The sequence below is a fragment of the Mixophyes fleayi genome, chromosome 4 (assembly GCF_038048845.1).
Source record: "Mixophyes fleayi isolate aMixFle1 chromosome 4, aMixFle1.hap1, whole genome shotgun sequence".
NCBI classification, from domain to species: domain Eukaryota; kingdom Metazoa; phylum Chordata; class Amphibia; order Anura; family Limnodynastidae; genus Mixophyes; species Mixophyes fleayi.
This window is the reverse complement of record NC_134405.1, coordinates 63675456-63747544: the sequence shown is the minus strand read 5'-3', so window position 1 is coordinate 63747544 and position 72089 is coordinate 63675456. Positions and strand designations below refer to the sequence as shown.

Sequence of the window (72089 nt, the reverse complement as noted above, 5' to 3'; positions counted from 1 at the left end):
ATACACTAGCAGTAGGAGATGTGTATGTAGTTTTGTACATACAGCCGGGCACACTGTGATACACTAGCAGTAGGAGATGTGTATGTAGTTGTGTACATACAGCCGGGCACAGTGAGTGTTTGTGATACACTAGCAGTAGGAGATGTGTATGTAGTTGTGTACATACAGCCGGGCACAGTGAGTGTTTGTGATACACTAGCAGTAGGAGATGTGTATGTAGTTGTGTACATACAGCCGGGCACAGTGAGTGTTTTTGGTACACTAGCAGTAGGAGATGTGTATGTAGTTGTGTACATACAGCCGGGCACACTGAGTGTTTGTGATACACTAGCAGTAGGAGATGTGTATGTAGTTATGTACATACAGCCGGGTACAGTGAGTGTTTTTGGTACACTAGCAGTAGGAGATATGTATGTAGTTGTGTACATACAGCCGGGCACAGTGAGTGTTTGTGATACACTAGCAGTAGGAGATGTGTATGTAGTTGTGTACATACAGCTGGCATAGTGAGTATTTGTGGTATACTAGCAGTAGGAGGTGTGTATGTAGTTGTGTACATACAGCCGGGCACACTGTGATACACTAGCAGTAGGACATGTGTATGTAGTTTTGTACATACAGCCGGGCATACTGTGATACACTAGCAGTAGGAGATGTGTATGTAGTTGTGTACATACAGCCGGGCACACTGTGATACACTAGCAGTAGGAGGTGTGTATGTAGTTGTGTACATACAGCCGGGCACACTGTGATACACTAGCAGTAGGAGATGTGTATGTAGTTGTGTACATACAGCCGGGCACACTGAGTGTTTGTGATACACTAGCAGTAGGAGGTGTGTATGTAGTTGTGTACATACAGCCGGGCACACTGAGTGTTTGTGATACACTAGCAGTAGGAGGTGTGTATGTAGTTGTGTATATACAGCCGGGCACACTGATACACTAGCAGTAGGAGGTGTGTATGTAGTTGTGTACATACAGCCGGGCACACTGAGTGTTTGTGATACACTAGCAGTAGGAGGTGTGTATGTAGTTGTGTATATACAGCCGGGCACACTGATACACTAGCAGTAGGAGGTGTGTATGTAGTTGTGTACATACAGCCGGGCACACTGAGTGTTTGTGATACACTAGCAGTAGGAGGTGTGTATGTAGTTGTGTACATACAGCCGGGCACACTGAGTGTTTGTGATACACTAGCAGTAGGAGGTGTGTATGTAGTTGTGTACATACAGCCGGGCACACTGATACACTAGCAGTAGGAGGTGTGTATGTAGTTGTGTACATACAGCTGGGCACACTGTTTGTGATACACTAGCAGTAGGAGATGTATATGTAGTTGTGTACATACAGCCGGGCACAGTGAGTGTTTTTGGTACACTAGCAGTAGGAGATGTGTATGTAGTTGTGTACATACAGCCGGGCACAGTGAGTGTTTGTGATACACTAGCAGTAGGAGATGTGTATGTAGTTGTGTACACACAGCCGGGCACAGTGAGTGTTTGTGATACACTAGCAGTAGGAGATGTGTATGTAGTTGTGTACATACAGCCGGGCACAGTGAGTGTTTGTGATACACTAGCAGTAGGAGATGTGTATGTAGTTGTGTACATACAGCCGGGCACACTGAGTGTTTGTGTTACACTAGCAGTAGGAGGTGTGTATGTAGTTGTGTACATACAGCCGGGCACACTGTGATACACTAGCAGTAGGAGTTGTGTGTGTAGTTGTGTACATACAGCCGGGCACACTGTGATACACTAGCAGTAGGAGATGTGTATGTAGTTGTGTACATACAGCCGGGCACACTGAGTGTTTGTGTTACACTAGCAGTAGGAGGTGTGTATGTAGTTGTGTACATACAGCCGGGCACACTGTGATACACTAGTAGTAGGAGTTGTGTGTGTAGTTGTGTACATACAGCCGGGCACACTGTGATACACTAGCAGTAGGAGATGTGTATGTAGTTGTGTACATACAGCCGGGCACACTGAGTGTTTGTGATACACTAGCAGTAGGAGGTGTGTATGTAGTTGTGTACATACAGCCGGGCACACTGAGTGTTTGTGATACACTAGCAGTAGGAGGTGTGTATGTAGTTGTGTATATACAGCCGGGCACACTGATACACTAGCAGTAGGAGGTGTGTATGTAGTTGTGTACATACAGCCGGGCACACTGAGTGTTTGTGATACACTAGCAGTAGGAGGTGTGTATGTAGTTGTGTATATACAGCCGGGCACACTGATACACTAGCAGTAGGAGGTGTGTATGTAGTTGTGTACATACAGCCGGGCACACTGAGTGTTTGTGATACACTAGCAGTAGGAGGTGTGTATGTAGTTGTGTACATACAGCCGGGCACACTGATACACTAGCAGTAGGAGGTGTGTATGTAGTTGTGTACATACAGCTGGGCACACTGTTTGTGATACACTAGCAGTAGGAGATGTATATGTAGTTGTGTACATACAGCCGGGCACAGTGAGTGTTTTTGGTACACTAGCAGTAGGAGATGTGTATGTAGTTGTGTACATACAGCCGGGCACAGTGAGTGTTTGTGATACACTAGCAGTAGGAGATGTGTATGTAGTTGTGTACACACAGCCGGGCACAGTGAGTGTTTGTGATACACTAGCAGTAGGAGATGTGTATGTAGTTGTGTACATACAGCCGGGCACAGTGAGTGTTTGTGATACACTAGCAGTAGGAGATGTGTATGTAGTTGTGTACATACAGCCGGGCACACTGAGTGTTTGTGTTACACTAGCAGTAGGAGGTGTGTATGTAGTTGTGTACATACAGCCAGGCACACTGTGATACACTAGCAGTAGGAGTTGTGTGTGTAGTTGTGTACATACAGCCGGGCACACTGTGATACACTAGCAGTAGGAGATGTGTATGTAGTTGTGTACATACAGCCGGGCACACTGAGTGTTTGTGTTACACTAGCAGTAGGAGGTGTGTATGTAGTTGTGTACATACAGCCGGGCACACTGTGATACACTAGCAGTAGGAGTTGTGTGTGTAGTTGTGTACATACAGCCGGGCACACTGTGATACACTAGCAGTACGACCTGTATACAGAGCAGAGTGGAGCCAGCATCAGGGAGGTGTCTGTGAGCCTCAGGATGCTGCATTACTGGGCAGGCTCCTCAGAGAGCTGTGATCATTCATGTGCTGAGAACTCATTAGGGATAAATCAAACCAGTAACAGCAGGAAGCAGAAACATTACACCCACCATTCAGTAAAGTTCCCCCTCCCATACTTCTGTGCCCCCCACTTCTTATAAGACTCTGAATATTCTACCTCCTCCCAGATCATGATGGGGAGGATGGATGCACACAAGCCAGATCGCTCCTTCTCATTGCCCCTCATTTGGAAGGAAAGTGGTTAGGAAAAGTATCTTTCTTTTAACACTGTAGCTCCCAGGAGTTTGTGGAACATATTGCCGGCCGCCCTGACGATTAAAGAATTAACTGTACTGACCTGGCACAACTCAAATTACCGATTATCTCAGAGCAAATGGACAACTAGTCAGGGTCTGGGTACAATAGAGAGGGTCTCAGGAGGGGAAGATAATGGTAATGTGGGGGTGGGTGGGTGGGCAGGGTACAGATTTGCAAATAAAAGTTCACGAAGCAGAAAATAAAAAAGCAAATCATACAGATGTGCCAATTTTCAGGATCATTGCTCCATCTGCCCTCTCTCCGTGGTAAAGGGTGGGTCCCCTGGGACCTGCTAGAGAAATAGGGAATATCCCGCCCTTCTTGTAACCAACAGACCTCCACAATACTGCAGCACTACAAGCTGATATCACAGAAAGCACCAACAAGGAACAATCCTAAACCATGGTCCTTTCTGTGCCATATGGTGAACATTACAGGACAATTGGCGTATACCTTAATCAGTGACCCTCTGGAATAATGTGATCATTAAAGGATAATTCCCTAATACAGTGAGGTAGAAATAACTAAAATAATAGTAGAAGTAACATCTTTGCAGTATGCTTGTGAAAGTCAGGTAAAGGGATCACTGGTGGGTATAAAGTATTTCATGCCTGGGTTATGGAACCCCCTCCCCATTTATACCAAGGGATCTCTCAACATCTCATTACAAATGCTTTCACCTCCTGAAGCTTTGTAACCCGCTTCGGTGCTCAAAAACAAAGACATCCTTTGTCTCCCTTGCAGACTTCTCCTCAGTCACTGTGCACAGACCAATAATGGGATAGACACCCCTCTCCTCAAAAGCAATCACATGGCATGTACTGCAAGTAGCAAATGGTCTAAAATAAATGCTATATACATGTGGTTTCTGCGTATATCCTGCTTGTATTCATTAAATCCTCAATTTGTCACAACTTTAGCGAATATAGATATATCTGTAAAACCAGAGCCTGGGGCGGGAAGGAAAACTTCCCCCCCCCAGACTTTTTACCAAACTAACCTAAATATTCCTAAACTGCACCCCCCTTCAGCACTACACCCTGGCAGTCGCCCCTCTCGCACAGCCCTAGTTACGGCCCTGTGTAGAACTATTCATCTCCATTTTTATCTCAATCTACGTCATTAAAGAGGACCATGAACTGACACGTCCTCTGTACATAGTGTCTCAGACACTACCTACCCATCTGTTCTAGTACTAGAAGTTACTTACCCTTTGCTCAAGCTGCCGGCTCTCCTTAATATCAGCTCAGCTGGAGACAGATCCAGCAGACACTCTAGTAATTGAAACAGGAACGTTGCACTGCCACTTTGCGGAGGAGAATAAATGAGTAATTCTGTTCATTTATTTGTATCATTTCATACACACTGTCAACTAGTTAAACCTCATTGAAGGGTTTAAATCATCTTCATTGAATATAAGTAGTGACGGCAGCCATTTTGTTGGTTGAAACGTTATCCATGAGCATGCAGCCAATCAGTTCCCTAAGAGATAAGGATATTAATGAGGCAGCAAACGCACTTTCACACATTATAAAGATATGAAATCATACACACCAAAAAGCCAGGACTGAGGGACCTGTTGTTATGGTTAGGATGTGGTGATACTATACAGAATTTATAGGTGCAATGCAGGGCAAATTAGCCACAAACAGAGGATCATAGGTCAGTATATTATGGTAGAGGATTCTCCATTGCAGCATGTAGTATCATAGGTGATTATATCACAGCAGAGGATGATAGAAAGCAGTATATAGTGGCACAGCTCAGTATATCATGACAGAGGATACTGGAAGGCAGCATATAGTGGCACAGACCAGTATAACACTGCAGAGGATGTTAAAAGACAGCAGACAGCATTTAGTGTCACAGGTCAGTATATCATGACAGAGGATGCTAGAAGACAGCTTATGGCCTCACAAGTCAGTATATCATGAGAGAGGATGCTAGAAGCAGCATATAGTATCACAGATCAGCATATCACATCAGGATACTGGAAGGCAGCATATAGTGGCACAGACCAGTATATCACTGCAGAGGATGCTACAAGGCAGCATTTAGTGTCACAGGTCAGTATATCATGGAGAGGATGTTGGAAGGCAGCATATAGTGGCACAGGTCAGTATATCATGGCAGAGGATACTAGAAGGCAGCTTATGGTCTCATAAGTCAGTATATCATGACAGAGGATGCTAGAAAGCAACATTTAGTGTCACAGATCAGTATATCATGACAGAGGATGCTAAAAAGCAGCATTTAGTGTCACAGATTAGCATATCATGACAGAGGATGCTATAAAGCAGGATTTAGTGTCACATATTAGCATATCATGAGAGAGGATGCTAGAAGCAGCATACAGTGTCACAGATCAGCATAGCACAACAGGATACTTGAAGGCAGCATATAGTGTCACAGGTCAGTATATCACTGCAGAGGATGCTACAAGGCAGCATTTAGTGTCACAGGTCAGTATGTCATGTGAAAGGATGCTAAAAGTCAGCATATCATGTCACGGGTCAGTATATCCTGACAGAGGATGTAAGAAGGCAGCAAATAGTGGCACATATCAGTATATCACTGCAAAGGATGCTAGAAGGCAGCATATGGTCTCAAGTCAGCATATCATGACAGAGGATGCTAGAAAGCAGCATTTAGTGTCACAGATCAGCATATCATGACAGGATCCTAAAAGGCAGCATATGGTATCACAGGTCAGTATATCACTGCAGAGGACGCTAGAAGGCAGCATATGGTCTCAAGTCAGCATATCATGACAGAGGATGCTAGAAGGCAGCATATGGTGGCGCATATTTGTATATCACTGCAGAGGATGCTAGAAGGCAGCATATGGTGGCGCATATTAGTATATCACTGCAGAGGATGCTAGAAGGCAGCATATGGTGGCGCATATTAGTATATCACTGCAGAGGATGCTAGAAGGCAGCATATGGTGGCGCATATTAGTATATCACTGCAGAGGATGCTAGAAGGCAGCATATGGTGGCGCTTATTAGTATATCACTGCAGAGGATGGAAGAAGGCAGCATCTAGTGTCACAGATCAGTGTATAATGATAGAGGATGTGGGAGGGCAGCATATAGTGTCACAGATAAAAATTTAATGCCAGAGGATGCTAGAGAGCAGCATATAGTATCACATCAGTATATCACAACAGAATATGCTGGAAGGCAGCATATAGTGACAGATCAGCATATCACAACAGGATACTGGATGGCAGCATATAGTATCACAGGTCAATGTATCACGACAGAGGATGCTAGAAGGCAGCATATGGTGTCACAGATCAGTATATCCTGACAGAGGATGTTGGAAGGTAGCATATAGTGGCCCAGATCAGTTTATCATGACAGAGGATACTAGAAATCAGCATATAGTATCACACCAGTATTTCACCACAGAGGATGCTAGAAAGCAGCACATAGTATCGCAAGTCAGTATATCACGATAGAGGATGCTAGAAGGCAGCGTATAAGATAACAGATCAGTATACCACGACAGAGGATGTGGGAAGGCAGCATATAGTGTCACAGATCAATATTTAATGCCAGAGGATACTAGAAATCAGCATATAGTATGACTTCAGTATATCACCACAGAGGATGCTAGAAGGCAGTATATAGTATCACAGATTAGTATATCACTACAGAGGATGCTAGAAGGCAGTATATAATTTCACAGATAAGTATATCACTACAGAGGATGCTAGAAGGCAGTATATAGCATCACAGATTAGTATATCACCACAGAGGATGCTACAAGGCAGCATTTAGTGTCACAGGTCAGTATATCATGACAGAGGATGCTAGAAAGCAGCATATAGTAACACAGCGCAGTATCAAACATTGTGTACATTTATACTTTCTATTCAAAACCTTAATAACAAGGTGGGGTATTGTTAGCAATACACACCTTGCCTAATGTACATTATCTTAGTTCATCATCTCATAAGAGGACAATTACACTAATTATACCAAAAGGCATCTCAGCCGTTTTCAGGAAAATTAGACTATTGTCGCTACTGCTTATTTTTATCAGAACAAATGTGTATTGTTTAAACTTTTCTATTTAACATGTAATTCCCTGCTAACGAGCTTCCACTGTGTCACAAAAATAACTGATAGCCGCAGTACCACTCACAGCCAGTAAGTGGAGCCCTATGATTTAGTCTCTTGAAGGTTTTTACATGTAAAATAAACCTATACCCACAAATACAATGCAATGTAATACAATGTATTACAATGTAATGCAAAAGTGGCTGTTTTACAATACATGCACATTAAAGTGAACAAATGTTTGCATGTCAGCACCCTCTTGTGGTCTCTTGTGCTTATATACCCAAACAGTTGGAAGCACATAAATCGGGGCAGCACGGTGGCGTAGTGGTTAGCACTTCTGCCGCACAGCGCTGGGGTCAGTTCAATTCCCAACCATGGCCTTATCTGTGAGGAGTTTGTATGTTCTCCCCGTGTTTGCGTGGGTTTCCTCCGGGTGCTCCGGTTTCCTCCCACACTCCAAAAACATACTGGTAGGTTAATTGGCTCCTATTAAAATTGACCCTAGTCTCTCTTTCTCTCTGTCTGTGTGTGTATGTTAGGGAATTTAGACTGTAAGCTCCAATGGGGCAGGGACTGATGTGAATGAGTTCTCTGTACAGCGCTGCGGAATCAATGGCGCTATATAAATAAATGATGATGATAATTCACTCAAACGTTGTGCACCACAAAGTGAACATGACGTGTGTGTGCAGACTTTTCATTTATGAGCTCTGTGCAAGTTATTTCTAAACATGGAAAATTGTGGAGACAGAGCGTAAAACCAGCTTATTCTACGGTTAGGAAGGGGTGCCTGTTTTACCCACATCCACCTGACTTAGGTGTTAGGTGTTTAGGTGTTAGTGTGTCAAGATGACAACTACAGCAGGAAGCAAGCAGATAAGGGCATGCCTTGCTGAATGCAGTGTAGTGGAGTAAAGCTGGGTACACACTACAGAAATTTCAACCAACTTTTTATGCCGAGCGATTTTACATGCGATCAATGGTCCGACTGCATAAACATGGACTGCATACACACTAGCCTTGTTTAGGACGATAAAGGGAAGAGCGGACGTCCCTTTAGCGACTTTTTACAGCCATGTTGTCGTGAGCAATGTCTGTAATTTCATACTCACTGTTGTGGATCGGTCGGAAGTTTATACACACTACACAGCGGAAACGAGATTGGAACGAAAATATTAATCGGTACAACCAACCAAATGAGGCAACAATCGTCCATTTGGGCAGACTTTCGACCATCTTGTCACTGCACACACTGTTCCGACTTTTGAACGAGCGGTCATATGTCGGCTGAGTTAGCCGATTATTGGATGAAAACTGTGTAGTGTGTACCCAGCTTTAGGTGATCTTCAAGCAATAAAAACTACATATTTAGGGCCTGATTCATTAAGGAAAGTAAGGCAAAAAAGAAGTAAATTTTCTCCAGGACGAATCATGTTACAATGCAAGGGGTGCAAATTAGTTTATTATTTTGTACATAAGTTAAATACTGGCTGTTATTTCATGTAGCACATACATACTTGATAGCTTATTTGTACACTGAAATTTAAAATTGATCTAGGACATGCCATACCCCAAATATAAATCTGCCATCACATTTTAAATTTGCCTTCCCCTCCAATGCAACATGGTTTAGCCAAGGTGCAAATTTACTCCTTTTTATTTTTGCTCTATATTCCTTAATTTTCCACAGTTTACAAGTATCCACATAGCATTTTAAGACACAAATGAACTACTGGACAGACATTCACAACTTCTTAGGCCAGATATTCCATGTGTCATCCCCCAAATTAGCCAGTCCCCAAGAACATTTTGATCAAAGTTGGCTGGACTATTATTATTGGCCATGTAGGTAAATGTGGTTGGAAGATGACCTCTTTCAGTCTGTGTGCCTGGTGATCTTCAATCCACATTAATAAGCTCTATTTATGCCAAAGTGATCCAGCCAGAGCCAAATCCTGTAAGGCCAGATCAGGGACGCACGCACGGGGGGTTTTTGGGTCTCCAGAAACCCCTCCCTCCGCTAACGAAGTGCCCTCATAGCGGCACTGTACTATACAGCAGCCACGGCGCTGTCAAAGAAGCGTCCGCGGCGGGCGCATGCGCAGCAGCTCTCTCGTTTTTTTTTGTTTTGTTTTTTCCAGTGGGGGTAGGGGACCCTCCCTAAAAATCCTGCGTGCGCCCCTGCAGATCTTGTCCAGAGATGAGTCTGGGAACCCAGGTGTGGACATATTGTACAGTGATCCTGCAGCTTGGCTCTGGGGCTGCTCAACAGGTTCATGGTGTGTGCCCAGAATTACTGAGCTAGACAAGTTAGCCAACAATCAACACACCAACCTCCTTGCCTGCGATGCCCAAAGCTTGGATACTGAAACAGTACCCCTCCTCTCAAAGCTATTTTCCTTGCAGATACTGTACGTGCCACTATAAAGCTAACGTCAGATACACAAGCACTAATAGGTTTGTTTCTGGATGTACGATTTAATCACCAGGTGGCCAGGTTTAGTGCACAAAGAATAACCAAATTTAAAATGATCTAGGAGTTAGTAGATCAGGATGTGAGTGATCACCCCACTTTTGATCTAACATTTTCAATGGTGCTTGTTTCTAAAATAATCATTTGGGCAACCAAATTGATATATGTGTTGCTAACTTAAAGCTGCATGGCTCATTATGAAGCCTGGCAAGAGTTAATTTAAGCCAAGCCAAGAGAAAACCAAAAATCACCGCTTGAATACCTCTGCTTAGCTGTTTGGATACTCATAGAAGTCTCTTTTCCAGGCAATCTTGAGGGGAGTAACAAAAATGCAATTTTAATTTCTCTCACTTTTTGGAGCTTGCTTTACCCAATTGTGATTCAATTGTGTTCCGTTTTCATATCTTAGATGAGGAATATACGCCTCGCCTTCAGTATGCAGCAGGAAAAAAAAGAAATTAATGTATTTCATATTACAAACTCCACAAATATGACTTATGAGATAACCCCATAGTTGCCTAACTGCCCAAAGTTAACCTTGATGGGGGTCTTGTGAGCAGTTAGCAGAAAGAAAACAGAAGACATTAAATGAAATGATGAGACAGCCTGATGGGGTAGAAGGCAGGCCCTGACCTAAGTGAATTATCTTTTATGGCTCAACAAATGTGTACCCATTATTCTTCTCTAGCTTTAGCCAGATTTTCCAGAGCCTCTCTTTGCAGGGTGCCGGCAGCAATCTGAGGGCTTGGGCAGGGCTATCTTTTCCATTGGGCACGATGGGCAGCTGCCCGGGGGCCCCACGGGCAAAGGGGCCCCATAGGCACAGCTCTTAATGAGAATAAATAATCCTGCAAAAGAAAAAAACCTGCAAAAAAAACCTACAAGGGTCACTGAGCAAGTACATCTATCTATCTCTATATATCTATATCTGTATCTGTATACATCTATATATCTATATCTATATCTAGGGGCCCCAATGCACTGCTTTGCCCGGGGGCCCATAATGTTGTTAAGATGGCCCTGGGCTTGGGAGAGGCACAGTGACCGCCCTCCATGATACAGGTACCCAATCCAGTTGAAATTTGTTATTTCGGACCAGCCCTGCAGAGGCCACCCCGCTGTGGGAACTTGGCAAGATTTAACAGATAAACATGAAAGGTGGGAATTCTGAATTGGTCCAGGAGCATGATGAGAATCATATAAGCCTCTGAGCACTTTGCTACTTTGTGGACCTGAAAAAAAGCAGGAGGACATTGGGCTTGGCCCCTGCCTTGCAATAAAGGGGGGAGCAAATGGTGTGGCTTGGTGGTCAGGACAGCACTGCAGAAGAACGGTAACTAAGCCCCTTTTAGGATAGCGTAGTCTCTATGTGTGGCTATTATTCATTGTACTCTTATATTGTGTGATTCTGTAAATACATATATCTATTTTTGAGAAAAATAAAGTTAAATTTGTATCTTTCCTGTTGTTTTTGCCTAAGTGAGTCTGAAGTCACAGAGGTACCAGGTACCCTAAGCTAGCACATAAGGTGGCCTCAGATTGACTGGCTCGTGCTGAGTGTGCAAAAGTGCTAAACATCAGCCTGGTATCCTCACAATTACCTCCTTTGAACTTCTTGTAATTATAGAAGACCAAACCGCTGCGCAATTTCCATAAAACAAAACTTTAAATGTTTCTCAGCTTATAGGCAAGCTGGTTCCACTCAGTTCTGAACAATGAGAGAATCATTTTACTGATATGTAAATATAATATTGCCTGACTTGCTTGTCACATATGTAAATACCATGTACGTTCTATAGGGGCTGCTTGATTACAAATTGTTTGTCCCGGAGTATGTCCATGGCCTCCAATCTCTGCCCATAGATGGGAAACTGCATTTGCAGTTTCTGCAGTGAAGCGCAGGCAGCAGTGACTGCTTTGTTGCTTTACCATTGAAAATCTTAATGAGAGATTTGCCTCCAGTAGCGTGAAAGAGGTTTGCGGTGGATATAGATGCTGGAGTAACCCATCCACTAAGCAGCTGATTGAAATACTAATAGGAGTCAAAAGTTTGTCTGGGGACTGTGACACATCATTCTAATACAGGTGAAATATTTGGAATCATACTTTAATCCTATTTCTGCAATCAACATTTTTTTTTAATTAAAGTTTTATTAATGGCATCAAGTAAATTTCAAAGTGAAAAGTACACATAAATCCTAATAATATAGTGAAAACAACAAATTTACAGTAAAAAGATGTGTGCAATGACCGTTTGATCTCTGATTTTAATTATAATCATATGTAAAAGAAAGGTAATTAAAAAAGGGAATGGGGGAATGGTTAATCAGAAGAGAAGGGTAAAAAGGTAAGTAAGGGTGGGGAGGAGGGGAACCTCAGGGGCAGGCCAGCATCATTATAATGTTAGAGGATAGCAAGAGGCCAATTTGGTAATGTTAAATCCAACATATATCACCAGTGGAACACAGAGGAAACTTTCTTCAATTCATTCATGGCCGGAAAACAGAACCACACGCACAGATAGGGTATAGTATATGTTCTGAGTTTATCAAGACAAATCATCATCTACATTTAGGGGGGTATTCAATTGTTGCTCCGGCCGCCGGAAGAACGAGCGTGTTAAAACTATTACCGTTTATACGGTAATTACTCGCTGAATTTCTTCTCGCAGGAGCTGCGAGATGAAATTCAGCGAGTAAACGACCGTATTAATGGTTTTTACGCGCAAGTTTACTGTATAAACGGTAATAGTTTTAACGCGCTTGTTTTTTTGCGGTCCGGAGCAACAATTGAATACCCCCCATAATGTTTCAGTCATATAGCACTGCGCAAGTGTGAATTACAAAATGCAGCAACAACAGATATTACAAAGAAAGATTTACATGTACTGGGAAACTGGACATAACTGTTACAAATCATAGTTGCAGTTCTTGCATGTCCTTGAAAATTAACTGTTAAATTACATATTTCTTCTGCAAGCTGCTCCCCAGGAGGGGGCTTGTTATGGTCTTGTCAGCTATATTCAAGGCTATGGACATATTCTTCTACCAATAATGTTTCTATTAATGAATAACAACTTAACATCTGGTTATTTCCAGCTTACAAAGAACAAAGTGGCTGCTATTGCTAATGAATAACATGTTTAAAGCATAAAATGTGATTATATTGCTATACTGGCACAAAATGGCTGACACTAAACAAGATGGAGTCTGTCTCATAAAATCACATTTCTCAGTAGTTAACCCTAAGTTAAGGAGAAGAGGAGACATTATTAAAGTGGGACCAAGAACCCCATGTTCTAGAGGAAGAGGACCAAAATATGGGTCATTCATTCCATCGCATAGATATACCAGATTTCCTTCAGAACGGCAGCTATAGCACTCTACATTTTCAATATTTATTTTGGGCACTTCTGATCAGGAAAATGAAGGGTCAGTATCAGATATGACAAAACTCAGGGACGTCTGTCTCATAAAATCACATTTCTCATCTCCCTTCTTTTTATTCATTACTTAATTTATCCCCTTTTCGGTTTTGACTTACCTACAAGAAATCACATTCTTGCTGCCGCATTATTGTGGTACCCCAAAACCCTGTTGAACAGCACAGAGGAGTGCATAAACGCTTTTAAAACGCAGGGCTACAAGAGGTTAATTGAGCTCCTGAAAACTTGTGCCCAGGAGTGATTGACAGGAGGAGTATGAAGGCCCTGATTGGCTGGGGGAGTAACAGGAAGAGGATGTGCAGGAAGAGAGAGAGCAGCATGGTAGAAGGAACAAGGGGGAGAACGTGCAGCCGAGCAGAGACAAGAGTGAGCTGCTGTCAGAACTGTGACATTGCCAGCAAAGCGGACGGAGAACAGCTGGGGACACGCAGTGGGCGCCAAAGACAGTCTCCACTAACTGCAGAACCGTCTCAAGGTAAAACCCTAGCCTGCAGTGTACTGCACACACTCCAGTGTCAGAGGGAAGAGTGATGAGAGAATCTATCCAAAACTGACATTGCATTCTTGTACAAGGAAGGATTGTGAGAGCTTTTCCCCCAGATCATACCTTTACACAGGCTGCAGGGAACAATTAAGATGGTCGTTTCAGCTATATCCTGTGTGTGTGCTGATATCTGGACACCATACCCTGTTGCAGAGCACATGTGCTGATAGAGATTCATTGAATATTGAGAGAACAGCGCCATCTTGTGGCTGAAATGAGCAACAGCCCTGCTTTCTACTATAATACTTAACCCTTGATGGAAACCTCTGCAAGACATTGGAACACTACCAAATTCCTGTGCGAAGGTCAGCCCAGGACTGAGTGGAAAATATGGTAACGTTACCGGGGATAATATTGGTGCACCAAATGTTTTAGATGGATGTTAATGTTATGTGATTTACCTAAGAATTGATTTATTAATATTGAAGGTGTGACATTCAGTGTTAGTGGTACCGCTGCAATTCAAGTTAACTCAGCAGTAGATGCTAAAAGTGGGGCGCCTGACCCATAGGGAATAGCACGGTACCCCAAACACCTGAATAAGAAGGAGCCCTCTAGTGGGCGCGGTAGTGACCGTAAGAGTCTTGATGGGTTATTATTGATGGTTCTTGCATCATCACCAGTCAGATATTGCTAACTTGAAAGTAGTAACTGTGATTACCAGTGCGCCTTATTAGACAATGTGTATGTTATATGTTAAATGTTATTGTGCTCTATGCTGATCAGACGCATTATTTTGTCATTACTATTGAGCTGAAGGGGTCAGTGGCGCGGTGTCTTACCGAAACTATCCTTACCGCATTCTCAATAAACCCAAGTTGTTTGACCAATCCTTGTCTCTTTCATTGAAGTATTATGATTAGGATATATTGCAAGCACTCTACACACCGTACATTAGGAGTCCCTAAATCTCATCTAATTCTGACTAATATAGGGACAGGGAGTCGAAAGACATCTTTCACCTGTTGCATGTTCTTCATTCTGTTGATTTTAAAACTTTATTACAAATGGTACAAGTTGCCAGGTCTTCTCGAAAGTGTAATATCTGTGGTTGATTAAGTTGTCCTGATATCAAATTTTTCGCATATATCAATGAACATGAGAAACTCTGGGGTCTCTTGTGCTTCTTTTTGTCTCCTAACTATGGATTTCATGGGGAAGGAATAAGGAAATGGAGGGAGAAAACACAGTGCGCTCGGCAAGTGTTATATGTCACTTATTTTTACAATAGGAGAGATTGTCCATTGTGCTCAGGGGCGGGCTGGCCCGGGGGGCAGCGCCCCCCCGGGCCGCTCAGTCTTACCACTGATAGGGTTGGGCGGTAGGCCGGCCGGCTGCCCGCCCCCCAGATCGATTATCTTCTCTTTTAACCGGCGGCCGCATCCCATGACACGGGATGCGGCAGCGCACAGACGGCCGCATCACGTGACATGCAATGCATCGCGTATCACGTGATGCGGCCTCCTGTGCGCCCCGGGCTGACATCAGCCAGCCCGCGCCTGATTGTGCTGGATACCTTCATAAGAATAGCCTTCAATAAGGAGCATGTGGAATCAAAGAAAAGGGTTCTTGGTTCTGCACTGATCACAGTTGGCAGTAGTACTGAGAGTTCCACAAGGTTTACACTCATCAGATGGGGTGTACAGTACAGCAGTTCAGACAGTGCGATAACTTCAATTTTTCCGGAAGAGAAACACTTGGCTTTAATACACTTGTTAATAAGCCACATCATCAGTATATATATATATATATATATATATATATATATATATATATATATATATATAAATAAATTAACCTGTTGTCTTGTGTAAATGTAAAAATGTGTTGGGCTCTTTCTTAGTGGGGCTCTGGCACCATCTGATACACCTTACTTCAAGAGGGTATTCTACAATACTCACAAATAAATTTCTGTATTGGGGGTAATCCCCTACAGTAATGGGGTTTGCTCTTTTCTTTATTTGGTTGAGTTAAACTTTCATATTGGATTTTTTCTCATTATGTATAATAATCTCTATACTACTATTGGTGTGAGTCTGGTTCAGGGCCGGACTGGGACTACAAATCAGCCCTGGCATTTAAAGTACACAGGCCCACCTCAGTTCCAGACAGAAAGAAACCATGTGCCGCCGCGCAGAGTCGGCGCCGAAAAGGGCGTGGCCACATTGTGCTGTAGGTGTGGCCAACATGGGGCATTGATACATACATTATAATAATACATTACATTTATCACGCCATCCCAGCCACATCATGCCATACCCCCAGGCACATTATGACACCCCAGCCCACTGTACTTATCTATGCTTCTGGTGCTGCTGACATCCATAAGGGTGGGAACATCCTGTAGAGTGAGCAGGGAAGCTCTTTGTCTCACGAGATTACCAAATCTTGTGATACTTAGAGCTCCTCTGCTTGCTCTGCAGTCTGTGTCCTATGCTGGAACTGGGAGCAGCTATCAGTTCCCTTCCCCTAATAAGAGCTAGATTAAGGCTCAGGGTATTTAAGACATCAGAGCCCCTATTATGTAACATGGTTATCATTTTAGACAAATATACAGGCTCTACTGTTAGAAGCACACAGCTCTGCTTTCACAAGCAGTACGTTGTGAAGCTGGACATACCTCCCAACTGTCCTTGCAGTCGTACCAAATCCTGACTAAGTGAGACAGTCACCCAAATTCAGGACTGCCCCACCAGATTCAGGGCAGTTGGCAGACTGTCCTGCTCTCTTCTACCTGCCTTGGTCACTTTCACCACTTGTAGTAGCTGGTTTCTTTAGCTCAGTTCATTCTTGTCTTGATCCTGGAATATTGGATGCCCTATTTTGAAAAAAAAAAAATGGGTACATGAGATTTAGAAAACTCCAACCAGCCCCAGTGTTAAAACAATAGCACTCACGTTTTATTAAGCCTCCATCCAGTCCCCACGATAATATTATTCACATTTAATAAGTAGACCTATTTCCCTCCAAACAGCCCCAACATTAAATTAACAGTATACTCATTTACTCAAAACATATTTCCCTCCCTCAAAACAGTCGCAGCAATAAATTAAATAGCACTAAAGTTTAATAAATATAGTCATTTTCCACAACCATCCCCAGCAATAAATAATTCATATTCACATTTAATAAATAGCCCTCCTTCCCAAAATCAGCCCCATATTCAACTGATAGCCCTAAACCACCCAGCATTAAATTAAAGGTTCCTTCACCTCACCTTATATAATTAGCCTCCACCTACACTCCACACAGACACACACTAACAATAAACAATAGTGACCCATGGCGCTAGAAAGTGGAAAAAATATCTGATCTCAATGCTTACCACAATAAAAATGCTAATAAAGTACAGCAATAAACGTGAATGAATATATAAATGTGTGAATGAACCAATCTGTACTCTCTATATTGAAACCAAACAAAGGGGTTTATAAATGAACTAAATAGGAAAAAGGGAAAGTGGATAGATCCCAAATGTCCAGCAGAAAAAATATGCACTCAATAAATGTTTCAAAAGTAATCCATGGAATAGGAAGAAAGAAATATAAAAATAAAAAATATATAAAAAATATAATAAAAGAAAAACCTCAAGTAGAGTACACAAAAAAGGGTACTATAAAGTCATAAAATACAAACCCAGCGATATTAACATGAACAGTATGGATGGATGTATAAAAAATACCTCAAAGAAAATGTCCCAAAGATGTTTCAAAAAAGGTGCCAAAGTCAGTTGAGCCCTCCAGTGCTGCATACCCACACAGACACACACTGTACTATTAGCCACACAGACACTATTACACACACACAGACACTTACCTGTTACATCCGAGCAGCAGCATCTCCTTCCAACGCGCTGGTCAGCGGAGAGTCAGTGACTGCCGCTTATGCAAGTAATCACATGGGACGGCACCTGTCACGTGATGCCGTACCATGTGATTACTCACATAGGCGGCAGTCACTGACTCTCCGTCCGCCGAGCAGCGCATAGAGTGCTGCTCGGCAGGCATGTGGACCGGCCCATCTGGCCATCGGCCCTTCTGGCATTTCCCAGAAGTGACAGATGGCCAGTCCGGTCCTGGTCTGGTTCTTCCAGACCTGGCTTTCTTTTGTAGACTGCTAAACATCTACAGCCCACAGCAAAAGAAAATAACTTGCAATCAATATACCGCCGGCTACTATCATTGAACACCACTCTGTAGTGTCCCTTGGATCTTTAAGTAACTTCTAAAATAAATTTTTTCTCAGACTTTCCTTGTCTGAAGGTCTTGCAGTGGGAAGGGTTTATCCAGGTGTCATTTCCATGTACTTCCACTGCCATGGTAGTCGTCAATAAGATTAGGTATGGTCCTTCAAACCTGGGTGCAAAAACTTTTGTCACGTGTTTCTTCATAACATCCCAATCTCCAAGTTCCAATCGAAGAATGTTAGGATCTTGGTTTGGATCTGGAATAGAAGAGAACAGCCTGTGGTGTATGTTAGTCAGTTGTTTGTGTAACTGTACCATATATGCTGTCAAATCACCAAGTGTGTGTTATAATTGCTGAGGGAAATAGCATCCTAGTGCCCCAAAGAGAATTTCATATGAGGTCAGGTTTTACTTCCCTACTGGGGAATGTAGGGCCAAGGGGAGGATATCTAACCAATTCTTTCTGGTCTCTGCCATTAATTTCTGCATTTTCAATTTTAATGTTCCCTTTAGCCTTTCCACCCACCCACTACTCTGGTGGGGTGTAGTGCGGACGTGATACCCACTTCTTCTAAGATCTGCAATAGCTCCTTGCCTGTAAAATGGGTACCTCTGTCACTTTCAATTACTTCTGGAACACCATATCTACATACACTTCTGACATCAATTTCTTTGTGACGGCTTTGGTGGTTGCAAGGCCATGCCTCTGCCATGTGGTTAAACAGGTCAGTGCACACAAGGACATACTCATAGCCGGCTACTTTAGGTAACTGTATAAAGTCAATCTGCAGCCTTTGGAAAGGGTACAGAGTCTGTGGGGTACTTTTGGGTGGAACCTTTGCAGTCTTACCAGAACATATCACACATCCAGATACATATACCTGTGCAGCATGTGCAAATCCAGGAGCCACCCAGTTTCTATCCAAGTCCTTTACCACAGTGTCCTTGGACACATGGCCTTTTCCATGCAGGACCTGGGTCATCACTGGATACAGTGCCTTTGGCAAACAATAGCGATCCTGCAAACGCCATTTGTTTCCTTGTTCCTCTGCCCCCAGCCTTTTCCAGGCCTGTTTTTCACCATCTGGGGCTTGTTCTTGAAATTTCATGCGTGTCTCTAAGTCTGCGATTGGGGGTAGGGCCATAACATTTATGTTCATGGGGTTCAGTATCATTACAGCAGCTTGCTATGCAGCAGTATCTGCTAGGGCATTTATTACCTTTGGCTTCTGAGGTCTGTTCTCGATTGTGTCTTTACCTTCACCACTGCCAGTTGCTTTGGCAATTGGAGAGCAGCAAACAGCAGGCGCGGGCTGGGAGAGGGATGGCCGGAGGGCACACATACGGCCGCATCACATGAATTGAACAGGGGATCATCATTGATGACGCGGCCGCATCCCCTGTGGGGGAAGTATTGTATTTTGCATCCGGGGGTGGCCGGCCGGCCTACCCCCCTGGCCCCCAGTAGCGGGCTGACCGAGCGGCCCGGGGGGCCGCTGCCCACCTGCCCCCTGGGCCAGCCTGCCCCTGGCAAACAGTGACCTAGTAAGTTCTGCATATGCTGTGTGTGGTGTGCCATCAACATAATATCAGGAACCATCTACAAACAGTTCTAAATCAGCATTTGGTATAGAGATTTCAGATATGTCAGGTATAGCAGAACTTTTATAATCGCATTAGTTCAATGCAATCATGCACAGGAGAAAAAGAAAAAGTTTATGTATTTTCTGTGTCTTGCTGCTGCTGCAGGTGACTGTCACTTTCACTATGTGTCTGATCAATATCTGCTTCTTTGTCAATATGCACCCCTTCTTCCCCCTCTTTTGAATACAGCAACAATAATGTAATAATGCTGTTGGATTTAAAATTGTACACCTTTTTAGCTTGACATTAGAGGGGTTAAGCAGAGCCACCTCATATTTAGTGAGTCTGGCTGAAGACAAATGTTTTTTCTGTGCTTGGTTGAGAATTTCTGTTACTGAATGTGGTATTTGTATGATGAGCTCATGCCCCAATACCATGGGGGTTGTTTTCTCCATTAGTAGTGCAGCCGCGCTACTGATTTGACACATGTAGGTGCTGCTCTAATGACAGGGTCCAGCTGTGTAGAGTAGTACGCCAAGAGTCTCTCTTTCCCTCAATGTGCTTGTGTGAGCACTCCCTGGCCATGTCCATGTGCTTCATGGCAAAACAACTTGTTATAATCTGACAAAGCCAGTGCTGGCACTGAAGTTACATCATCTTTCAATTGGTTAAACATTTGGTCCTGCTCAGGGGAGAGTGTAAATGACTTGCTATTGTCCAGAAGTGCTAATGCAGGTGCATGGATAATAGCTCATAAAGTCTTAAATCTTTTTTCCTAAAACACAATAGTCATTACTCAGCAGAGTCTATATCACGTAAATCTTTCTAGTGTTTACTTGTTTGTTATGGCTGTAGACCAAAACATATTGCAAACTTATATTCATTGGGATTTGGATAAATTCAATCTGGATTACCTAAAGGGTCTTTCTCTGTAGCTGGAGGCCTTCTGTGAAGAAAAGAAAAAACTTTTGCATAGAGATTACATTTATTCATTAGGGATTACAGTAACTGTCAGTAATTCACATTTCCGAATCAGTGTGTGTTGCTGCATGTAACATGCTTGTCAGTATCAGTACACCATTATCAGGTAACCAATGAACATTTGTGTGCAGTGAACAGCTGTTAATAAGACACTTGTTTACATGTTTCTCGGTGTAGTTTAACTGTGACACAATGCGTTTCATATCATGAAACTGATTTCCTCAAAGGGGCAGTCCCTAATCTCACAAACAGGGAATGTCAAAGTGATGTGACCTGGGCGAGTGTTCAACGCCACTCCTTTCTTATCATCACCTAGCACAGCCCCCTTGAATGACTCCGATGTTTCTTCCTGGATTTCAATCATTCGTTCACCAACAGCCCCCGTAAAACCTTCCAAGCATTCAGCCATTTCAAAAGCAACACTCTCTCTCTCACAAATCAGAGTAGTCTCGTTAGTCCCCTGCTTTGTGTCTGCAAATCACTCAGCATTTTCTCAACAAAATCTCCCATCAGCAAACATTCACACATATTTTCAGATTTTGTGTTTTCCGTATCGAAAGTACAAATATATTCACTTTAACAAGTCTCGCTCATAGATGGGATTTTATCTTGTAACATTTCTTTATGGGCATAACAAACTCCCCTGATTTCTGAGAACATTCATCAGCACCATTTTCACACAGTTTAAAATCGCTTGTAATATCTGCATGTAAAAGCTCACTCCTACCTTTCTCTTTTAACTTAAAGTGAAAGCTATTTTTCTCAAGTTCACAGACAAAATTATTTTGTTCAAATACAGAAATGGCTTCTTGGACCCCAGCCAGCTGGAGGCCAGTGCTTTCTCCTGACACTATCTGTACATTATTTACAGTCTTGTCCATCAACTGATTCATACAGTGACAGTCCAAAGATTTTAAAACTTGTTTTTGTATCTCTTCAAAAGCTTACAATTAACTAATGCAGGCATTACATTTACAAAATGTACAACCTTTTCGACCTTAAAACAAAAACAGAAAAAAACCTCCCTCACTTATAGAGGAAGAAAATTAACAGATATCTTCCAGTCTACAGCTGTGGAACTACAAGTCCCAGCATTAATCTAAATACTAATCAGCATAATAAAAACAGAGTCCTTCTCCAAAATTTCTTTCAAACTAAAGTCTCTACATCTCACACATATTATTTGAAACAATTTTTGAACAGCTGATTCATCATTCAGCTTCTGATGCATTTAGCATATCCACATATATTGCGACTTTCCAGATCTCTTAACTTCCCTGTGCCACCTCAAACAATCTCTTGGGGTTTGGTCTCAATACCCCTTTTGTTGTTGTCACATTACCACGTGCAACACCCTTGTTTCTCCATCCACATATATCAATTCCTTCTTTGCCTATCCCCGCTTTGTTGAATAATTCCAGCAGTCCTTCTACTCCCCCATTTCCTAAAATCTTTGTACACCAAGTCTATGAGGGAGCTGTGTCATTTATCTGTTTACTATCTATATCTCCCATATTGACAGTATTCTGTGGAGTCCAAATAGAGACTCTTATCTAGTTTCTGTGGGTTGTCCTTGTAGTAAACGTCGTGTTCTGTGGCCTCCTTGTAGTAGATGTCCATGCAAAATAGCTTCTTTGACAGTATCTGGATGAAGGTCTTTGGAATTCTTCTAAACTTTAGGCAGATTACAGAATCTCCCTTCTTTGATATATTTCTGGGGATGGTGTCTAAAGTGTTCACAAATCAATTTCTCTGTGGTATCCAGCCACGTTTTACATTTTTCTTTTAAGTTATGTTTATCAATATATTTTGATATACTCTTTATCATGTGTTATATCTTAACTGGATCAAAACTATCATCTTTGGACAATCCAAACTTCTTAAACAATTCACCCATTGTACACAAAATTCTTTGCCATGGATATATGCCATTAAATCCATAGGAGTTCCTGCACTATTGTCACTACCCATGGTCAAAATACCTTATGACTTGAAACAACAATTAATACCCATACCTGCATCCCAAAGAATCAAATCCTTTATCAAATTGTATACCTTATAGGTTTCAATGCAATTTCATTAAACTTTGACCATCCAGTTGTCAAAGAACAACAAATAATATGCAAACCATACCTTAAAACAAAACAAATAAAAAGTTTCCTATGATCGGATTTTATGGTCAAGGCACAGGTACACACAGACCAGGCAGGACTGTAGGAAGACACAGAGGCCGAACAAAAAAAATTACTCACCACGTGGATTTATGCGTCTGTGTCCCTCTCTGATCCAGATGTCGTTCCGTGGGTCACCGTACACTGACCATCTCACGTGGAACTCTTCAAAATGTTAAATCCAAAATATATTACCAGTGAAACACAAACAGAGGAAACTTTCTTCAATTCATTCACGGCCAGAAAACAGAACCACACGCACAGATAGGGTGCAGTATATGTTCTGAGTTTATCAAGACAAATCATCACCTACATATAATGTTTCAGTCATGTAGCACTGCGCAAGTGTGAATTACAAAATGCAACAACAACAGATATTACAAAGAACAAAGAAAGATTTACATGTCCTGGGAAACTGGACATAACTGTTACTGTTACTGTTAATTTCTATACTGGCACAAAATGGCTGACACTAAACAAGATGGAGTCTGTCTCATGAAGTCACATTTCTCAGTAGTTAACCCTAAGTTAAGGAGAAGAGGAGACATTATTAAAGTGGGACAAAGAACCCCATGTTCTAGAGGCAGAGGACCAAAATACAGGTCATTCATTCCATCGCATAGATGTTAGGAACTCCCTAGCCAGCACAATAAAACTTGAAGTCTACTCTGAAAGCCTGGTGTTCGCTGGAGCTCCTAGTGGTGGGGACAGACTTGGCCGCAGGTTGACAGAGAGTCGAGAATCGTATACCGGCTAAGGAGAACCCAGGAGTGGAGTGATTGGCGGACAGCAGCGTGGGGTTCAGGCAGAGTAAACCAAGGTCAGAGGTCACAAGCACAGGTACGGAATCCTGCTGTCCCTACACCCTTCTAAATCTATGCCACAAGGAAAATAACAGAGCATAGAACCTAAAACACATGCCCGGCTGCTAGTTCACGCCAGGATGTGGCATACAGCCGCGGCTCGTGACAGTACCCCCCCCCTTGAGGAGGGGTCAAGGAACCCCGACAACCAGGCTTTGTGGGAAATTTTTTAAAAAATTCCTTCTTGAGTCTCTCAGCGTGAAGACGCTTTTGTGGTATCCAATAGCGCTCCTCTGGACCATAACCCTTCCTGTGCACTAAGAACTGGACCTGCCCTTGAACCTTCTTTGAGTCCAGAATTTTTTCAATGATGAACTCGCGGTCTCCATTTATAAGCAGAGGCCAAGGTCTGTTAGAGGAAGATTGATTGTATTTGCTGGGAGCAACGGCTTTTTTCAGAAGAGAACAATGAAACGTACAAGGAATTTTTAAAGATGGTGGTAATTTGAGTCGGAATGCCACTGGATTCACTTTCTTTTCAATCATAAATGGCCCGATGAATCGGGGACCAAATTTCCTGCAAGGTTGCCTCAATTTGATGTTCCGTGTGGACAACCACACACGATCTCCCGCTTTAAATACACATGGACCACAATGGCGATCAGCGAAGGCTTTAGACCAAGGAGAAGCTTGACACAGAGCGGAATGTACCTTCTTCGAAACGGACTTCAACCTGGCAGTTAAGGCAGGTATTCCAGGATCACCAAGGGAAACAGCAGAAGAGAAGGAGTTAGATTTTGGGTGGAACCCGAGATTACAGAAGAATGGGGAAGTGAGTGTAGCAGAATGGCAGGAATTATTGTACGCAAATTCCGCCCAGGGCAAAAGAGAGGACCAATTATCGTGGAATTTGGAAACATAGATGCAGAGTTACTGTTCCAAAGACTGATTGGTCCTTTCCGTCTGCCCATTTGACTGAGGGTGGTAAGCGGAGGACAGACTGATACTAATTCCTATGGAATTACAAAAAGACCTCCACAATTATGCAATAAACTGTGAACCTCGATCCGAAACGGTGTTTTCTGGGAGGCCGTGGAGACGGAAGATATGGGTAATAAATAAGGTAGTCAAACTTCTGGCATCTGGCAATTTGAGTAAGGGTATAAAGTGTGCCATCTTGCTGAACCGATCAACAACTACCCAAATGGTGTTATGACCCGAGGACAAAGGGAGGTCGACAATAAAGTCCATAGAAATATGGGTCCATGGCCTGTTTGGAATTGGCAAGGGTAGAAGTTGACCCGGAGGACGGATTATGGAAGACTTGTTCCTGGCACATTCTGGGCAAGCGCGGACATAGTTTTCTGCATCAGACGACAAGGTGGGCCACCAAAGCCAGCGGGAAAGTATTTTTATAGTCCTCTGGATACCGGGATGACCTGCTGAGCGGTTGTCGTGGCATTCGATGAGGGACGAATTCCTCAGATGAACTGGGGCAAAACAAATTTTTAGCGGGCGTCTGAGCTGGAGCAATTCTCTGAAAGCGGCGGAGTGTGACCCCGAGATCCTGAGTTGAACCAACATGAATGGATGTTGAGGAAATTATAGGTTGCGGGTCAGGAGGCTGAGGATGGGATGCCATAAAACTCCGTGAGAGAGAATCTGCTTGGATATTCTTTGATCCCGGTCGATAAATGATGAGGAAGTTGAACCAGGTGAAAAACAAAGCCCAGCGGGCCTGTCGAGGGTTAAGAGTTTTGGCGGTCTGGATGTACTGAAGATTTTTGTGGTCTGTGGAGGATGGTAATAACATGAGCTGCTCCTTCTAACCAATGCCGCCATTCTTCGAGGGCCCACTTGATGGCCAGTAACTCCCTATTCCCAACGTTGTAGTTAATTTCTGTAGATGAGAATTTCCTGGACAGAAATGCACACGGGTGTAATTTTTTACTTTGAGGATCTCTTTGAGAGAGAATGGCGCCTCCTCCTACATCCGAGGCGTCTACTTCTACAATAAACGGAAGCTCCGGATCTGGATGCCTGAGGACGGGTGCAGATGTGAAGGCAACTTTAAGGGCAGAAAAGCTTGCCAACACCTCTGAAGACCAACTAGCTGGGTCTGCGCTCTTCCGGGTAAGGGCAGTAATAGGAGCCACCAAGGAAGAAAAGGAATGTATAAACCTCCGGTAATAGTTGGTGAAGCCAAGAAACCTTTGGATCGCCTTGAGGTTAGTAGGAAGGACCCAGTCTTGAATTGCTTGAACTTTATTTGGATCCATGGAGAAGCCAGCCGAGGAAATGATGTAACCTAAGAAGGCCACCCTAGGGACTTCAAACTCGCACTTCTCCAATTTTGCGTAGAGGTGGTGTTGACGTAACCTCTCCAAGACTTCTCGGACGTGTTGGTGGTGCTGAGACAAGGACTGAGAATAAATTAAAATGTCATCTAGATATACCACCACGGTCATACCTAAAAACTCTCGTAAGACATCATTGATTAGATCTTGGAAGACTGCCGGGGCGTTACTCAATCTAAATGGCATCACCAGATATTCATAATGCCCAGAGAGGGTATTAAAGGCTGTCTTCCATTCATCTCCCTGTCTGATGCGGATGAGATTGTAAGCGCCCCATAGGTCGATTTTAGAAAAGATGGTGGCAGACTTGAGCTGGTCGAACAGAACCGAAATCAAGGGCAGTGGATAAGTATTTTTAATTGTGATCTTATTCAACCCGCGATAATCGATGCAGGGTCTCAGACTGCCATCTTTCTTAGCCACGAAAAAGCACCCAGCGCCTACAGGAAAATTTGGAGGGGCGGATGAACCCTTTCTTCAGGTTCTCCTCCACGTACTGTTCCATGGCTTGAGTTTTGGGAGCAGACAAAGAATACAGACGCCCCTTGGGCAGTTTTGAACCTGGCACAAGCTCAATAGCGCAGTCATAGTCTCGGTAAGGCGGAAGGGAGTCAGCCTTCTGTTTAGAGAATACATCACTGAAGTCCTGGTAGGGTGCAGGCAACAATTCTGGACTAGGCTGCAGGATTCTGAGAGGCAGGGTCAAGCAAGACATAGAGCACTCTGGACTCCAACGGATAATTTCCCTTTTTTCCAGTCAATAAGGGGATTATGGCTGCGAAGCCAAGGATACCCCAGAATCAACGGAGCAGAGGGACAGGTAATTAGGTAAAATGAGAGTTCCTCCATATGGAGGGCTCCCACAGACAACCGAACCATTGGAGTCCTTGCGAGAATTCTGCCCCCAGTCAAGGGGTTACCATCCAACCCACAGGTGGCAATGCTTGATCCTAACTTGATATCTGGAATGTCAAGCGTCTGAGCCAAGTGTATGTCCAGGAAGTTACCTTCCGCACCACTATCAAGAAAGGCTGTCATATCCATGGATTTCTCATGCAAGACTAGACGTCCAGGCACTAACAAGGAATTCTCTGAAGAGATAATTTGAAGACCTAAGCGCACCTCTTCGCCTGCACTTAGGCTTTGAAGTTTCCCGGCTTATTGGGACAAGAACGTACTAAGTGACCTGGTTGGCCACAATACATACAAAGGCCTAATGAGCGTCTCCTGGAGCGTTCCTCTGGAGGCAGGCGGTAAGCACCCAACTGCATGGGCTCAGAGGAATCCGGCAGAGTAGCACAGGAACTGGGTGGTGAATCAACAGGTATGGATGATTCCCGTTCAGTCTCTCGCTCTCTGATCCGACGATCAATTTTAATGACGAGTTGCATCAACTCCTCCAGCGAGTTGGGTACCGGATACTGGACTAAGGAGTCCTTAATTTGCTCGGTCAGACCTAAGCGAAATTGACTTCGCAGTGCCGGATCATTCCATCGCAGGCATTTTGCACAATATTCTTCAGCGGAACGATGTCCTTGCCTTAATGCTCAGAGATGAGACTCAGCTGAGGCCACCCTGTCTGGGTCATCGTACAGTAACCCCAGAGCCTGGAAGAAGGCATCCACGGTCTGCAAGGCTGGACTCGTTGAAGGAAGGGAGAAGGCCCAAGACTGAGGATCGCCCTGCAATAGGGAGATAACGATCCCTACCCTTTGCTGTTCAGAACCGGAGGAGCGTGGTCTCAGGCGGAAGTACAACCTGCAACTCTCTTTGAAGTTGCGGAAAGCTGACCTGCTTCCAGAGAACCGGTCAGGCAAGTTCATTTTAGGCTCTGGTGTGTCACCAGTGGGGACTTGCTGAAGCTGCAGAGTTCTGGAAGCCTCTTCTTGAGCTGCCAAACGCTGGGATAAGCCCTGTACGACTTGAGAGATTGCCTGGATCTGGTTCGCCAGGATCTGGGCTGGAGACAGATTCGATTCGCCGTTGTTCATGGCAGTATAACACCAATCTTCTTTTACGGCCGGTTATAATGCTAGGAACTCCCTAGCCAGCACAATAAAACTCGGAGTCTACTCTGAAAGCCTGGTGTTCGCTGGAGCTCCTAGTGGTGGGGACAGACTTGGCCGCAGGTTGACAGAGAGTCGAGAATCGTATACCGGCTAAGGAGAACCCAGGAGTGGAGTGATTGGCTGACAGCAGCGTGGGGTTCAGACAAAGTAAATCAAGGTCAGAGGTCACAAGCACAGGTACGGAATCCAGGGACAAGCGAAAGGTCAGGGGCACTGGCGGAGGAGCAGAATCCAGTTACCAGGCAAATGGTCAGGATCAGAAGAGTAGGTTCAAGGTCCAGGAACAAGCGAGGGTCATACACGGGAAGTCAGTCACAGGTTTTAACACCAAACAGAGAGAGAACAAGCAGGCAGCAGAACTGTGAACAGGACGCTATAACCGGCAGTGAGGCTCTGATCTCATTGCCTTAAATAGCACTAAGAGCCAATCAGGACACAGGAGGATAGGGCTGACAATCAGCCTCAGGAGGCAGCTAATTAATTACTAGCTAGAACTAGCATAAGTAATAACAAAACCAGGAAGCATGTATAAAAATATAAGTGAACCAGTTTAAATCGTAAGAGAGCTCTCCCTGGTGTTGGAGGCTGTCCCTACACCCTTCTAAATCTATGCCACAAGGAAAATAACAGAGCATAGAACCTAAAGCACATGCCCGGCTGCTAGTTCACGCCAGGATGTGGCATACAGCCGCAGCTCGTGACAATAGATATACCAGATTTCCTTCAGAAGGGCAGCTATAGCACTCTACATTTTCAATATTTATTTTGGACACTTCTGATCAGGAAAATGAAGGGTCAGTATCAGATATGACAAAACTCAGGGGCTGGATCATGCCTCAGCCATGTTTTTAGTAAGTTGATTACGTGGGACAACAAAGTGTTGAGAAGAGAGAGATGAGATCAGCCGGATCTTACAGAAGCCAAGTGCTCTCACATGACTTCTTACCGAGCAGCACTTATCTCTGCCTTTCAACTGCTTAAGAGGTTAGAAGAGGCTCAGATGTACGTCAAACATTTCATTATATGTCAAAGCAGCAAACAGTTCTTGCCATCCTAAGAAAATGACCTAAATTCCTGGCTAAAACATGTCAACAAGTTTCTGGATTCGTCATGTTTAAAACAAATTTTAAAAAAACTTGTAATTCTGCCTTTCCAAAAACGGCACAACGCAAACAAAACGATCACTATAAAAATATTATATTTTATTCCACCATCCTTACCGTGACCTACACACTAGGCATAGCCATGTAGTACTGCAGTCGTACTCCCCTTCTAAACTTAAAAGCAGGCAGAGAGTTCAGCTTGGTCAGCAATTGAACTTGCATACCTGGATGACCAAGGTGAAAAATAGCTCTCTATGAGGCAACAGTGTTTCTCCAGCAGGGCTTCCCATTGAATTTCATCCAACTTGGGGAGATTGTACAGATTAGGGAAAATTGAACGCTCAATGCATCATACACATGGTCAAGCACTCCCCTCCCCACAATCCCAATAGGACAACTTCTTTTCTAAACTATAAAACATTTCTCCCTGCCCTAAGCAATCGGGGTGATTATTTGAAATCAAGGGAGGGATTTTGTGGGTTATTGTGAGAGATCATCAGGAAATGAATATTAGGGTAATATTTTGAATTAAATTTTTGATCTTTTCCTGGTGACCACTACCTTATACTGGTGAATAGCGGAATTAGCTTATGCCGAGTTAGTGGTTTCAGATGGTAATACTCTATAAAAAGCTGTCATGTCTCTAGTTGCATGTGCTTTTATAGATTGCAGTGGCAGAAGACTTTATTCTTCAGTAGGCCAACTGGATCACTTATATAATGATTAAGAGCTACAGGAGGCAGCATGACCTTTTCTGGAACCAGTTGGGATGATGAAAAGTTTTTTTCAGATTTCCTAAAGAATTGTGTCCTCTTCACCGCCAGAATTATCACACATCACCATTACTCTCTGCAGCTGGATATTCTGAGACACCCTCATTATTAATGGGAAGTAGGGGAAACACTTAAATCAGAGCGAGGTTCCATGGTAGGGAAAAAGCATCTGTCTTCTCGACCTAGAGGCACCATGAACGGGGAAAAATAAATAAAAAAATTACTACAGTAGCTTAGAGGTCATCAGGTCTATCTCCGGCATCATTCTGTGTTTTACTATCTGGCCGATTATGGGAACATCTGTTGTGGGAATACAACGCTACATTAAACAATCTAGATCTCTAGACAATAGCAGGACAAAAATCGAACAATATCAGAGTCCCTGATGTTTACGCAATTATTAGCATCCCAGAGAAGACTCCTCAATAAAGATATATCCATTGGGTAGATCAAGTGAACTAGCAGCTTAAAAGTTCTGGTAGGCCTGAGCCCAATTCCCAAATTTTCTGGAGGCACTCTACCCCATGTTGGCTGGGCTCTTTATAATTCTATTCTATTGGGGTCAATATTTGACCTGGCCACCAACCAGGCAAAGATTCTGGTTATCCAAACAAGCAATGCAGAGAACTCAATGCAGTTACAGACCCAAGATTCTGGCAAACAGACATGGTGATTTCATCTGCTCCTTGGTGCCCTCTGACTGGGTGGGATTCATTCATGGCTGGCAGGCCCTGGGCAACATTAGGAAAACAATCGATACATTCTCCTAACAAATTTGCAGCCCCTCTTCCCTGACATTGACCCCAGGTGCTGATAAAGCATTAGATAGTGTTTGTTACAGTAAAGGCTAATCTACACTGTTCTCCATGGGCATGAGAGGTAAGTTCATTAGAGGAATTGAGGCACTATACAATAACCCTTATAAGTTTTCTTCTCCCAAATGTTTGATACGCAATAGTTAGGGTTGTCTCTTGACCCCCCCCCCTGATTTTCCCCTTGATGATGCAGCCAGTTGGCCCCCAGGAGCACAAGCTGGCTTTATATGCAGAGGACCTTATGTCCCAACTTACACAAGAACATTCATTTATATAAACTTTAAAATATATACAGACAAAACTGAATTCCAAGACCTAAATATATCCGCCAATACTAACAAATGAAAAGATGCACGCTTCAACTATCCTTGGCAGCCTTATAAATTAAAATACTGTGGCATTCAATTGACAACTGTACACTGCAAACTACCCTCCCTTGTTGGAATCTCTAAATATGGACCTGTCTAACTGAAATGAGCTACTCATCTCTTGGATTGGCTTGGTCACTGTGATTAAAATAAATGTCCCACTTATCCCCACCCAAAGAAAATCCCCCCTAAAATGTTTAAAAGTCTACAACGATGGGCTCGAAATTGATATGGTCAGTTAAAAAAAGAAAGAGAAAAGGTAGTTAATATAAAAGTTAACATGAAAATCCAAACAGGAAGGGAGATTGGGGGTCCTGATCTTTAAACCCCACCACCACCACACAATGTATTCTCTGGCACTCCCCACACTCAGTGAGAGTTTGAGGTGAAGTAGCTTAACAATGATCAACTTTTTATTGGTGACCACATTATTTTGGGTGATCCCCCCCCTCCCTCCAATACAAAATCCCCATATCCAAATCTGTGACTCTAGCTTACATTTAGCTATTTGTGCAAGTTATCAGACGAAACGCGTCAGCTTCACACATCAACTTAGATCTTACATACCAGCTATAACCCTTTCAAAAACCTATGCAGCAGTAAAGCAAGAAGAATCGTTACAATACAGCATGGTTTCTTACCCAAAGGATATTTTGGCGTGGACATCAGGATGCGGGTTACTACAGTGACCGGGAAACAACTCCTCTTCACCAGCAGACAAACAAGTGTTAGTCTGGGTACACACTACAGAAAATTTCTCCAGATGTGATATTAACGATTGTACCAACGACTGAAAGTCCCGATTAGCATGCCCATCAATGTGTACATACTATACACGTGTTATAAGATTTACCTTGAGATCTGTGCTCTTCATCTGTCATAACATGTGGCTGAAAAGATCATGGGGTATAATTACTAAACTGTGAATTTGAAAAAGTGGAGATGTTGCCCATAACAACCAATCAGATTCTAGTTCTCATTTATTTAGCACATTCTACAAAATGACAACTAGAATCTGGTTGCTATAGGCAACATCTCCACTTTTTCAAATCCGCAGTTTAGTAAATATACCCCCATGACTCTAAACTCAGTGGAGATCTGCCTACACTGCAACATCGTTTCATCGCTTTAATAGATTTTTAGTCTGTTTATAAAATCAAAATCAAATCAAACGATAAAATGTGCTTTGGAACGATAATTGTTCATTGTTGGATTGTACACACTAATGCGATATCAGCTTGAACGGTCGTGTGATTTGCACAATAATCCGGTGAAAAACCTGTAGTGTGTGCCCAGCCTTAGCTATTTCTAATAAACAGAACTTATCAACAGAGATTATTAGCGATAAGCAGGGTCTACATCTGACTATCTAAACAGCTATTTGCAGGACTCGTAACCTGAACATAACCACAAATAATTTAGGTGGGGATAAATGTTCCCTACGATAATTAACCGAGGACAGTTCCAAATGATACTGATTCTTTTTCCAACAACACTACAGCCTGAAACTCCTATTATCTGGATTACCTATTAATGTGATCTCATGTCTGATTATTTACAATTAATGCTGCTAGGATTAGTACAGAGTTTTAATTGGGTACATTGAATGTTGCTGTGAATATGCTAATTGGTTGTTTTAGCAATAAATGAGTGTGGCTTTCATATACCCAGAGAGTGTCTAATTCCTTTTGATTATAGACTCTGCCTTGATGAATGCAACTGGTTTCTAAAATGGACTCCTATGTTATATATACCTTGGGGTCTACTAGAAGAGATACACAAGTATTCTATTACTACTATTAGCCATACCACAGTGCAGTTGGTGTATATAGGTTTGTTTTTGTCAAGAGATAGCAATATTCCCTTTTAACAGCTGCAGTGGTAAGCTCTCTCTATATGTTTTTAAGTGCTGGAGATTGTTTTTTTAAAAAAATCTGTGAACAACCTAGCTTTTTCCTCAGGATTTTATCCACGCTGGACCTTTCAGATTGTGAAAATTCCTCTGATATTGCCCCACTATAATGCTTCCTAACCGTCACAGTGATACAAGCAGTCCCAGATCCAGCACACTACAATCACTAAACGTGCCCGCGCAGTGCTCCCGTTGCATGCATAAGTCATCTCCTAGAGGACTGCTTTTATCTATTTACAATCTGCTTACAGTTTAGAAGCTAAAGATCCCCCTGACATGAAATGGGAGAGGTGCAGAAATCCGAACAAAGGGTGAACATCAGAACTACTATTCCCCAACACAGTGGATTCCAAACTTTATCAGTTCAAGGCACCCTTAGGGTCTCCAAAAAATTTTCAAGGCACCCCTAAGCCAAAATAATTACCAAGTAGTCACCCGCCCTGCTTACCACTGGCCCTGGCCGAGGCACCCCTGTGAGATCGCTGAGGCACCCCAGAAAGCCTAGGCGGACAGTTTGGGAACCACTGCCCTAACAACTCGCTTTGTGTCCCTATTACACAAAAAGCCCTCAAGGATTTTTTTTTTTTTTTTGCTTACAAACTGGTCCCTTTTGGATGGACTGGCCCAAATTAAAACCCCTTTGGGGAGACGTGCCATCACTAATTAGCAGAATAACCAAAATCTCACTCCCAGATTCACTTTCTTTCCCCGTCCTTCCATGTGCCCTCCCAAATACATACAGCGCTAATACGGCATTTCCCAAATGCCAACAGATGCCAGATTGCCTTCTGCTGGAAGAATCCAAATTAATGTCTTCAATTGTCAATCAAATTTGGAAGGTTTACGAAATGGAACATATTACATGCATCATTCGTAGCTCACCAGGTAAGTTCTCTAAGGTTACTGCAGCTGGATCACTTACCTTCATTGAGTTAACGGCCCCCAGTAACTGAACCATTATTCATATAAGCTCAGATTAGTATATTTAATGTGTCACTGATAACTGTGGACACGTTTATGTGATAAGTATTCCCTTGATCTGTGCACTCCCCAGGGGCAAACGCAGGATTTGCAGAGGGGGGTTTCCACATCACGCCGCCAGTGGGTGTGACCAGCATGCATGGGGGCGTGGCTATAATATTAGACAGTGCTTGGCTGCTCTTCAACTCTTCCTATCCCCATAATATACATGGGCAATACTGCGATCACTACTGTTCGGTGCACGCAGCTCTCCCATTTCAAGCAGAGTCGTGTGAAGCGAGAGCAGGGTCCAGTCACCTCAATTATACAGTGGGTTTCCAGGCACTAGGAAACCCCCCCTTGGTTTGCCTATGCTTCCCTACCCTTATTCTTCTTTCTGTATCCTCACCGAATACATACACAATCTCCAATAAAAGTTTGTATAAAAAAACAAAACCATAAGCACAGTAAGATTGTTGTACAAATAAACCGTTATTACATGCAGTAACCCCTGTGGTACAGTCTTTTTCTTTCTTTTGTTTTTTAGTTGCAAAGTAATTATTTGTTCAAAGCTCAGGAAGCATTACCCAAAGACTTCACTCTATCTGACAGTGTAAACCTACAATTGCCCGTGAGATAAGAGCCTGTGTCAGAATTAGATCATGTTGCCGCAGTAAATGTTACAGAAACGGCTGTGCACTGTCACCAGTAACTAGTAATGCAACACACCAATTTACAACACATTGCCCAAGTGTCTCTCTCATACCCAGTACACACCACACAATTACACATCATTCATATTTAAATGGTTTTATTGGTTTTCCAGTGCAAAAAAATGCAGGTGGCATTGAGGCCATGCCCCAGTAAAGCCTCCATTTAGTACCTGACGGCTGTGGACCACGGCATTGGAACAGGTTTAGACATCACTTGACCGACTTTTTTCTCGAGCACAACAAGAATTGACTTTAAACACCCCCCCCCCTAATATATCCTTGAATGGTTTCTCTTTGAGAGCTGTAATATGTCAGAAATAACCAGCTTGTTGCCAGATTCCGAGTACAGAGGTGGAAGAGACAGCCTCAGCCAAAGTGTGTGGACAGCTATGGAAGCTGGGGATCATTACTCAACAATGACAGCGCAACCATATATAGCTAATAAAATAACTTTTGCAAAACGAAATACAACACCAAATATAACATTAAAACACTTGGAACATAGGAAGTTCTCCAGTGACTGACTGAAAAAAAGAAAAATAAACCTATGACTGTCAGCTCCTAAAGAGTCAGTTTACAGAATGAATGCCACAATAAATATAGCATTGGGCACGGCTTGGACCCAGCTTCAGCATGCTGTAACTCGTCTGCTTTTGTGGAACTACAAGTCTCAGCATGCCCGCTAGGCATGCTGGCCCATGTAGTTCTACAGCAGCCGGCAAGTCGCAGCTTGCCAAAGCAAACCCAAGCAAACACTGGTCTTTAGCAGCATCTGACACGCTATTCATAAGACAACTTTGTAGGCATAAAAATAACGAGAGCATATCTGTAAACATAAATTACAATACAAAAATAATTCTCATTACAGTAAATAGTACCAAATACACATTTTAACCAGCATGTTTACTGTAACCATACACATCATGTTTTAACGGGAAGGAACATGATGACTAAGTGGAATTAAACCGTTTCCCATTCTGACCATTGCACCAATGCTTAATGACTAACCTGAGTTACTTGTGACTAGCACTGGCCCCTCCCCCAACACACACTAAGATTGTGTTCTCATTACTTAAACTGCTCTTCACAGTACCACTGCTATCCAATGACCACTCAGTCTCAACCGTACAATAACCAGATTTTCTTGTACATGTTCCTGTCATGAGCAGGTAAAGACCACCACACAACATAAGGGTTCCTAGGTAATCTATGTGGTCTGTTCTCTAGTACTCTAATTTTTCGTCTTTGGGAACGGACTGAGAAATAAGAAATAAGATTGGCCATTGCAGCTTCATTGACAGGTGACATAACAGCCCCTAAATTCCTATTCACCAACACTCCATTGCAGCCTTTCAGCTCTTAGGCCAGATGGTGCAACAGTGCCAGCTAGTGGCACAGATTTAAAGTGCAGCCTGACAGAGCAAGAGAGAGAACTGGGTTCTTGGTATGAATAAAGGAGTTTTTAAATAACATGATCTAAGATACCAAAAGCAGGTAATTGAACATAATAATACTCTTCTAGGAAGCAATATTGTTTAATTAGCCAGGGAACATTTTTCCTTGGTCAATACAATCACTATTGGTTCAGAATCCCATAGGGTTTCTTTGTATTTATTAAAGGAATTTAGAACTCCTTTCGTACATAGATGGACCATGCACAACAGCATCTGAAAGTCTATCCCAGGTTTCCCCACAGCATCAGAAATAAGGCACATGGTGAGGTACCAGGAAAAGTGCTCAGGAGTTCCAGCATAAGGAGCACAAGTTCTATTGGGAATTAGCTTCTCTGGTCACACAAGGTTTTTATTGCGTTTAGGGATGATCCTGCGGTAAGTTCGACGTTCAGAGATGTTGCGTTTGACCTTTACGGCCACAGGGAAATTGTCAGGGTTGAGCGAAGGGCTTGAGTATGACCTCTTCAATCCACTGCTCTCATCCTTCCCACCATCAGGTTCTGTCAGGCGAGACTCAAAGGTATTAAGATCTTCGCAGCCTTTCTCCATCCGTAAGGCTAAAAGTTTCACATAAGTTTCGTACCTCAATTTCTGGAGGAGGGGAAACCAAAAGGGGAAAGTTAAGACAACCTGAACTCTGTAATATGACAAAACATCTTCCCCACCCACAGACTGTTGAACATGTACAAAGACCACTCCTCACCTCATAGCGTAAATACTCCTCACGCAGGTGATAGTCCTCCCAATCTCGTGTTTTACTTTTTGAGTCTGGAAGATTTCGCTGATGCTCTGTCAGGTCATCTGTAAACCTGTCCATCAAAGACTCATGGGACTGAAGCTGCTCCTCCTATAGGGATACCATGTAACATTAGGATAATAACAAATCTAATGTTCTAAATTGCATTTCCATCAGCCAAGTGGAACAGTGTATCTGCGGTGCACAACACGTGCAATAAGGAATTGCCCTTTTAGCAGCAATGTATTATCTTTAGAGATTTAAATGTACCGCATGTCACAGGGAAGCATGAGCCGGGCATCAGTGAGGCTTACGCTTGGACAAAAATACAGGAATGTGTGAAAATAGCAGCAAAACAATTGACATAAAAAAAATAAAATAACATGCAGCGGTCACATACTCAAAGGGCTGTATGATAATGCGGATTACAGAATATTGGATACACATTGTAACACAACATAAGAAGAATCAGTAGAATGATGTTAGACCAGATCCAGCTATGGGTTATTCAAATGGAAATTAAATCACCTCACCAAGCAGATGCCCAGACATTAAAGACCCTTGAAGTGCACCCATTATTTACACACAGTGAAGTCAGCCATTGTGTAGACTGTACCAAAATTCTTGTGCAATTTAAGAAAAGTCTTAAGGTTCCTTCATCCCAGTTTTTGCCTTGATTTAGGCACTGTCTTGTGTCAGCGTGAGGACAAAGCCGACTGACTTGTACCTGTGAAAGCTGAGGGCTGTACAAGCTGAAATCTGTACAATAGAACATAACACCTACCAGGTCCAGCTTGCACGGAGCTGAGGGGAGGATAGGCCTGTAAAATCGTTTCTGAGAGCCCACAGCAGCAGGGAAAGGTGGTGAAGAAAACATGGCAGCCACCAAGTTAATTCGGGAGATCCAAGAACTCATCTCCTCAGATGTCCTGAGGAATACAAAATGGCAGGGTTAATGCTCAGTGCCCTGACTCATACTCCCTGCATGTAACACACCCCGTTCTAAGTGTGGCTGATACTCACTGTGCCTGGAATAGAAAGACGCGCCAATCAGCAGTCTGCAGACGGAAAACGTGAGGCCTTTTGGTGTATTCTCGCGCCTTCTCAGCCAGAGCATGATGTACACTGATTACTTCCTCCGGGGACTGGAAGTCCGACCTGTACTCATCCTGCCCAGGTGACAATAGACAGACACAACACAATGTAACACACGACAATTCACACTGCAATTCTTATATGCTGGCTGTACATACAAAGACATAACGACTGCATGATTTTTAGTTTCTATCAATGTGAATTTACGATCTTAACTTAATATACATGTGCTCGATAGGGGCAAGTGCTACGGCAGCTCTGTATCAGAGGAGAGGATTATGGATAACGGGTCACCATCTACCTACTACAACTGCTGTCCTTAATATATCCAATAGTGAAAGCTCTGATTTGTTCTATGGACGTTATCATACCTTTAGGAAGAAGAGCACCATCCCCTTCAACGCGGTGTGGAATGACTTCCAGCTTCGCTTTCCCCACGGAGCTTCAGTAATGAAGGGGAAATATAAAACTAGATATGTCACAAGCAGCACTTACATGGAGACAGACAGTACAGTAGTATTATTATTTACCATGTTTTATGTTTATTATATGAGCATTTCTAGATTTGTCATCATATGCCTCCCAAGCCGCCATGAAACGTGTCCACAGACTCTATGCTTTATACCAGCATAGTTAAGGGCAGCCCGGTGGCTTAGTGGTTGGCACTTCTGCCTCACAACGCTAGGGTCATGAGTTCAATTCCTGATCATGGCCTTATCTGTGTGGAGTTTGTATGTTTTCCCGTGTTTGTGTGGGTTTCCTCCGGGTGCTCCGGTTTCCTTCCACACTCCAAAAACATACTAGTAGGTTAATTGGCTGCTATCAAAATTGACCCTAGTCTCTCTCTCTCTGTCTGTGTGTGTGTGTTAGGGAATTAGATTGTAAGCTCCAATAGGGCAGGGACTGATGTGAGCGAGTTCTCTGTACAGCGCTGCAGAATTAGTGGCGCTATATAAATAAATGGTGATGATGATGATGATGAATCTCTTTTTACAGTGAGACGAGTTCGGCTGCATCTTTATGTAAGTGGACAATATTACCCTCATAGTGCTCCTAATTAGATGCTGAAAGTTTATTTAGAGAACACTGCTCTGCCCAGAAAATCTTTCAGTGCTAACAATCTAAGAACCGTTTACCATTTCTAAAGCTGTTTGTTTATGTTTTGCCGGTAGATACATTGAGACATTAACTGAAAAGTTGTTTATTTTTATTTGTAAGTTTTATTCTAAGGTATTTGTGATAATTATTACTTATTAACTTGTGATACGCAGGAAGCCAATATTATTTTTTTCCCTTTTTTTTTAACAGCAACAGAGATTATTTATTGTTTTTGGCTTTTAGGTCTTTTACAACATTAGCGCCGTCCTCTGCTCCTATTCACTATGTATGTTTTTAAACTTGTTAGCACCATTATTTTTTTCACAGTACAGCAGTGTTGTGAAAACAGCAGCATTAATCGCTCAAACATTGCAGTTACTTATTATGTAGATATTTATTGGAGTAATTCTACTTTAAAGGCGAGCAAATTATTTCTATTAATGCATTAACTACACTATATATATATATTTATCTATATATCTAGATTATATATAATATTACACACACACACTCACTTTTCTTGCCATCAATGTACGCATGTACTTTACGGCACAGCATTCCTTGTTTGTAAACGGGAGCCTGCGGGTCAGGAGCAGGTATGTCCAAGAAGGAAGAGCTTTTCTTCCGAACAGACAGAAGACTCTCTGGCCTTGAGACCAGGACATTTGCCAGTTTCTCTTCACTCCTTGGTGTGAAAATAGTAAACTGTGCATTAGGAGGAGCGGGGAAGGAAAAAACAAAACACACACAAAATGGTCTTTGGGAGCAATTGGTAAAAAGGAAAATGGACTTTGCAGGTCAGTTTCTGGAGTGATGTGACCGGGAAGGAACACCAATAAACCAACACTACTTACATGGCCCACTCCAGCTTCTCAACACGGATTGAGTGGTGCAACGCCTACAAAGAGTAAAATGGAATGTTAGAGCGACATAGGACTGATACAACACAATACTAACAGGTGTAAACAATAAAATGGAACTTTGATGTTTTGTAGCATCACATTAAAGGCAAACCTCCTACTATTTTGTAAATACCCAAGAAACTGGCATTAACTAAAACAGTTCCATATGTCTAATAAAATATAGCTTGGCGTTGTCTCCTCTATAACTTCAATTAATCACGAGAGTAAAGGGGGGGTGTAGGCATTGGGATTGTTTTATTACATGTGGCCCTGTTTTTCCATTGGTCATAGTCCGTCTAGAAGTACACCTGCTGAAATACAAAAGGAAGGTGCAAAATGTGTCGCATTAATAGTATAAGATGAGACACAATTTTGCTAGCTCAGAGCTGGTGGAAAAAAAAAGTTTTTTTCTCATGCAGAATACGTGGCTTGGTGCACGTGGTCCATACTTTGCTAGGATCACCCTCACTCTGCCCATCACCCTCCTATGTTGGATTGCGCCTCAGCCGCTTTGTGGTTTATAACTGTAGCCCATTGTCTCCACTACTATCCTGAGCAATGTATTATAAGAAATGGTCACGTACCTTCAGAAGCTCCCGGGGAAAATTGGCGCCATCATTCATACCGTCCAGGTTAGTAATGAACTCCTGTGCAGTCATGCTCTTCCCGATATTCTGCAGGAAGAAGGTGCAACTTATTAAAACAAAATATAGGACAATGACAGTTAGAAGACAGTGCAAACCTTTGTAAAGTTCATCCAGTTTAAATTAATATTATATAGAAAATTCAAGAAGCATCTGGCAATGCGAAAATGCACATCTGGTATTGTGTCGGTATACATATGGGCGCATCTACAAAGTGCCTAGATTTTTCTGGGTTTTGTTATGTCTGAGACAGGATTGCTACCCCTACCTGTGCAAAATTGTGTCTAATCTCTACCTCCTGCAAACATAGGAGGTCACTGATGAAACGCACAGCAGCACTGTGCTGCAGCTAGCTGTCCCCCCAGCACACATAAAGGTGCATGCCTACTCTTTGCTCTCAGCAGAGGCCTTCACAAACTAACAGTGTGCCTATGTTTACTGAGAGGTGGAAAAAGAAAAAAAAAAAGTCAGGAAGAGACGCAAAGGCCACCAGCTCTGTGCTGCCGCAAAGTCCTTGTGGAGCGAAAATGTATCTCCCTTCACCTGTGTGTCTTATTCCAGCAATCTCACTCCACAAAATGAAGCCTCGTTTTTTCCACTGTTCGGCAAAAGTAAGCACACCTTGCGCTGCTAAAACTGCACTGGTTGTAGTAACTGGCAAATCTGGGTTGTACAAGGAGCTCTCAAACATAGGCAAAATGTTACCTGTCCGTGTAGGTCTGAATTAAGAAGCATGAGGGCGCAGGTAAGAGTGTGAACAGCATCTGAAACACATACAAAATTGTGGTTATCTGACGGTTTGCGTTCTCGTCTTGTGTTGTCCGATAAATGATCCATGGAAAAGACAGATGCCCAGCAAACATGAGCTGAACGGATATCTAATGATAACTCACCAGCGGAGCTGTAGTCCTTGGGGTTGCAGGTGTGGAAACGTTTGGAGAAATGGAACAGGACTCGCTCTCGTTCCTGAGTTTCCCCGGTCAGCACCAGCTCTTGCAATAGAGACCTGAAATATTACAGATTGCTATCATTAGGTCCTCAGTGTACAGCACACCTGTCGCCTCATACAGTGCAGGTAGTTATTTTGAAGGTGGAACCAAAACTAGTGAAACTACAGCATATAAATTCACTGAAACAGTAATAAAATGAGACTAAGTAATAGTAAGAGGGCCCTACGTGCAATAGGGGATTGTTACATCACACTAAGTGCTACATACCGAATATTGGGACCAGTCAGATTGCAAACGTAGAAAGTGCTTAGTGGGCTATATGATCCAGTAACAGCAATGTTGGTCAGTGGTCAGAGGGTTGTTTGAGTATAGAAAGAACACATGTAAATTTTCTACTGTGTAGAGGGTAGTAATAGGGTAACCTAGGGGGTCAAGTGGGTGGTTGAGGAATTTTGTAAGCTTGCCTGAAGAGGGTTGTCACTTTTTACACTATCCCCTACACTACAAGATATCAGCTTATATGTCAGGTCTCCTTTTCTATCAGGGAAAATGCATGTGCAAGGGAAGGGTGTCAGAATTGCCCTTTTCTTGCCATTTGTTCCCAGCATGCTTATCTTCAGTTATTTCTCAAGAAGCCATTAGTGCCAGTGGCTGTAGTATGCAAATAAGAGGAAGCAGAGCGATTCCACATTCCAGCACTCTAAGAAGTAATCTAGTTGTGCTTGCTGGATAGGACAACAATGATAAATACAAATGGTCCTTCCCTTTATTATGGTCATCATCTTTTATTTATAAGACGCCACAAAACATCCGTAATGCCGTACAGTATATAGCAATACTCTATAACACATCGCATAATACATGAAAAATGAAATAATACAAAGACCAGACTTCTACTATTTAACAAATTATACACAGGTAACTCTGTAAAGCAGATCAATTTATTTACGGGACAGGGAGTGAGAGTGATGGTAATGTCTAACATGAAGGGCTAAAGAAAACAGGACTAGGGAAGCCGTCCTAGAGGTGTAGCGGGTACTAATTTTAACACACAAATGATCCAGAGTCTTTAGATTACCTTAGAGCCACATCCAGGGTCTTCCCTGTGAAGTCAAAGAGAGCGAGGTATTCCTGGGCTACCATGGCACTGAAATCATTACTAAAAACAGCAGTAAAGACAGAAATCAGCAGCTGGACTACAGTTCAACAGAAGGCTCAGGAACGAGTTCAACAGAAAGCTCGTTACACAGCACATGATGAGCCCATGTCAAGCAGTAAACACAAAGGACAAAAAAAACATGGAGAAAAATGGTTTCAAGAGGAAGCACAATTCTACCACTAAACCGACATGTTTTCATAGGTTTATGGTCACTTAAACAGGAAGCTGAACTCATTTCTACAGAACATTTAGCAATCTCCAGTTATGTGCAACTTGTGACCTTCGTGGTATGCTGATTACAGTGCTCTCCTGTGACCATGATGTGATGACGTCTATACGGATTGTACATGTTCTGACCATTGTTCTACACTGATGGAAATAGACATTTCTTGTGCTCTTTTATTGGTGTCTTATGGTGTAAAATCAACAAAGGTAAAAAGCCACATAGAGGTATTTAATCACTGTCAGTGGACCCAGGAAGGGTCCAGCTTTGTGTTGTTTGGGGATTTCTAGGTGCCACTGACTAGGGAGAGAGCACCTATTGTATTCCTTTTATAAACACATCTTACTTTCTTTTTAATGAAAAAAAAGCCCAAGACATAATAACGTTCCCTCAAGAGATAAAGGTTGTTGTGAGAATGTAGAAAACTTCCATGAAGGAATTAGCACCGTCTCACTCGCTTAATACTCACTTTTTCTGTAGATATGCAGCAACCTGTGACTTCTTAAAGCCATCCAGATGGAAGAGCTTCACTGCCAAACACCGAGCTGCCTCCGCATCCTGAGAGATGGACACGGCTTCCACGTAGGTCACCTCTTCAGAGCTGTGCAGTGAAAATATGGGTCAGTAGCATTAAAGTGGTAGCTATGGGCTACATATAAAGAAGCATATTGTTAAGCTGCTGGTCGGCCACATCCAAGCAGTTTGAGAGCCTCGCTGGCAAACAAACCAAAAAAAAAAAAAAAGAGAGAGGATGACGGCACATTTAGCTTACCCAGAAGTCTCCAAATCTGTGGACACATCGTCTAGTTGATCGATTACAATAGTCGGAGGATCCTGTTTTGGTTTAGGTTCTAACTCCTCAGCTACGTCCTCCAATGGCAATCTTCTGCCCACATGCTCCTTGCCTTGGCATCCCTGGCACAGTAGATGAGTGCCTTCTTCATGGTTCTCCATTGGTATATTTAGGTCATGGCATGGTATGAGTATGCTTTCTTCATCTGGCTCTTCCTGCATTTGTGAAGTGGATGGATTGTCCAATGACGTCTGGGGAGGTGGACAGTTCTGCTGAGATTCCTCAACTTCTATTAACAATTGTGACCATAAACCAGGCTCTGAAAACAGTAAGCCTTCCTCTTCAATGGCTGTCTCCTGGCATGGAGCTATGATAAGATACAGAAGCGTCACATTACCAATTACCAACTCTAATACTTCTAAACCAAGACACCCACTAATTCCAGGAAAATTATAGTCCAGAGCCATCCAATCCTTCAAATCAAATCCTTCTCAGGCATGGACATACATTACACTGCAGAGGAGTGTTTAATAACCAGAGAGGAGCTGCAGAGGTTATATACTGATAATACATATGGACACACACTACCGTTCCTTTAGTAAGTTCCATGACAATTTAACTATTGATGTGGAAATCATTGGCATATCAATATATAAGTGTCTCCAAGCTTTCTCTCGATAGGAAAAAATGAGAGGATTGTTGATCTAGTCGAATAAATTAATCAATCTGTGTATAAGGGATATACGCACAACGTGACCTCTTAGGGCAATTCAGAACCCTTATGAAAACAGCAGCCCTACAGAAAAAGCTCTCTAGAGAAGTCTTCCACAGGACTAACACCAAGGACTAGAATATTGAGCAGTCTTTACAGAAAAAACTGTGGACAGGTTACTTTAAAAATATGATGTTCTTCTAGATATTGTACATTATACCTTATATACTTATTTAAATGATAACACTGTCTGTAAGCAATTCAGCATTTCCAGCACACTGGGAGCACAGGAGTCAGCAGTGCTAGATTTAGAGAAGATTTAGAGATCTAGCTGTAAGTTGAAAACCAAGCAAGGGAGATGGTGGCTTGGATTTGCTAAATTCATATGCAAGCTATAAAGAATGCAAAAACACAGTATACAAGAGAGCTGCATGTCACAAATTATTAATGGAACCCTTTGAACAGTGGGAACAAACCTTAGTCCAAGGTTATGTGAACTACTTTGACTCTAATTTCACTTTAAAGCTTAATGTGAAATTGTAGGGGCTAACCAGGATCCATGACACTTAAAGCTGTACAGACACAAAACACATCATCAAACAGCAAACTGAGCCGATTCAGGCATGGCTGGTGCCGTCATTAGTCACGGGTCCTGTCTTTAATTACTATAAATGGGAAAAAAAAACAAAAAAAAAAACATACCAAACAAACTTACTATTTAAAATTCACATGTGGATGAATCACACACATTCAAACATTTCTAGGTTTTAAAAATTCTTTCACAGGCCTCAATTACTCCCATAAACGTATAGACAAAGGTGTCAGAAATACACCAATTATTAAAGAGAACCGAGATGAAGCAAACCCTACATGATCCCCCACTGACAAACTATGGATCTGAGAGGAAGGACAATCAGATAATCTTCATCCTGTAATTAAAGTGCATTTTATTTCTGAAGTAACTGCAAGGTCAGGCATTGACATGTCACATCCTTTTACAAATCACTGAACCCTAGTCTAGATATTGCCAAAACCCAAAGCTCCTCCAAGGTCCACTATATGTATCAATAAAAAACAAATAGATGGTCGGGGCCAAAGAGTGCAAAGCGGTATTAGGACTTATTCAATAATACGTCCTAACTATTTTTCCCACTCCAAGAGGGCGGAATGCCCAGGAAACACATTAGCGATAAGAGGGAAAGTTTTCCAGGGTTGATACCTGGACACGGCCACATTATTGTACATCTTTGGTTCTAAGCTACTGGATGGAGATTTCACTTTCTATAGATTATTCTTCAGGATATACCATGGGACCCACTTAACAATGGAAGACAAACATCAAGTCCAGCTTGAAAGTGATGGTCCACTGGTTTTACTGACCTAAGTGTTGACATTGTCCTGAGCTGACAAATTGTGCTCATCGGAGAACTGATGTGTGTGGAAGACGTTATCTGTCTAGCAGTATATTCCGAGGACGGAGGAAACAGTCTATAGCGAAAATGTTTATAATTTATCAATTGAGCAACATTTTGCAGTCTATATTTATTATACTAACAAGAAAGTTACTTATATGTTATTACAAATGTTTTGTATAGAAATGGATAAGGTCTAATTGTACAATTTACATGGCCTAAGAATTACTTGTTCTGCTTTGGGCTGGAACTACATTTCTATATTTTTTTATAATATTTTATTAACAATTAAAGTCACAGCTATACATATAATTATTGATGGTGTTATATTAGTTTTATATGTATCCCTGGAATTTTGGGAAAGAATCCTTAACCACTGGCAGCTGATTTTGGATGACTATTTTACTGTAAAATCAAGTTTATAATTTTTCATTTTCTTAACTGTGAGCCATTTGCCCATTTTTTTTATTGATTTTAATTTTAAGCCGGAAATAACCTAAATCTGTTTTTTGGGGGTTTCTTGACTGTTGAGCACCACTAGCCTAAAGGATAAAATCTTATCAGTCATTTTATCTGTGTCCTACAACGGACAGTCACATGTCACTTGTTACTTCCTGCAAGTTAAGCTACGACTGGTGCGGTGATCAGCAGAAATGGTGCAGGCAGCGCTCTGTGGCTGCACTCACCACTTCCAAAACAAAAACATATCCTGTAAATGGGTGCAGCATAATGCAAAAACAGTGGCAGGTTACGGAGACAGAATGAGAGAAACAACAGAGTAGTAAAACAGCTGCAACGCCAACAATAAACCAGTTAAAATAAATAATAAGACTTTGTGCAAACTTTTACAGTAAAACAGCGGTCATTAGGAAACTCTTAGGGGCATATTCAATTCTTTATAAGTCCCGTGGCGTTAAAACTATTACAGTTAATACGGTAATTTGTAGCTGGATTTCAGGGAGCAGCGAGCTGAAATCCAGCTACAAATTACCGTATTAACTGTAATAGTTTTAACGCCACGGGACTTTCAGAGAATTGAATACGCCCCTTAGTGTTTATGTTAAAGATGAATTAAACAGTGTGGATGGTCATTTCCGTTTAGACCTAGTTATTCTGCAGTGTGAATAAGCACATTGGCATGGTGGTTTAGATCTAAGGAGATTCTCACTTACAGTCTTCAGGCACTGTAGGAGTAGAGTTGCATGCAGTCATACTGTTCCAGGGGTCTTCTGAGCAGAGGAAAGCCTGAAAGACGAGAGTTCTATCAGAATTTGCTAAACAACAATTCTTTGCTATAGGATACCTAAATGACCCCCCACCACCACACACAGTGTAGCACTGCAGTCTATGCTGAACTAAAGGGACACGAACATCAAAAGTGCGCTTAATTATGCCTACCAGGGAAAAATATCTTTGCTAAACAACAGTTATCCCCTTGTGCAAGCTATGAGCAAACTTAGGGGGTTGCGTCTGCCACCTTTTTGCCTCCTCCGTCATATATATGGACCTTATCCGCAACTGGCCATTCCCCCAAATATCCCTTGCCAAGCCCTCAAGCAATTGTATTGTGAGAGGACCATCATACCTCAATTAGGGCAAAAGAGAACTCCGGGGGGAGATAAAAGGATTATTAGGAAGAGAAAGCAAATAATGAAACTATACTACACAGTTAGCGCTGCCAGTAGAATTGCTTGCAACGTCAAAGAAACTGGGTCATGTTCTAGAACATGATTATTTTATACGGTTAGAATTGAAGAGTGATCTGTGCACACCCGTGGTTTCTATAACGGATGTCAGTATAGAGACAGGAGGCTGTTACAGTGCGGTGATCAGCACAAGAGTACGGACCATGTGACTCACGCGCTTCTCTCCTGCGCAGCTAATCCTGGTGTCTGCAGACACGGTGGGGAGTTGGCAAGGGAGAAATTACTTAGAACTAACCAATGACTTGTCTCCGTTACATAGTAACTGGGGTAAAGAAAATCCAGGATATAAAGCCCAGTGTGTACAACCTTTTCTAATGTACAGCTGTGCTGGTTCCACAATCCTTCCCGCCCATCTCTGCAATCGGACTTCTGCCCTGATCAGTTACCCTAATAAAGTCACTTACTACTTATAGCCTTAAAAGAGACATCCAAAACAATTTTAAAGTCGGCTAGTAAATCATATACAGGAATACTGTGCAAATCATAAAAACAATCGTTACGTCTGTGAACAAAGTATAATGCGTGATCAGTTCATTACCAAGCGGCAGGACATGCAGGAAAGCCACGAGGAGATGGAGGCATGGGTCCGCAGTGTGGTTGGGGATTAAGTCATTTACTCACATAGGATAACAGGTAGTTGCTCCCCCTTTTGGAGCAGATGGGGGGTCCGAATGGTTTGCGGAAGGTCAGAGGTGTATGTGGAGACATTGTGGAGGCGCTGAGGTCATTTTGAAGCCACCCCAATCTTAGAAGATTTTGAAGTTTAGAGGGCCATACATGTGGCCTTTAAAGTGCATGAGGATGCCCATCACTGATATAGACCTATGAATCTGTACATTCATGTCCTATATGGCAGTGTGTACAGTACATCATCTAAACGTTTTCAGAATTATGTTAAACTGCTCCCCAGCTCTACAAACCTATGAATCGTTAACTCTCCACAGCTAGGAAACTGGTGCCAGTGTGTGTTATACCTACAGAAAACATGAGTTGTGACACCTACAAGTTAAAGTGTCTTACATGTCACAGCCTACAGCACTGCTGGTACAATTTACTGAAATTCATCACTTGGGGGAAATCTTCCAAGGTGCGCTGATGGCTTTTGAATGAGTTGCTAAATGCAGGAATTGGACTGCCAATCAGCCGCTACTGTAATGTGTCAGGAGCTCCAACAGCCAATCAGAAAACAGTGACACCATACAGTCACAAACCACATCAGAGCACATTCTGATAGACAACAGGATGAACTGTTCCAAATGTTGTATGCATTTAATAAATCGCCTGTAATTACTTTTTCAATGAGCGAATACTAAGGAATTGCTGTGTAAAGGACAATGGTAAGGCATTTTATTACATACATCTCCCTTGGTGAACCAACCATTTTATAAACTTTACTGTTAGTGGGTGTAGCATTAAAGCGAGGTCTGTTTCCTCTATTAAATATAAAAAATACTCAACGATATACCAATGTAACTGCTTCCAGTTCACTCAGTACATTAGGCACAGTTTCTGTATGTGAAGGATCTGTGAATATATATGTTTATTCTATAAGTCTATAAAGATAAAGTCCACTATGTGTGTATAAAAGTGTGCCACGTACCTCCTGAGCATGCTGCCGACTGCTGTCAGCAATATGCCACTTCCTGGTCCTTGTGCTGGCAGACAATGCCCTCTTCTCCTCCCATTCATCCTCATATATCTGGAGCTCCTCCAGTGATTCTTCGCGTGTTATCTGATGCCAAACAGCTGTACTTGTACCTGAGACTTTGCTATCCCAAACATTCCGTGCTAATAGCAGCTGGTTACCCGGAGTCTCCGTCCTGTTACCAGTGCCGAGTTCTTCCTCAATGCCCAGTGCAGGAACGGACGGCTGTATACCGTGACTCACAGGGTGTGAAGCTTTTGCATTACTAAATAAAGGATTATTACAAAATAAGTGCTCATCTTGCACTTCTAAATATGAAATATCATCGTTCTCTTGGTCCTCTTCCAGCTCTTGATTTTTTTTCCCCTTTAAAACTTCAACCTCAACATTAGTTGGGCCTGTGTCAGAGTGGGGCTCTCTGGCTCGGAGGCGACAGATCTCGGAAATATCAATCTCGTCCTGGAGGTCCAGCACGCATAGTTGAACCTGAAGTAAGCTGGCCAAAATAACATCCTGAGCCGAGCTGTTCTTTGCCATGGGATTGACTTGGGTCCCAATATCGTTGGCTCCAGGTAACGATGACTGGTGGAGGTCAGGGAACATTTCCTTTTCAGCTCTGGAATAATCTTTATCTGCACAATAGTCCTCAACAATAGTACCTAAAATGAAACCATCTTCTTTGGTGTTTATTTGATCTTTGTGGTTATCCAACATGGACCTCCTGGTGTTGGGTGGAGCCGAAGCTAAACGGTCATGATCTAGTGATGGCAACAGATTAAGATGTGGAGCAGATGAGGAAGCCTCACGTTCCTGCCAAACCCTAGAAAACGTTCCTACATCAGGACTAACATAATAAATAGGTAAGAGGTCGTCATCCACCGAGAGCTGCTTCTTTTCCATTTCACCCCTTTCATTTGTGTTCGGGGTCTCTGGCTTGACAAATAAAAACAAATAATCCTAAAATCCTCCCCTGGCCAAGTTCATGGCTCTAAAGGTTCAGTAACTCCAGCGCTTCAGACAGAGACTCATCTTCATAAACATCTGCCCTGGGAAACACAGGAGAAAAAGCAAACAGAGGGGGAGAGTTAATGGTTAATCTTTGGATACCAAAGCACTCAACATTTCCAGTGCTTTAAGATTTCCAATGGCCTCATATAAATACAGATTGTATACACATCTCTGTTAGAATGCAAAAATAAGTAAAGATGTAAAACAATACAAGAGATTCATTTTCAAAGCAAAATACAACTGCCTACAGAATCCTTAAACATAAACACATACTTTAAGGAACAAGTAAAGCCACTATTTTAAATTCACATATTGCAAAAGCTGTGTAGTACTGAGCTGAATAACATACATGAAATAACTAGTATATTTATACTTAACTGTCCAGCATGCATAGTGGGAGGGGCTCCTCTAACTAAACAGGTAGACAGTGACTGACAGCTAGGTGGATCCGGCTAAATGATGGTTCATGAATATGTGACATTACAAATGGGGGGGTCAGAAAGTGACAAGGTCATTGCATTCCTGACAGATATATTTAAGTGTGAGTGTGTGTGAAAGATGTAGATAGATATATATATATATTTTTTTTTTATTATTTATTTTGTTTGATTTACTAATGTGCATATACCAAAGATACATATAAGACGTGTAACAGATGTACTATAGTAAACACTGTTACTAGCTTGTATCCCTGGGGATCTGTCACTTCTGCCTAGACTTGTTGCCACTGCTCCCGCCCTGGATTACTGATGCACTTGCTAAACTGGAAACCTATATCGTTGCAAATGTATTGTGTTGAGACGTACAGCCTTGAGGCCATGTTTGAGGGGAGTGACTACTGCCTGCACGGAAGGCATCGTATTTTGCAGAGAGGTTGCAGCAGTGTGCGAGTTATCAACACTTATTGCGCAACCAGATCAAATTCAGTGCTGAAGGGCCCTACAAGCAGCAAGTAGCAGTGAAGCAATGATTGGCACCATCACACAGTCCATCACATCACCCTGACGTGGTGCAACAACCAAAAGTGAAAAAAAAAGAAGAAAATGTGGGTGTAGATTTACAACCCTCACTATGTGCAGATCTGTTCACATTGTTTATTGTATGTATTGCTTTGTTATACCGCTCATCTTCTCTAGTAATCTGTTAATATACAAATGTCAGATGTTGTTACTTCTTGCTTCACTCACTGTAATTGGTTCCTAGTTGACTGAAGAGCTACATTCTCAGCTCACACAATGGCTGCCTCCACCGGAGGTCATGAACGAACTGCTGAGGCACGGTACGAAATCAGATCTGGTCCTGACGTGCTCCTTAGTTTGAGTAGGTGCACCTAGGTTTCCTTCAGAGCATATGGGTATAAGAAGCAAGATGGTGACATTTGAGGAGGCGCAGAATATTCCACAGGCTAGAAAGTAGGGGTGCAAGGAGTTCCTTACTAAGCATGGAGTAGGGATGCCTAGTTTTGCAGAGCAGGGAAGGAAATGACTGTTGCAATGGCACAGTGGGTAAAGTATACATTATTAGGGATGGTACTTGCTGTGTAAACAGGTGCACAGCCATTTCCACAACTCAATTTTGCACCAGGTCACACTTGGTGGTCCTCCCTATACTTTTAATGGACTTTCGCGCTTTGGTGGAGAAGAAGTTTCTAGGTCAACAAGGTGCATTTCTAAGTTCCAAAAAGTGTTTACCGACCATGGACAGTATGTGTGCACCTTGACGTTTGCTGAGGGAACATCCAGTGACATCAGTGCTAAGGCAAGGTGTTTTGTGATGCAAATCTAGGTGCAGAGGACCTTACACTTTAAGTGTATATATGGGTAGATGCTCTGCAAGAGGGTGTCCAGTGTCCTCTACAATGGTAAGGTTCTTTGCTTCCAACACACTACTAGTATCCTGCAACATGGCAGCCAAGATTGAACGATGCATCTAACACAATAACCATAAATGCAAATAAAAAATGCAGAATTCAAAACTAAAGAACTATTAGCTAGGGATAGCGGTGCTCCAGAGCTAAAAGCAGCTTCAAAACATAGAGCCGAATTGAAACGTTGACATAGCTAATTAACACGGACTGGATGATTTCAAACATGATACATATGTACAAAAAATAGACAAACTTAAAAAACAAAAACGAAGAAAAACACCCCATCATAATTAAAAAACATAATGAAAACAGCCTTGAGCCGGGGCAGGGCTAATGGAGCCAGATCTAGGAATCCTGGCGCATGGCCAACTCAAATGACTGATCAACATTTACATACTACACAGCTCAAGTACCAGCAAATTTTAAGCAGTCCAAGAGATCATCATCACCATTTATTTATATAGCGCCACTGATTCCGCAACGAGAGAGAGAGCGAGAGAGCGAGAGAGCGCACGGACCTAGGGTAAATTTTGATAGCAGCCAATTAACCTACCAGTATGTTTTTGGAGTGTGGGAGGAAACTGGAGCCCAAGGAGGAAACCCACGCAAACACTGGGAGAACATACAAACCCACACACAGATAATGCCATGGGCGGGAATTGAACTTGTGACCCCAGCGCTGTGAGGCAGAAGTGCTAACCACTAAGCCACCGTGCTGCCCTAGAGATAATAAATTGCTCAAAAGCTGTTGCCCCTGCTCACCAATGTGTGCCTCCACAAGACCCCTGCTCACCTACAAGTGCCTCCACAAGACCCTTGCTCACCTACGTGTGCCTCCGCAAGACCCTTGCTCACCTACGTGTGCCTCCGCAAGACCCTTGCTCACCTACGTGTGCCTCCGCAAGACCCTTGCTCACCTACGTGTGCCTCCGCAAGACCCCTGCTCACCTACGTGTGCCTCCGCAAGACCACTGCTCACCTACGTGTGCCTCCGCAAGACCACTGCTCACCTACGTGTGCCTCCGCAAGACCACTGCTCACCTACGTGTGCCTCCGCAAGACCACTGCTCACCTACGTGTGCCTCCCCAAGACCACTGCTCACCTACGTGTGCCTCCCCAAGACCCCTGCTCACCTACGTGTGCCTCCGCAAGACCCCTGCTCACCTACGTGTGCCTCCGCAAGACACCTGCTCACCTACGTGTGCCTCCGCAAGACACCTGCTCACCTACGTGTGCCTCCGCAAGACACCTGCTCACCTACGTGTGCCTCCGCAAGACACCTGCTCACCTACGTGTGCCTCCGCAAGACACCTGCTCACCTACGCGTGCCTCCGCAAGACCCCTGCTCACCTACGTGTGCCTCCGCAAGACCCCTGCTCACCTACGTGTGCCTCCACAAGACCCTTGCTCACCTACGTGTGCCTCCGCAAGACCCCTGCTCACCTACGTGTGCCTCCGCAAGACCCCTGCTCACCTACGTGTGCCTCCGCAAGACCCCTGCTCACCTACGTGTGCCTCCGCAAGACCCCTGCTCACCTACGTGTGCCTCCGCAAGACCACTGCTCACCTACGTGTGCCTCCACAAGACCCCTGCTCACCTACGTGTGCCTCCGCAAGACCACTGCACACCATGTTCCCTGGAAATGAGGAGGTCGCCCAGAACTCTGAGGTTAGTGAGAGAGGGCAGGAAGGAGGGTGGAGCTCTCACCAGGTAGGGTTTGCTTTGCCTTCTCCGAGCAGGGCCTTTGTTCTCATGTTATATTTCTGTTATCAAGGTGTTAGATGTATCTACCTACTATGTATTAATTAAAAATACACTGATGCTTAACAGGATACAAATATTAATTGGTAGGTGAGAAACGGGACCTGAACAAACAAATATGCGGCTTTAACATTTGTCTGTCAGGTGAAGTTATAAAAGGTTTTTAAATGCTGCTTTCATCTATGCAAAGGTGCAAAACATCTTCAAAATTCAGAGCTGCCCCACCCTGTCTACTCTATGCAGACTAACAGGAAAACCTCAGCATATCTTATGTTATAAATACCGACATCAATTACACATGCAAATCTGCACTGCCAGAGCACAGGTGTGTACCAATATACACTGATGCACACTATCTTTCTACAGCAATCAAACACGGCAGCTAGTTACCATTCATGAAAGGAGGTTTCCACAAGCTCATGGAGAGGCCGGTGCAACACGCTGGGAACTGTAGTTCAACAAAAGTTGCACAACTTCAGGCTGACTGTATTTTACTTAGAGAAAATTGAGTGAAAATAAAAGGTTTCATGTACATATATGTTTCATTTATAGTACTGTATACTGTAATTCCCTGACGGTAGGCGTGTGTACATGAAATGACTGTAATAATGTCACAGTCATTTTGAAGGTACTTTCAGGGTGATTTATAGCAGAGATGTGTCAGGGTTGGGAACAGTTTGACTGTCAGTACTTTCTACTTGTGGTTCTAATATTCTACTTGTAGTTCTTATTGTGGTTTTACATAAACCCAGAGTAAATCAGGACAACTACATGACAAGATAAGACAACGTTTAATATCTTGCGAATGACGCTTCTGAATAACTAGTTTATGAATATACAAAAAAAACAAAACACAAGAGATATTATTCTCGCCTCCAAAACCAGCAACGTGATACAAGTTGACGGCAGCTCTAAAGACTGTATAAAAACGAGATTAAAATAAGCAGTTCCCACATATCTATTTCGGTAAGGAGAAAGAACCAATACACCTGCAGGATAGGAGAGCCTATGGGTATATTTACTAAACTGCGGGTTTGAAAAAGTGGAGATGTTGCCTATAGCAACCAATCAGATTCTAGCTGTCATTTTGTAGAAAGCAATAGATGATAACTAGAATCTGATTGGTTGCTATAGGCAACACCTCCACTTTTTGAAATCCGCAGTTTAGTAAATCTAGCCCTACGAGTAGTATACAGTCACTGCCATGAACCATATAATATAAAGGTGACAGGAAGCATTATAGCGTGCCAGTTGTATACAGATATAGAACTTACCACAGGAAAGGACATTGGTCCCAGGAAAGTGGTCGTCACACGCACACGATGGGGACACACGCACACTCCTACAGTGACTGCTGGGTCTGTCACACACTTCCTGCCTACAAGCAACTTACAGCAAGTGCAGACAGCGTGGGAGGAAAAGACCAACACTCTTACTCTCGTCCCCACACCAGCTGCAGCAGGGTTCCTCCTGCGGTCTTCATGTGTAATATCTACAGCACTGGCAGCAATGTTATCTGGTGTAAAAAGAACTCTGCCATCTTGTTAGAGCCAGTAAAAAGTGACTACAGTCTGTGTGACAGTATCTGCCAATTAGAGGACCTGCAGCATGGAACAGAAGTATAGAGGATCAGATCTCTGGTTATTAGACTGACAGGAAATCAGATCACCTCAAGAGGAAACGCATCACAAGTCAATGCACATGATTCTGCCAGGTACAGGAAGTCTATGTAGTCACACAAAGTGCACAGTGCGACTGACATGACATTTCCACATTCCGCACAGCACTGCCTCTCTGCCTGCCAAAACACTGAAACTGCTGGAGTGAATCATGGCTGCCAAGGTTATTAAACCACAATGTGCCAAACAAGTTTCCTAACAGTAAGACTAAATCCACCAGCTGTTTGGTTAGCAATACGTCAGGGTATGTAATCCTGGGCAGTGTGTTACCCTGTGCCATGTTCTCCAGGCCAGCGCTTGTCAAACTAGTTGTCTATGATCGCCATGAAAGAACACCAACTGTACTAGGTTTTACAGATGCCAGACCGCTTGTTGCTGCTATTACCAATACCATAAGCTGCAACACAAATTCATCATCATCATCAATTTATATAGCGCCAGCAAATTCCGTAGCGCTTTACAATTGGGAACACACATTAATAAAACAATACTGGGTAATACATACAGACAGAGAGGTAAGAGAACTTTGCTCGCAAGCTTACAATCTATGGGACAATGGGAGTTTGTAACACAAGGGCATGTGCTACATCATATTGCACATTTGTCCAGCTAGACTGCAAAGGCAAAAAATACTGAGTGGGCTGTGTGATCAGTCACACAGCAATGTTGGTCAGAGGGTTGTTGTCTTGTGTTAGCTGTGTAGAGGGTGGTAATAGGGTAATCTAGGGAGATTAAGAGGCTGGTTGAGGAACATCATAAGCTTGCAAAATAACCTGATGGGAAAGTCCCAGACGAAAAATGAACCTTGCACAAGCTTGAACATTCATCACAGAATATACATTTTCTGAAGCATGCGGTAATAAAATTGTAAAAAAAATAAAATAAAAAAAAACTGCCGTCCTCTCCTGATGAGGACATCATACCACCCCTTCATAGCAATAAATAGTACAGGTGTGGAAGGAATTGAAATTCCTATGTAACCAGCTATGATGCAAATATGTTCAGGTTATAAATGAGCAATTTTAGGTTTTTAAAAGGAACACTAGATCTAACCTTCAGTTTGTCTTCATAGAAAAGCGTACGCAAATATAACTGCAAACGTTTCAGAACTAAAAATATTTGAGAGAAAAACAAAACAAAAAAAAACAAAACAAAACCCAAAACCTGTGTTATTAGTATAGCACCCCAGATTTCCTGTCCATAAGATTACTGGAAGACACTGGGGATCTTTTCTTGATCGTAAATGCTAATAGTAGAAAACAATAGCACAGATAAACAGCAGCGTGATCTGCGATACCCAACATCTTAAGATCTGCCAAGTTATGGGAGTGTTTATGTACATGTGTAACTCATGTCTTTTCATATTGGATCAGGTTAAGCCTCTCTGTAAAGAAGTGACAATTACCCGGTCATAAAGCCAGATCCCAGCTCTCATGTACATTCCTAACCTGTGAGAGCTTCTGTCGCTGGATTTGACTCACTTTCTAATTCCCTGAGCAACCCAATAACACAATAGGCTCCAAATGGAAATATCCTCCTACCTCAACCATAACGGTCTCACAACCATTGTTCTTCTCCAGTGTTTTCTCCTGAGTCACGTTGATGAAGCAGTGGAAGCAGCCGAGTGGTGAGAGTGACTGGGGCAGCTGGGACACAGGTGGTGAGAGGTTGCTCCGGTCACAGTGCTGTGGGCAGGATACTAGCAGCCGCTCTGAGGATCCTGACAGGCTCCTGGCCCCTCTGAGCACAATGTTCAAGGTAAAAGGAGAAGTGGGCTTTTCTTTTTTTCTCTATCAGATTTCAAAATAATAAGAAGCCTATGTCAGCAGCTAAACGGTATAAGAGCGCAGTTTAAAGACTAGGCTTTTAAGAGTAAGAAAGACTGTTTTTAGTACTGATAAAAAATATACTGCTTATACTCCTATTATACTTGTACTAAATAGTTTCAGCATGTCATCTGTAGTGTCCACTAGTTCAAAGCTGAAATGCTATGTGGAGGAGGAGGGGGCGACTCTATATTTCATCATTCTAGAATAAGTAGAGGGAGGGGCAGCACATTCAAGATGAAGACTTGCACATGTGGGCCACGTATGATTGAAATAACCTCTCTCCCCAAACTGCTTTACTATTCTGTGACTATACCGATTACAGTTAACCTGACTTCTTTGTGATTAGTTCAAAAAATGATGCATTATATGTGGGAGGGAAATAATCCTGGGGGTATATTTACTAAACTGCCAGTTTGAAAAACTGAAGATGTTGCCTATAGCAACCAATCAGATTCTAGTTATCATTTATTTAGTACATTCTACAAAATGACAGCCAGAATCTGATTGGTTGCTATAGGCAACATCTCCACTTTTTCAAACTTGCAGTTTAGTAAATATACCACCTGGGGTTTAACAGACAGAAATAGCTTAATTTTGAAGCATGGGTGAATTAGGATACATTTATACTCATTGCTAATCCGAATGTTGGCATTCTACTATGAGAGCCGGGGTTTGTGTCCCTTTTGTACCATAATAAATATAATATACTCAGACATTTAGAGATTTTACCCACAACCAAAATTACCCTCCAAATCTGGGACAGACTTAAATTTCCATTCACCCTACAAAACAATATCACATGCACTCCCCCCCCACTCGGTACCACCCTATCTACGTCTTTCCCTTCCCTTTAGGGTGTAAGCTTTCACGAGCAGGGCCCTCTCCTTCTACTATTCCATCACCCACTGTACCTCTAGGCTTGCTTCCCTAACTCTGCTTTCTTAGATGTCTGCTCTTTGCATTATTAGGTTTTATTTTTATATCGAAAGTGGAGCACTAGAGTGGAGAAGACGTCAGGATGGAGCAAGGCTCTGGAGCTTGAAGCTGGAGTCGGGATCTGCAGCTGCTCCTCCTTCCACTAGTTTATCATTTTGATGCGTAAATACAACAAATTTTCTGTGCATAGAACGAACAAGAGTTCTTACAAAAATGCTGAAAGAGCATTTTTATTAGTGTAATCTTTTTATACACTCTCTGTGGACTGTTATCCTAACACACATTTACAGACTAAGGGTCTGATTCATTAAGGATCTTAACTTAAGAAACTTCTTATTTCAGTCTCCTGGACAAAACCATGTTACAATGCAAGGGGTGCAAATTAGTTTTCTGTTTTGCACATAAGTTAAATACTGACTGTTTTTCATGTAGCACACAAATATCAACTTTAAATTTCAATGTACAAATAAGCTATCAAGTATTTGTGTAAGTGTAAGTTTTTATGTCTCGTGATGCCTCCAAAGATAACCCTCACAAAATATTCTGAGTATAAACAGAATTCTGTTTTATTGTCAGGATGACAATAAACAAGATTCAGCAAAACATCCACTTTCCCCCTGGTGATATCTATTAGATCAGCTAACTTCTCCAGCATTAATTACCCTGCCCACAAAGAAACACAAGACTTTGAACCACTAAGCTCTGCCCCAGATCTATCCTGATTGACAGATGTCAAACCTATGTCTGTCCTTCCCTGAATTTACCGCCACCCACTTCCCCTAGATAAAGCTGATCAGGACAGGTGCAATGTTTTGCCTGTCTGTATGACATGACAGCCACATCCTGCAGCGTGCTACACACATGTGATTAGTCATTTTGGCACAATGTGGCTTTGCACTTAATGGTGCATTGTCTTATAATATAAGAAGTATAAACTAGACATCTTTTTTCATCCGTTGAAATATATAAATATGTGATTGCTAAATGTTTTGTTTTTCTCCAAGGTGTAGAAATAAAAAACATTTATTGCACTGTTGGTAGATGTACATCCATCTAAATACACAAGATGAAGAGCAAATGCTGCTATTAGTGCTGAAAACTGTGTTGCCCATTGGTAACCCTCATGCCCATAATAAATCAATAACTGCATAAAGCGTGTGTCTGTACTGCACATTGTGGGGTTTATTTAGGGAAACAAGCACAAAGGAAAGTGTCGGCGTTGCCCATAGCAACCAGAGTCTACTTTTAATTTTTTTCAGGAGCCTGGAGCAGAGTGTTTATCATGGCTCTGGAGCCAGCCTGAAACTGGGGCTAAATAGCTGGAGATGCCAAAGCTGAAGCCTGACCACTGCTGGCATTAACCCGAAACCGAATTATCAGAGACCACTACGGGGCTGGAGAACAAGTAGACTTGCCGGCCAATTCTACAACTCCACACCAAAAAGGGCCTACAGGATTTTCATGTATTAACTACTAATCAAGGATGACTCCAAAATGGATTGCTGTAGGAAATGAGAATCTACGTGACAATAGGAAATGTTTGAAGGCAAAGCAATCGTTACCCATTAGTCCACTAAACATCCAGTGAGACAAACTGGTCCTGAGATGCTGGCTCTATGGTACTCAGTCCCAGAGAGGGGAATATTGTATATTGTGGCTTCTTCTGTTTTGGGAATTTTAACATTATTAGGACCAGGGGCCTGATTCATTAAGGATCTCAACTTAAGAAACTTCTTATTTCAGTCTCTGGACAAAACCATGTTACAATGCAAGGGGTGCAAATTAGTATTCTGTTTTGCACATAAGTAAAATACTGACTGTTTTTTAGCACACAAATATCAACTTTTAAATTTCAGTGTACAAATAAGCTATCAAGTATTTGTGTGCTACATGAAAAAACAAACAGTCAGTATTTAACTTATGTGCAAAACAGAATACTAATTTGCACCCCTTGTATTGTAACATGGTTTTGCCAGGAGACTGAAATAAGAAGTTTCTTAAGTTAAGATCCTTAATGAATCAGGCCCCATGTCACCAATCTGGCGAGGTTGGGTTACCTGCCTGAAACTAAACAACTGTGGGTAACAGTGATAATTATCACATCAATCCTCCATAACCTGGAGTCTTGGAATGTCTCCAGTCCAGGGCCTCTTTTGGACAGATATCATAACAGCATTATAACAGCATTATATCTGCTAGATGGAGCACTACTGACTTACCCTGGGCCATGGCTGTAACTCAAATCAACAAATGATCACTATCACTCATGATTATTGTAATAATATACACCGCCTTGTCTTTTCTTCTCTTCCCTCCACTTTATATTTGTATTTCTGCTTGTACTTACATGCACTGTAACAGACGATATACCCAAAACCTAATAAAACTATATATAAAAAGTAGTAATAACAAGTAAATAAAAAGTTCTGTACATGGGCAAAACCAGTGATGTCACTGTGTATAAAGAGGGATCATTTCCATTTCAATGAATGATCAAATTTAGGTAAATATTGTATTAAAAAGGGGACATACCATAAGGAATTAGAACTGTATATGAATAAATAATCTAGTCCAGGCCTGTCCAACCTGCGGCCCTCCAGGTGTTGTGAAACTACAAGCCCCAGCATGCTTTGCCAGTAGACAACCTGTTGATAGCTGGAAGGGCATGCTGGGATTTGTAGTTTCACAACATCTGGAGGGCCGCAGGTTGGACAGGCCTGATCTAGTCCATTTCGTAAGCATTTTGTTGGAAATTAGCATTATTATAAACTCCACCATATCCTCCACCGCCTAGATCCTGGCCTCCGTATAGAAGAAGGTTCATGATCAATATGGTGGAACATTAGCAAAACACAAGTCAAGTGAACAGACATGGAAAAAGGTAATTGCATTCTTCATATAGAATTTTAAACCTTGGCGACAGGTCAACCTCAAGGCATTTTGAAAAAATGTAAAACATTATTAATGTAGTTTAAATAACTCTGGTAACTAAAATATGAAGATTGCGTGGAAAGATAGTGTGGATGCCGGATGAAGATATAGTACAGCAGGGCTGTCCGATAGGCGGCCTGTGAGCCAGATGTGGCTAAGTCTTTTCTTGTGGCACTACCATCTCCACAGACTGCATTGTAGGATATGATTCTGTGTCAGTCTCTGACGTACCAGCACATGTAACACATATGCAGCCCTCTTCGTGTAAGGATCTGCATTACAAATAGCAGCTGGGCCAGTAACTCTTCTGCTCATACATGGGGCAGGCTCCACATTGTTGTCTAAGGCATTGTTGTTGGATTTTGGCCAGAAAAATCAGACTCCGTTCCAGTTCCACACACCGGCAGAGAGAACTTGAAGCAGCTGCTCTCTAATCTTCTAACAGAAAGTGCGCTCGGCTGACGCTGCAGTGAACATACTTTCAGCATTATATCCCGTTATTCAGAAGGCCCCCTGACAGATAACCCATCACATCCACACATATGTATACGCAAAGCTTCCCGGAACTAAAAGGTATTTCAGTTAATGTGGTGATATTCTGTATGTGCTGGCATTCATGTAAGTCGTGGAAAGATATTGCAGGGAGAAGCTCTTAGATTACAATGGGCAACAAAAGAAACTATCATTATCATCACCATTTATTTATATAGCGCCACGGATTCCACAGCGCTGTACAGAGAACTCATTCACATCAGTCCCTGCCCCATTCGAGCTTACAGTCTAAATTCCCTAACACACACACACAGAGAGAGACTAGGGTCAATTTTGATAGCAGCCAATTAACCTACTAGTATGTTTTGGAGTGTGGGAGGAAACCCATGCAAACACAGGGAGAACATACAAACTCCACATAGGGAATTGAACTCATGATCCCAGCGCTGTGAGGCAGAAATGCTAACCACTTAGCCACCGTGCTGCACCGTGCATCAATATACTTGAAGAGGGATAATTTTGTACAAAATTAAATATAAATGAATTTTATTGGAAGAAACATAAATCTCATATTTAGGCACATTGGCCATCCGGCTCCTGGAATTAGTCCTAGACTAAGGTTACACCTTGAACAGCGCGCTACTATCATGAAGCATGGAACTGCATGCAAACTGCTGGGCCTCCCTGGCTGCGCACTGCATGTCACCATATAGACCAACAGTGAGGTAGAAGTACTACTGGTTCTATGATGAACTGACTGTACATGTCACAATCACATAGCTCCCTCATAAGTATGACCAAGACCATAGGAAGCACTATCTCTAGCATCTTTTGAGCATTTATAAACGCTGTATGAACAGTGGGCAGTATTAACAGACCATGTCAGCATACATATTGCCGTTAAAATTCTACAGTTATAAGGTGTTTCAAGCACAATTTAAGTAGATGTTGATGGTTGTGAAATTGTAACAATTAAGACTGTACATATTTGCGGTTTTGTTGGTTTAACTTGCAGTGCGTTTCTTGAAAGCTTCTTGTTCCATTTTAGTGCATCTGATGCACCTCAGCGCAGTTGCTAACTCACATTTATCTCAACAAGAATGCACTGCACATGTAATTAGATGTGGTCAAGAAGCATTCATATATGTGTTTTCACATGTGTTTGGCTTGAACAAAATAATGTTCCGATTTGCTTCAGACGTACAGTACTGTGCAGGTTATGGAAAAAAAGCTGCAAAGTAAGAATGCTTTCAAAAATAGAAGTGATGCTAGTTTATTTTTATCAATTAACAAAATGCAAAGTGAATGAACAGAAGAGAACTCTAAATCAAATCAATATTTGGTGTGACCACCCTTTTCCTTTAAAGCAGCATCACTTCTTATTGACACACTTGCTCACAGTCTTTGAAGGAACTCGAAAGGGAGATTGTTCCAAACTCCATTTGCTGAAATGCAGCCTCAAACTTGCAAGGAAGCTCCACCATGCTTCACAGCTACCTGCAGACACTCATTATTGTACCGCTCTCCAGCCCTGGCTCAGAACTGGAAACTAACAGTGGGACCCAGGTACACCCATCTACTGCTTGGAGAAGTCTGGCTAGAAGTGGTCTTCATGGAATATACGGCCAAAAAGCTAACCCTTGACGTGGAAACCAGGCCAAGCAACTCAACTAAGCACGAAAACATAGAAACTGGGGTGCAGAAAATGGCAGCAGGTGCTCTGGACTGATGAATCAAAATTTGAAATATTTGGCTGTAACAGAAGGCAGCTTGTTCACTGAATGGCTGGAGAGCGGTACAATAATGAGTGTCTGCAGGCAACAGTGAGGTATGGTGGAGGTTCCTTGCAAGTTTGGGGCCGCATTTTAGCAAATGTACTTGGGGATTTGGTCTGGGTCAATGGTGTCCTCAGTGCTGAGAAATACAGGCATATACTTATCCATCATGCGATACCATTAGGGAGGCGTCTGATTGGCTCCAAATTTATTCTGCAGCAGGACAACGACCCCAAACATACAGCCAATGTCATTAAGAACTATCTTCAGTGTAAAGAAGAAGGAGTCCTGGAAGTGATGACATGGCCCCCACAGAGGCCAGATCTCAACATCATCGTGTCTGTCTGGGATTACATGAAGAGACGGAAGGATTTCAACAAGCCTACATCCACCAATATCTGTGGGTATTTCTCATTGATGCTGTTTTGAAGGCAAAGGATGGTCACACTAAATATTGATTAGATTTATCTTCTGTTCATTCACTTTGCACTACCTTAAACTACTAACACTTCTATTTTTGAAAACATTCTTACTTTGCAGCATTTTTTTACAGGTGCCTAAAACGTATGCGTAGTATTGTATGTTTAACAAAAATGCAGATTGGGTGCATTTGTAAGTGTATGTTAAACCCATACATTAATGTAACATCACATATTGGACAAGGAGCACCAAAACCAAAGGCTGAATATAATGACAAATTACCACTTTTTCTAATAAGTTGGCAAACTATTATTATATGTTCTCCCCAGCAACTATTTCCCGTGTGCTCCACCCGGCTGTTTTACTTGACATCCGGCTCTTAGAACCCAACTTAGAGTCCTATTATAATATAATAAACCATTGTTTCTCCTGGTATAACAGGCACTATGTGAGCACTACAGCCAGCAGTGTGTGTTAGACCACTGACCACCAGTCTGACCAGTCCTGGCAGGTGTGGGCAATAATCTCCAACATTTTTAATTATTACTGCAAAGTATTACAATGCCCCCACTCGGCTGCTTCTCTATGCCACCCGGGTGGCAACATTTTGTGTGGAGAACACTGTTATATCCAATAATATTTTATTTTACATAAAACAGTTTGGGGCAGATTTAATTCCCTGCGTTGTTACTACAGTAATAGATGCACATTATTACAGTTAGTACGCTGATTTCAACACTGATTTTGCTTGCGTTAAATTTGATTAATGATGCGCGGCTTGAGCTGTTCTAATGAACATCGTGGGGAATTGAATCTGCCCCTTTGAATAGTTTTATAAACCTACTCAGCTTTAAGATTTAGTACTTTTATAATATATGAGAGTAAATCCGTAAAAGCTCTATTTCCCCCCATTTTGAACAACAGAACTGCTACCTATACAACCCATGAAGCAGTCTGTGCTGCGTCACCCCTGACCCTCCCGGACCTTAGTTTCCTGTCAGACTAACATGTACAGTTTCCTGTTTGTGTCTCACAATATTACTGTACAGCAGGAAAGAGCACACAGAGTGGTCACATTCAGCCACATAAGCCATGTTTGCAACTTTCTAAACATGATGACGTTAATGTGTTATGCAATATTAAGCCCTGATCCGCAATATTATAATGACCTTCCGCTGCCGCTCTGTTAAAGAGAATGTATCACCAGGTCCTACACAGGCTCTTAGTTCCTTATGATATAGAGACTTGTACACTAAATAATAACAAACAAAATGTTAGAAACATAGAATTTGACAGCAGATAAGAACCACTTGGCCCATCTAGTCTGCCCATTTTTTAACATATGATAACATCAACCCCTATTTGTTTCTTAGCTCTTTATAAGGATATCCTTGTGTCTATCCCAAGCATGTTTAAACTGCTCTACTGTATTAGCCTCAACCACCTCTGATGGGAGGCTACTCCACTTATCCACTACCCTTTCTGTGAAGTAGTTTATCCTCAAATTTCCTCTGAACCTCCTTCCCTCCAGTACATGCCCTCTAATACTTCTCTTTATTTAAGGAATGTTTCCATCCTGTACCTTGTTAAAACAATTGATATATTTGAAAGTTACTATCATGTCCCCCCTTTCCCTTTTATGTTCCAATGTCACAGCAGAAATGCGAGGTATTGGAAAGCCGGCCTGACAGAGCATAGCATTACCTGACAGCTCGACTCGGCTTTCACATTGCTTGCGAGCAGGCTATAATATGTGGTTTTACAAGCAAACAGGTGCACGTAGGAACACCATTTATTTTGCTTATTACATAGTGTACACATGTACATATTTACTCAACCCTCCATACAGCCACTTCCACATCTCTTAAAGTGTAGAAAAGAGATCTGATGGAGGACAAAAAGCTGAAACGAGAATCCATAGCATATCAGTAAACATGTTTGCATCATTACTGGTAATGCCCCTGTATGAATCTACCAATATGCAATCTGTACATAGCATCTCCAAAATCACAATACAAACAGTATACAAAAAAAACAAAAACACAATACAAACAGTATACAAAAGGATGCACCACCACCTAATCTAATTTTCATTACACTTGACTACTTGTTATAATCCTTAGTACAATTTCCCATTAAGAGGAATTAAAGTCAATGTACCCTTCCCAATATGCGCAAGGATAGTCTGCGCATCCCACATCAAGGTGCCGGTCTACCCTCTGCTCCTAGGAGATACCTCTAAAAGGAGAGGCGCACCTAGGAGAGATACAACAATTTCAACAAGAGCACTGTGCAAACGTATACATTTTAAATCAAAGTCAAACCCGCTACCACTATAGAGCCACCACTTTCAATAAATAAAATGTTTCTTTTTTCCTCGGATTAGCCTCAGTTGTGTCTTAAAATAATCAGTAGAGTCCTCGAGGGCACATCAAGACGGTTTTTATTAAATGTGTCACTTTTGTGTGTGAAGCTTTATATTACATTGTCGGAGTGTCATCTTCTGGGCTGAAAACATTTATGAGAATATAGTCCACCAGTTCACTTAGAACAAGTGCCGTCTCTCAGGAAAGTGCTGACGAATTGATACGCTGTATTCTTATAAACTATTGGCTCAGCCCACAAAATACCAAGCAATCTTCCTGTGGAATCCTGTGACAAATGCTGGTTTATCATTGCTACAATTCTAGAATGTAGCAGTCACCCTTGTTTGACACTGTTCCAACAACGCTATAGGGATTTCTGCTCTGTTATGTAAACGGAACAGACCTGCGGCATTTTATCAAGGTGTAGGTTATGAGGTCCCAGTTTATCCATTGCTATTTAACCTGGCTACACAGTCTTGTTATAGTTACATTTTATACAAAAAAATAAATCCACAGTAGGTTACCTATTAAAGCTGAGCCAGATAGTCTATGGCTCTTATGTGGATTAATAAATACCAGCATGCCCTGAGTCACGGGATGCTGAAACGTGTAGTCTCACAATAGTTGTAGAGATAAGAGATACTTAAACCGTTTTTTAAAGTAAGCTTTAAATACAAAATACCGCATTTCACCGTCACGTATGATTCCAGGTCTGTCCTTCAAGGTTTACCGGCTTCATCCTCTAAATGTATAAATGTATGGTATCTCTACTCTTCATACATAACACAGATTTGTTTCTTTGCTGTGTTTTTTGGTTTTTTTTAAATAAAAAAATAGCCTTTTGTTTGTAGAATGCTATAAAAGGAAATAAGCAACAGAACAAACTGGATATCTGCATATACAAAGTCTGTTTGCACGTGTGTACAAAGTCTTACCCTTATATTTGCCCCAGGCAATTCTTTAATTGTACTGGTCCTCGCTTACCACATCTGCCATTGTGAAATGCATTCCACTGTCACTAGTGAATTGTTGGCACACTATCTGCACCTATGGAACCAAGGGGTCGATTTACTAAACCTTGGAAAAAGGAAAAGTGGAGGCGTTGCCCATAGCAGCCAATCAGATGCTAACTATCATTTATCCAGTACATTCTAGGTAGAATGTGACTGGTTGCTATGGGCAACATACGGTTGATAAATCTACTCCCAAGAGTCATTTGAGACTGGCTAATTGACACTTAAAAATAAATAAATAAAGCTTAATTAAATTTGTTTTTTTTTTTTTTTTAAATTGCATATAGCAACTTTTTATTTTTTTTATTTTTAAACTGTGCTAAATTTAGAGCAGTATTTGTAGGTTTTTGCTTTCCTATTTTACAATGCTTGTACTGAATTATATTATGTGATGCCAAAGGTGGGCATGGCTAAAACAGAGAAGAAATTGGCTGCCTGTGCTTATAATGAACAGATAAAAACACCGGAAAAATACTGCCACCTCCTGGCTGGCGAAAAAGATGCGCATTATCCTTGCGCATTGAATGCCAGCATTAAGGGCAGCAGGGCACTTTTTTAGTGTGTTTGCAAAACATGTATATTATCAATTGCACATCCACTATAAATGTACAGCAAATCTGTCTATGTATGGGGGGGGAGGGATGTAAGAAAGGAAACGCAGTAACAAATTATTTGCAGGAACAGAATCCTGTTAATAACTGAAGATGGTAAAAAAAATATAAGATGATCCGCAGCATATAACTATATTTATCTACAAAATAGGATTTGGCTGGAACAGGATTCTTGGAAAGGTTAGTAACCTAGGAGTCACGTAACAATGGGATCCTGAGCATATTATTCTGCATTGTGAAGTTTATATATTTAGTACTTATTAGGCAGTAATATTTTATGTATATTTAAGCCTTAGGCACATACTGTACCCAACACCAACTAAAAAAATCAAACACCATATACACTGTCTAATTCTGTATTATTCTCTTGTAAAACAGGAAGTTATGTTGTCCTTAAAATGGCGAAGATTTGGAACTCTCACAAAGTGAAACATTGCTGGACACCAAGTTATCCTTTGACCAACTGTCCACTCTGAAGATTGTGATAGCTCAGCTATTACAAAGGGCATCTCACAATGAATATAAGTAGTAGTCTAAATGCATAGAGCTCAACTTAACCACCAGGGAAACTTCTGACTTATCATCATCATCAACTATTTATATAGCGCCACTAATTCCGCAGCGCTGTACAGAGAACTCACTCGCAACAGTCCCTGCCCCATTGGGGCTTATAGTCTAATCCCCTAACATACATACACAGACCGAGAGAGACTAAGGTCAATTCAGCCAATTAACATATTAGTATGGAAGAAAACTTGAGCACCAGCAGCAAACCCATGGGGAGAACATACAAACTCTACACAGATAAGGACATGGTCCGGAATCAAACTCATGACCTCAGTGCTATGAAGCAGAAGTGCTAACCACTAAGCCACCGTGCTGCCTATATTTTACTTCTTAAAGATAACACATGGTGAAAAATGTGTACTTGGTAGCGCTTTCTTTGACGGTTACTTTGCATATACCTAGTATTTGAGCATTGTGCAATTCCCTTGGGTAAACTACTATATGGTTACTAGATATAGGTTTTATGCAGTGGTTTCTGCTTTTTAAAAAGAAATTAAAACAAGCCTGATTTAATAATGTTACCCTACCTAGCCAACAGGTGTAGAGTACATTCACAAATGCATTAAACTGTATTAATTTTATTTCAAATTCTAAGGTGGCTTCATAAAGAATAAGCACTGTAGTCAGTGTTTACACTTTCAAATTTTGGATTTCCTGGTTTAAAACCACAAATTTCTGGTCAAACACTCAAAATTCATGTTAAAATTCCCTAACAAAAAATTTATCTAAAATGCTTAGGTAGGGACTTAAAATTAGATATGTAACATAAAAAGTAACACGACAGACCTCCCCTCTCCTCTTCCTATGGCTGCAGAGTCAGTACCCTTCCATTTAATCAGATTCATGGACACTGCCTGGCCTGCCCCAATCCCTCATCACCACCTTAGTGATACACCACCTTAGTGATATCACTAGTCCTCTCCTGAGCACACATCCCAGTGACCACTGCAGCACCACAAAACCAGGCCAAGTCATGTCCTACCATACCTTCAGAGATCCCACACACGCTAGCCCCACACCAACCCCCAGGCCACGTCATTCATATCACACGTCACTCGTGTCACCAAATGCGACTGGTGTGCCAATCTGATTCAGGTCACAACAGGAGAAGGAGATGGTGACAGTCCCTTCTGAAGCCCCCAACCCTGGCATCCAGTCAAGTGCCAATGCACATGCCAGCTGTGCCATGGTTTTTGTTTCTTTTTAATAATATTTCTACAGGTCCAATATTACTAGTATTTACTGACTTCAAAGAAAATTCCCAAGTAGAAACATCAACCCTAATATCCACATGAAGCAGTGTTATCTACATAACATCCCACTCCCACTGTACAGACTGTCACTCCTGTGGTAAAATAACTCCCATCCCTCACATACAGTACATTATAAAACTAATAAGGCTGACATACACCCCACAACTAAACTGAATAATAACCTGTAGACCACATGCAGAAATGTCCCAACAGCACAAGATTGTAACCCCTCTGATGCAGCATTAATAAAGCACTGTGGCAAAAGTTTGACAACTTTCCAACCTATATGATTTCTTTCAGGAAATGATCTGTAGAAATACCATTACACTGACTGAACCTTGACATTGAAATGAACACGTAAAGTCACTGTAAGCAATGTTTACATTCTTAAATCACTAATATGGAAGGCAAATTTAGGCAACGTGTGGCTCCCCGGGTTTTACACAACCACAAGTCCCCAGGAAGACCTGACAGCCTCCAGCTCCAGAGCTACAGGTTGCCTACAATACATATGGGACCCACTGAGGTGATTTGCAGATTGCTCTTGGTTTGGTGATCTCCCCTTTTGCGCGCTGGTGAAGTCTTATCAGTAATGTGAACAGTATATATTAGTTTACAGAGACAGGTAATATACGGAGCTGTTAGGTCACTTACCCATTCAGATCCTACTGTCTGAGCTCCAGGACACTGCGCTCATACACAGGGTCATGTCTCTCTCCCTCCTGTGCGTGGCGCTCTCCGCACTGTCTGGACGGGGGTCAGGGTCCCACCCCTGGTGCCGAGGACAGAGTGATCCCTGGTGCAGAGGGGAAAGTGATCGCTACAAGTGGAGCTGGCGTGTTTACCGGAAATAAAACAACAACAAGCAGCCTAGCAGGCCTCACACTGCAGCTGCTGATCTCCAGCTTTCCCAGCCAGGTCACTGATCTCAGAGCCGGGAAATGCGGGTGCAATGCGTAACTGCGCACATCTAGCTAATTACTGGGGCTCCATAAATGCCCAGTGTGCGAGGTCATGAAAATAAAGGCAGGAATTCAGCAGAGCAACATAGTAGAAAGTAAAACTATCTGTCCCGCCTCCCTCCCAGTCCCAGAGCCTCTACCTGCTGTGACTTCTCACAGGCTATAGTCATTATTTCCCTGCATGCAAGCCAGCTCATTAAATACAAAGACCTATTCATGTCTACTTTTCTGCAATACACCGATTTTATTATACCACTTTATATATTTTATTTTAAAAACAAATCTATGGAGCCCAGTTAAGTGATGTCTAATTTTATGAAATTGAATGTAATCTAAAGTTTAAAAGATAGGCCTCCAAAATCGAGGCCATCAGACTTGAAATCTCCTGCATTCACTCTTTTGCCACCCCCCCTCTCCAGCCACCAACTTCTATACTACTTCTGCCCTACCATGGGTGAGGAAGTCCACTCTCATTCTAGATTTCATCAATTTAATTTTGCTAAAATCGAACTCATTGTCTTTTATCCATCTCGAACCTTCTTCCCCTTCGACCTCTCTATTACTGTTAACAATTCCTATATCTCTCCTGTTCCCCAACTTTGCTGCCTGGGTGTCATCCACGACTCCTCTCTCTCCTTTGCCCCACACATTCACTCTCTTGCCAAATCCTGCCGTGTCCAGTTATGTAACATTGCTCGCATTCGGCCCCTCCTCTTCGAAGATGCCATCAAATCTCTCATCCACTCTCTGATCATCTCCTGCTTGGACTACTGTAACCTTCTTATTGGTCTCCCCCATTCTCATCTCGCTCCTCTTCTGTCTACTCAACGTAGCTGCTAGACTTATCTTCTTTTCTCGCCGCTCCAAATCTGTCTCCCCCTCTACCAAGCCCTGCACTGACTCCCCTTCCCCTACAGAATCCTTTTCAAGCTCCTCACATACAAGGCTCTTGTCAACTCCACTGTTCCCTACTTTTCCAACCTCATCTCTATTCACACTCCTTCCCGCCCACTGCGATCGGCCAATGATCGTCACATCTCTTCCCCTCTGATTACCTCTTCTCACGCACACATTCAAGACTTTCTCCTGCATTGCCCCCCTTCATTGGAACGCTCTCCTTTGCTCCATCAGAACATCCCCCAATCTGAGCAGTTTCAAACAGGCATTAATTAAAAACCCACCTTTTCTTAAAAGTCCTTCAGTTATCCACTTAACTACCCACCTTGTCGGCTACCTCTCCCTCTCATTCCTTCCTCCCCTTCCTCTGTCGTTCCGTGTGACTGTCTTCATATCACCCTTGCATCTT

At 42.3% G+C, this 72089-nt stretch overlaps 1 protein-coding gene and 1 long non-coding RNA gene across 7 annotated transcripts; one reads left to right on the top strand and one right to left on the bottom strand.

The window, feature by feature from the left end:
• Nucleotides 1-34863: 34863 nt before the first annotated feature.
• LOC142151542 (uncharacterized) lies at nt 34864-70885 on the bottom strand. Of its 6 annotated transcripts, none has more exons than XM_075207291.1 (16): nt 70476-70885; nt 49267-50357; nt 47133-47205; nt 43816-44203; nt 43513-43644; nt 42740-42820; nt 41605-41717; nt 41417-41475; nt 40652-40741; nt 40020-40063; nt 39681-39850; nt 38439-38509; nt 37996-38141; nt 37757-37901; nt 36940-37083; nt 34864-36827 (listed from the first exon to the last, which is right to left on the bottom strand). In XM_075207291.1, the coding sequence occupies exons 2-16, from the start codon at nt 50209-50211 to the stop codon at nt 36573-36575; spliced, it is 2856 nt and encodes a 951-aa protein (XP_075063392.1). In that variant the 5' UTR covers nt 50212-50357; nt 70476-70885; the 3' UTR covers nt 34864-36572. The 6 variants fall into 6 exon arrangements, with proteins under 6 accessions (XP_075063392.1, XP_075063397.1, XP_075063394.1 ...); XM_075207296.1 differs by having other exon boundaries at nt 49267-50352; XM_075207293.1 differs by lacking the exon at nt 70476-70885 and adding an exon at nt 57170-57248.
• LOC142151544 (uncharacterized) lies at nt 57256-60558 on the top strand. The gene is made up of 2 exons (XR_012691204.1): nt 57256-57386; nt 59653-60558. It is a non-coding gene; the product is annotated as an uncharacterized LOC142151544 (long non-coding RNA).
• Nucleotides 70886-72089: the final 1204 nt, after the last annotated feature.

What these genes read in the sequence shown, in the direction of transcription:
- LOC142151542 (XM_075207291.1), bottom strand. Translation starts at nt 50,211, where the DNA reads ATGGAAAAGAAGCAGCTCTCGGTGGATGACGACCTCTTACCTATTTAT. An exon ending in TCCTACAGTGCCTGAAGACT is followed by an intron (nt 44,204 to 47,132) that starts GTAAGTGAGAAT and finishes ATCTTATCATAG; the next exon opens with CTCCATGCCAGGAGACAGCC. An exon ending in GCTGCATATCTACAGAAAAA is followed by an intron (nt 42,821 to 43,512) that starts GTGAGTATTAAG and finishes TGCTGTTTTTAG; the next exon opens with TAATGATTTCAGTGCCATGG.